The 68,881-nt window shown below is 54.3% G+C and overlaps 4 protein-coding genes across 12 annotated transcripts in view; 1 reads left to right on the top strand and 3 right to left on the bottom strand.

Moving 5' to 3' along the window:
* UNC13A (unc-13 homolog A) overlaps nucleotides 1–10,177 on the top strand; it is a 59,677-nt gene extending 49,500 nt beyond the window's left edge. For all 5 annotated transcript variants that reach the window (XM_034658040.1, XM_034658041.1, XM_034658039.1 and 2 more), the window contains 3 exons: nucleotides 2,881–2,973; nucleotides 3,674–3,833; nucleotides 5,330–10,177. In XM_034658040.1, the coding sequence (XP_034513931.1) occupies nucleotides 2,881–2,973; nucleotides 3,674–3,833; nucleotides 5,330–5,630 (554 nt within the window). In that variant the 3' untranslated portion in view covers nucleotides 5,631–10,177. The remainder of the gene's footprint in view (nucleotides 1–2,880; nucleotides 2,974–3,673; nucleotides 3,834–5,329) is intronic.
* Nucleotides 10,178–17,551: 7,374 nt separating this feature from the next.
* On the bottom strand, nucleotides 17,552–36,067 carry COLGALT1 (collagen beta(1-O)galactosyltransferase 1). The gene is made up of 12 exons (XM_034658037.1): nucleotides 35,774–36,067; nucleotides 34,374–34,484; nucleotides 33,261–33,378; nucleotides 28,729–28,863; nucleotides 27,423–27,627; nucleotides 25,366–25,485; nucleotides 22,500–22,576; nucleotides 22,315–22,421; nucleotides 22,086–22,218; nucleotides 20,805–20,932; nucleotides 19,502–19,708; nucleotides 17,552–19,303 (listed from the first exon to the last, which is right to left on the bottom strand). Exons 1-12 carry the CDS (start codon nucleotides 35,935–35,937, stop codon nucleotides 19,036–19,038), a joined length of 1,773 nt encoding a protein of 590 aa, XP_034513928.1. The 5' UTR covers nucleotides 35,938–36,067; the 3' UTR covers nucleotides 17,552–19,035.
* A 1,956-nt stretch (nucleotides 36,068–38,023) lies between these two features.
* On the bottom strand, nucleotides 38,024–53,338 carry NIBAN3 (niban apoptosis regulator 3). Of its 5 annotated transcripts, none has more exons than XM_034658033.1 (15): nucleotides 53,097–53,338; nucleotides 51,391–51,521; nucleotides 48,867–48,992; nucleotides 48,183–48,297; nucleotides 46,797–46,896; nucleotides 46,075–46,190; nucleotides 45,897–46,001; nucleotides 45,522–45,668; nucleotides 44,728–44,918; nucleotides 43,642–43,863; nucleotides 42,484–42,600; nucleotides 42,296–42,403; nucleotides 41,371–41,482; nucleotides 40,096–40,179; nucleotides 38,024–38,576 (listed from the first exon to the last, which is right to left on the bottom strand). In XM_034658033.1, the coding sequence occupies exons 1-15, from the start codon at nucleotides 53,149–53,151 to the stop codon at nucleotides 38,470–38,472; spliced, it is 1,836 nt and encodes a 611-aa protein (XP_034513924.1). In that variant the 5' UTR covers nucleotides 53,152–53,338; the 3' UTR covers nucleotides 38,024–38,469. The 5 variants fall into 5 exon arrangements, with proteins under 5 accessions (XP_034513924.1, XP_034513921.1, XP_034513922.1 ...); XM_034658030.1 differs by having other exon boundaries at nucleotides 45,506–45,668; nucleotides 46,797–46,964; nucleotides 53,097–53,336; XM_034658031.1 differs by having other exon boundaries at nucleotides 43,642–43,800; nucleotides 45,506–45,668; nucleotides 46,797–46,964; nucleotides 53,097–53,336.
* Nucleotides 53,339–56,371: 3,033 nt separating this feature from the next.
* PGLS (6-phosphogluconolactonase) lies at nucleotides 56,372–63,487 on the bottom strand. The gene is given in 6 exon segments (XM_019797187.2): nucleotides 56,372–56,737; nucleotides 58,573–58,713; nucleotides 59,000–59,101; nucleotides 59,556–59,663; nucleotides 63,153–63,289; nucleotides 63,292–63,487. Coding segments are annotated over 6 exon segments (774 nt in total). The 5' UTR covers nucleotides 63,440–63,487; the 3' UTR covers nucleotides 56,372–56,599.
* Between the last annotated feature and the right edge of the window lie 5,394 nt (nucleotides 63,488–68,881).

Below are 68,881 nucleotides of genomic sequence, written 5' to 3'. Positions count from 1 at the left end.
CCTTCTCCGCGCCTCCCCTGCTCCCCGCCACGCACACTCGCCCTCCATCCTCGCCTCTCGCTCGCTCGTCTCTCCCCCCACCCCTCCCTTCCCTCCTTTCTCCACCTTCCCCCGTGATTAGTCCATGGTGGAAAAGGGACTAGGTTTACCCTTAGTGAAGACATTTATCCTGAGAAGGGTACGTGCCTCCGCCGCCCGCCCGCCCGCGCCCGGTGCCCGGTGCCTGCGCCCCTCCCGGCCCCGGCTAGTAAAAGGCCCGTCCTTCCGCCTACCCGGCCTGCTGGGCCCGGCCCAGTCCGGACCGGCCGCGGGGGCCTAGGTGGACGAGGGGGAAGGACGACTTGCTGGTTCCACGTGGGGAAGGAGAAGCTATTTGAGTCAGAATCCGCTTCTTCCTAGGTGCAGTTCTTAAGCCAGATCCTGGGTCCCCCGGACAGCGCCTGCACGGTTAAGAGTGGGCTCAGATCCCAGTGGGCTCCTATGCCAGCTCCGCCACCCTGGCGGCTGGGCGTCTGCGGGAGATCTCCCTTCCCTCTCAGCTTTCCCATCTGTAAAATGGGAACAGTCAAAGGCCCTAATTCATAAGATTATTTTTAGGATTAGATGAATTAAATTTAGAGCAGTTCCTGACCTGTAATACATGTAGTAGCTCCCAGAAAGGTTATGGTTGTTGTTACTTTATTATTATTATTATTATTATTATTATTATTAATTATTATTACTAATGATGTCATTCTTCCAAGCATAGAAAACTGTTTTCAGGCTCTAACTCTGAGCCAGCACTTATGCCAAGAAGCATTTCTCAGGGATTCTTGAAAAGATTTCTCCCAATTGCCCCACAGTCCATCATTCCATAGATGAGGAAGCTGAGTCTCAAAGGAGATTGTCACTTGCCCAAGGAACCTTCCCCTACAGGGGGGCCAGCAACTTGGGGAGGGGTGGGATTGGGGTAAGCACAGAGAGGCCCGGGAAAGACCCTTCCCCTTGGAGCCAGCAAACCACGGGATGGGGGCGCCCAGCATTGCCCTCCTCCCCCTTCTTACTAGCTTTGGCCATGGTCTGAACCCTCACCCCACCCACCACTGTCCAACTCCCCCCCTGGCACCCTCAGTCTGGCCCGGATTGAGCTTGCTGTGAAGCATCAGCCTTGGGGTGGGGGGAGGTGAGGCTGAGCATGTGACTGGTTGGGGGGAGAGGGGAAGCCGGAGCCTGAGATGACAAGGAAGGAGGCCTGGGGTGGGCAGCGAGGATGGGGGGGTGCACGCCCCAGTAGTGGGGTGATAGGGGGTCTCCAGGCCTCTCTGTCCCCTGAGCCTCAGTCACTTCCCACCCAGTGCTAGGTAACCCGGATTAATCTTGGACACCCATCCCTGACTTCCCCCTTCCTCCCCCATGCATGGGGTGCTCAAGGTGTGGGAAGCTTCCTGAGGGGCAGGGAAGGAACCTAGTGGGGGTGCTGGCGGTCACAGGTCCCCAGGCCCCACAGGATGCCCTTTCCAGAGCCACAGAGAGAGGGACAGGGACAAAGCTTTTAAGCTGCCTGTTCAGTGACCCCCGCCAGAACCAATCAATCAAGGCATTGTGGTGGCCACAAACAGAGGCACACCTTACCCAGACTTAAGCAGACTAGGGAATTTGTGGGCCTGGAACTGAAAGATTAAGGGCTGTGTTGACATCAATAATAGCTGGATCCAGAGTCTCTGACAATGTCATTGGTCATTGGTCTCTGCTGAGACATCTGTGATGTAGGCTTTCCCCTCATTGGGCAGCAACAGCCTTGCCAGCTTAGCACCAGACTCTTTCCTCAGAGTTACAGCCAAAGTCCCAGGGCTAACTCTGATTGGCCCAGCATGGGTCACATGACCATTTCTGAGCCAATCACTGCCACTAGGGGCGGAGAATGCTCTGACTGGGCAGCCATGATTCATTTCGCCATACCTAAAGTACAAGATGGAGCCACAAGGTCTGAGGTGGGCTTGGGGGCCATTTCTCAATGGAAACTTGAGATTCTCTGTTGAAAGAGGAGTAGCATTGGGGCAGGAAAAATAAAGATATCCCTACAAGCTGTCATTTCAGAAGAAGTGAGGACTCTGGGTCAGGTTATCACAGTGTTTTGGGGAAACAGTGAGGAAGCCTGTGTGGCTGGAGCAGAGTGAGCGATGGTGAGAGTGGACAGAAGTGAGCAGGAACGATGATAGCGAAGACACATTGGGAGGGACATTGCAGGTCACAAAAAGGACTTTGGATTCTTTCAGAGGGAGATGGAAGCTGGAAGTGTTTTAAGCAAAGGAGGGAAGTGTGCTAACCTAATAGTATTTCTCTGGCTGGTGTATGGAGAGAAGCTGAGAGGAGGATTCGGGAGACAGGGTGGGGGCCACTGCATAGTCCATGCATGTGATCATGGGGGGTGCAACAGGATGGAGCCAAGGAGGTGGGTCAGATTCTGGATGTATTTTGAAGGTAGAGTCAGTAGGATTTTCTAGTGTGTGAGTAGGAGAATCTGAAGAGTGTGGCATTAGTGCAACCAAGAGGAGAAAACAAGACCCAAGAAGCCAGGCTGTGTACGATGGTGTGTAAGATGAAGACTGAGTTTGGACAACATGGCAATCAGTGGAATGAGAAAAATGGGGGGCAGATGCATTAAGCTCAGAGAAGTTAAAAGATCTACCTGAGATCACGCAGCAAGGTAGTGAAAGGCCCAGACCCAGCATTCTTGGCCACATAAAGTCACTTGCCATCACAGCCCCACCCTCAGTGCCACCCTGTCAGGGCTGATGACCTGGTGCCGCCAGCACAGGGTGGGTGGGAAGCGGTCCAGGTCCCTTAGAGTGAGTGGGAAGAATGGAGCTTATGCCAAGCATCCTCCCCTACCCCGCCCAGGCTCGGGTGTGGAAGACCCTGTGGGTGAAGTTTCAGTCCACGTGGAGCTCTTCACTCATCCAGGAACTGGGGAACACAAGGTCACTGTGAAAGGTGAGTAGTCTGAGTTGGGAGGGGGAGTGCCTTCACCAGGATTCACTAGGTCCTATGACAGACACCAAACCCAAACTAGCTTAAGCAAGAAAAACATTTTTCATTAAAAAAAAAAGTTTTCATAAAACTGAAAATTCCAGAAATAAATCAGCTTCAGGCATGGCTGGATCCAGGGGTGCCAACAGTATTATGGGACTTAATTCCACCTTCTCCATCTCTCAGCTCTACCTTCCTTTTGTTCGCTTTTTTTTTTTAATTTTATAATTAGAACACTGATTGAGCTGTTTTAACCATGGCCTAAAATAACAGTGGCTTAAAAAAGATAGAATGAAATTTTCTCTGAGGTAACCAAGGACAGTCAGCCCAGAGCTGACATCGGAGGCTTCACAGATTTGGGGACCCCTGCCACCTTTTGTTGCACTTTCATCCCTTATATGTTTTCCTCCTCTATCCACCAGCATCCCAGCCTGCAGCTAGGAGAAGGAGAAAGTTTAGAGCATTTCCCCTGCCTGTTAACCCGCAACCTGAAAGTTGTCCACATCACTTCCTTTCACTGAAATTTCACTGGCTAGAACTTAGTCATATAGCTACACTTAGCTATAGGAACATTCTGGGAGATGTATTCTTTCAGACAGGCTTTGAAAACCACAGCTGTGTAGTAGCGGACCCTGACAGTCTTACCCTCTACTTCCCCTAACAGTCGTGGCTGCCAATGACCTCAAGTGGCAGACTTCTGGCATTTTCCGGCCATTCATCGAAGTCAACATCATTGGGCCCCAGCTCAGCGACAAGAAACGCAAGTTTGCCACCAAATCCAAGAATAACAGCTGGGCCCCCAAGTACAACGAGAGCTTCCAGTTGTGAGTCTAAGGACAGTTTGAGGAGCATGGGGAGGGGACATCTGCTGGGTCAATCTCAGGGTTCACTAGAAGAGGGTTGTCTGGTGGGCCAGTGATTCCTGGGCACAAGAATGAGAGGGGTCACATCCTAGGTGAGAGCACTGGGAAGAAAGGCACCTTAGTGCAGGAGTGACATTGGTGAGGGGATGGGGTACCCACTTTGGGAGACAGGCAGTGCCCAGAGGAGGAAGTGAATGTAATATAACATGTTGATGGAGGCTTGTGAAGAGGAGAGGAAGTCTGGGCAGAGGGAATATGTTGGGCAGGGCCATTTCTGGGGCTGGAGACTCAGGTCTCGTTAAGGGCCATGAGTGGTCATGATGGGGCAAGGAATGTATGGGTCTCAGGGGCATGGGGGCAGGTCTCCTGGAATCAGCGGTGAGCCTTGTCAGGACTGGAGGAGTCACCAGTAGGGGACAGGAGTGGAGTGTGGTCCGGGGCATAGGGATGCCTGTCAAGTGGGTGAGGGTGGGGTCACATCCACATGGGGCTTCCTGGTGAGCACAGTCAGACGCATCGGGGGTCCAGAGGGGCAGATGACCTGGGGAGCACAAATAAGTCTGATCAGAGTATTACTTGGGATGGGCAGATATTTGGGTCAGGTGCAAACCTCACTGGGGCAGGATCATGTTGGGGGGTGTTCTTGGGGGACAGAAGTGCACAGGGGCAAGGGGGCATCAGAGCTGGGGAGAGGACAAGAAGAGGCCTCTTGGTCAGAGGATTTTGGGGTGGTAGGACATCTGATGCAATGCTTGGGAGCAGGGGCTGGTCTAGTTGCAGGGCAGATGTCTCCTGGGGTGGGCGGTAGTACTTGACAGCTTGGGAGTACGGTCAAGGAGGGTGTTTCTGGGGAGCGGTGTGGGCGTGGCCCATCAGGGCAGGTCCCCTGGGGGCAGAAGCCCAGCGTTGGGGACCTAGCTTGGGGGTAGGGGGAGGCATGCTGGAGTATGTTGGGGGGTCACTCATGGTGAGGCATGAGGGCAGGTCGTATGGAGAGAGCACCTTAGGGGTAAGAGGGGTGGGCTAGGGAGTATGGGGGCTAGGGAGTATGGGGGAGGGGCCACGTCAAGGAGAGAACTTGGATTCAGGTGGGAGCCCGGTAAAGGGGCTTCTGGGTGCGATATCTGGGACAGGTGGGTGGGAGCAGCTCTCACAGGGTGGAAGCATGGTCTAGCCATGGGGTCCTGGGGGAGTGTCACCTGGGGGGGATGTGGTTTGGCCCGGGCCTGGGAGTAGGATGGTGGGGGTGTTGTCGGTTAGAGGTGGGGTGGGGGAAGAAGGGAGGAAGGAGAGACAGGACAAAGATATTACTAGAGAACAAGGGTGTGTGTCAGGAAATGTGGGCGTGGCCCAGCGCTGGGCGTCTTGGGGGCGTGGCCCGGCGCGGAGACGGGGTCAGCGGTAGGGGCGTGGGAGCCCGGCAGGCGGGGCTGTCCTCACGCCCCGCCCCCCCGCAGCACGCTGAGCGCCGACGCGGGCCCGGAGTGCTACGAGCTGCAGGTGTGCGTCAAGGACTATTGCTTCGCGCGCGAGGACCGCACCGTGGGGCTGGCCGTGCTGCAGCTGCGGGAGCTGGCCCAGCGCGGGAGCGCCGCCTGCTGGCTACCACTGGGCCGCCGCATCCATATGGACGACACGGGCCTCACGGTGCTGCGCATCCTGTCACAGCGCAGCAACGACGAGGTGGCCAAGGAGTTCGTCAAGCTCAAGTCGGACACGCGCTCCGCCGAGGAGGGCGGTGCCGCGCCTGCGCCCTAGCGCGGGGCACGCGAGCGGGCAGCACTGCGCCTGCGCACGGGGCGGGGCGACGTCTGCGTGCTGGGACCTCCCAGAGGGCGAGTCTCGGGGCTCTGTGCAGAGGGCTGGCTGCGCCTGCGCCCTTGACTTAGCTCGCCCTTCTCGGGAACTGTGAACGGACGACGCCCCGCCCCCTCAAGAGGCCACGCCCGAGGGCGCGATGAGGGAAGAAGCCACATCCTCTACTGGAAGCCAAGACCCCAGCGCCTAGGGGACCTGTCGAGCTGGGATGGGAGGAAGTCCCGCGCCCTACGGAGGAGGCCAGATTCTGGGGCCCTGGTACGGGTAGGCCCTGTCTCCTGTCCCCTGGAAAAGCCATAAGATGGGTCCCCAACCCTTGGGGCCCAAGACCAATTGCCAAGTATGGAACTCTCAGCTCCCTCGAGGGGCGGGCCCTGGGCAAGGGGCAGGGCTTCCTGGAGCGCCCCCTGGGGTGGCCTAGGGGTTGGAGGCCCTAGGATGCTGGTTAGAGGGCCCAGGTTGGACCAGAGTGTCTTTTCGTGTTTGTGCAAAAAATAAATGGGGAGGGAGGGGAGGATGGGATTTCAAAAGCACATGCGCCCTCGGGCGCCCAAACCCTGGGGGCCAAGTGGATGGCTCTGAAGCACCTGCGCCGCCCCCACTTCCCTATGGGGGGTTGCCTCTCCTTTTCCCCCCACATACCCCATCCTCATATCATAAAGTTCAACTCACCCATTTAACAGATGGCAAAACTGAGGGCCAGAGAGCTGCTTGAGACTTTGCTGAAGGTCCCAGTGCCACACCTTCTCCCCACTCCCTTTGGCCTGTGTGCCCCATCTAAGGGTGGGCTGAGATCGGATGACCCGACACAGCTCCCCATTGCTGCTAACCCCTCCTCAGGGGACCTCCCTCAATCCTCACAAGGGATGGGGGTTCTGGGCCAAGGCCCCCACTGCCCCCCTCCCATGTCTGGCTGCCAAGCAAAACCCCTGCCCTCGGCCCTTTCCACTGGGACCCTATGGGGGAGATTCCCTGAGAACTCTGGTAGATCTCCCACCAAAAAAGAGAGTGAGGATTTGGGATTCCCTGGACCCAGGCACCCCCTGAACCCCTTCTTCCTCTCCCAGAATTCTCCAGGCAGGCAAGAAAGAGACCAGAAACTCTAGGTGTGTGTGTGTGTCTGTGTGTGTAAATATACAAACATGCTTGGAGCTTAGTCTCCAAAATCTCACTCATTCATTCAAACACCATGCCACAGGATACCCCCAGGTGGGGGGCCTCTACTGCCTGAAGCTCTTCCTCCAAGAGGCAATAGTGGGACAATCCGGCCAGAGTCAAGTTTCCGCATTGAGTTCATGCAGGCAGAAACTCTTGGGAAAGTTTGTCCTGGCTTGTCTTTGCCCAGAATCTGCTTTTCCATATTGGATGGGTGCTTGTGTGCCATTTTTCTTTTTCCTGCCGGACTGACAAGTACAGGATTCTCTTGTGCTAGGAGGAAATTAAAACAGGGTCGAGGTGAGGAGCAGCCGGGCTCCTGTAGTTGCAGGGACTGGATCAGACAGGAAAGTGAGGGAGGGCTTTCTGAATAGGTGAAAAAGGAGAAGGAACCACCTATTAGAGAGAAAAAGCTCCAGGCAGAGGGAACAGTAGGTGCAAAGGCTGAGGTGGGCAAGCTTGAAGCACAGCGAGGTCAATGTGGCTGACGAGGGGGATAACAGGGAGGAGGTGTTGATGTTGGGGAGACCTGCAGAGATGTCAGACCAGGCAGGGCCTTGTATGCTGCCCCAGGAAGTTTTTATTTTATGCTGAGAGACTTGGGGAGCCCCGGGAGATTTTAAAGCAGAGGAGAGTCTAGATGTCAGGTTTCAAAAGCTCCCTCTGTCCACCTCATGGAGAATGGACCAGTGGAGTTTGTTGGAGAGGCAAAGTGCTTTTGGGACACTGATATTAATTCCTGGAAAGATTTTGGAGGATAAATTAAAAAAAAAAACCCCACCCCTTAGATGAGCCCCGGTCCACTGGGTACAGTTGTCCACATTATGCACTGCCCAAGGGTTTGGCATTTCTAAGGAGGCCATGTGCAAATCCTAGGCATTGAGAGTTGTATGTTTATATTGATGGTTTCCTGGCACGTGAACAAGCCTGGAAGAAATGGCACTATTTTCTCAGTTACCTGGAGGTGCTGTATGTCCCCTGAATTTAGGCAGAATCAGGTGCCTGAAGGTTGTGAACCAGATATTAAGATGCAAGTTCTGCTACGGGGTGTAGGGGGAAGGGGCAGGCGCCAGGGGCAGGCTGGGAGGTGGCAAGAAGGGAGCTTAGAATCTCTCGCAGGGACTGAGAGGCAGATTTTAAATTCCGACCATCCAAGGGGTAGGTGGGAGTAAGGTGGATAGATGATTTGGGTTGAGAACACCAGCAACACCCAAAGGGGAGGTAACGTGACCTCCGGTGAGCCCTGAAAGATTTATGGATGACCAGCAGGAAAAGGAGGAGCTGAGCTTCTGCCTGAGAGAGCCAACTTGTTTCCCAAAAGAGGACTTGGGAGTCTCTGGTCAAGGCCTGCCATTGTGAGTGTGTGTGTGTGTGTGTAGAGTTCCCCAGCAGCAGCCCAGGCACACGGAGGGAGCTTCAGGGAGTATTTGTTGAATGACTTTTTCTGACTCCTAGGCTAGAACTGTTTTGGAAATTTACTCCCTCTTCTTTCCCCCAGAGAACTCCTATTTATCCCTCAAAACCCATCACAAATATCCTCTCCTGTAGAAAACTCTCCCCGCTCCTCCTCAGGACTTCCCAGCCTCTGTCCCTACCTTCTGTCCCTGATGCCAGGGGGCTGCAGGGTGTCTGTGACAGGCTCTGTTTCCCCCAGACTGGGGTCTGAGGCCTCTTGATAGCCCCAAGTTCACCGAGCACAGACAGGGCACAGGGGGATGACAGGGAGGGTATGCCTAGTAGAATTATGTCTTGAGGTAGGGGGTCCACATGCGTGTCTATCCGTGTCTGTCCATACCAACCTTCCCCTCCCACATAGACCTGGGCACACAAAAGGTGTTCCAGCCAGACTGTGGCCGAGTCACAGGACAGAGTGGAGAGAGGACGAGAGCAGACAAGGAGGAGACAGAAAAGGAGTCTCAGGGCCTGGAAGCCTTTGGAACTAGGAAGTTCCTGTATTGGAACAGGCTCAGAGAGGACCAGTGTTTCCCCCAAGGCCACTCACCACCTCATCTGGAGTGCCCAAAGTTCTGAGCCCTGGTGGGGCCTCAGGGTTGTATTTGGACCTCATTTCATGCCAGGAACTGGCCCTAGAGTTCCATGGGTCATAGAAAGGATAAAGTAGGCCCGTGGTGGGGGTGGGGGAGGGGGAGTGTGACATTGAGGGGCATCTTGGACAGAGCCGATCCCTTCTCCCTGCGCCCCCACCCCCCAAGAGGGACAGTGTCCCAGAGTAAGGACACAGAGAAGAAGAGGGAAGGTTGGAGAGAGAGAGAAGGGGAGAAATCGGGAGGGTGAGATCATGCCCAGAGAGACCTTGAGGGTCTCTGGGGGGACACAGAGCAACCCTGAGATGGAGAGAGACTCAGAGAGGGGAGAAAAGCTGGGGATCTAGAAGGAAGAGGAACCCGCTGTTCTCTCTGGCTCTCACCAGTCCATCCTGGAAGGATTTGTGTTAAACGAGCCAGTGCCTGGCCTTGACCCGCAATCCCTCTCGGGCTCCAGAGCCTGAAACCTCACCGTGCCCCCATCAGAGATGCAAAAAAACTTAACACCCAACTAGAAATCTTTGGGACCTCAGAGACCTTTCTGTCCCCCACACCCTGCGCTGTTCATTTTGCAGATGGGGACACTGAGGGGCGGGGCAGAGCAGGGACAGCCCGGAGTTGCCCTTCACTCTGCTGCCCCAGTGGAGCTGGAGGGGAGCTCGCTGGGGGGTTTGGTTCAGATCACGACACCGTCTGCCCCCTGAACATCCTTTCCTAAGAATTGTCAAGGACCAAAGTCGTCTTCGCTGACACGTGTTGCTTTTCTCTTTGCCTTTTATTTTTTTAAAGAGAGAAATCAAGTTGACGGTGTCAAGTAAGACCTCCCCCCTTCCTCGACCCCTGCCTAACCATAGTGGCTCTCTTGAGGCACAGGTCACAGGTGGAGGGTCCGCCCCCCCCCGTGCATCCCAGGCCATACAGCCAGAGGGATTCACATTTCACCCCTGACCCTGGCCCCCCCCCGAGACCCCCAAACCCGGCCACGCAGTCCAGGGAGGCTCTTCCTCCACACACCTTCTCTTAGCATGTGATTGCAAATGTGAACTCAAAATGCCGTTTGTTTGTCTGTTTGAATTCCATCCCGTTGGTCTGGCATCTGCACAGATGCCCCCATTTCTCTGTAAATACGTGACTTGGAACAAATGTTTAAAACCAACGAGAAGTGGTCATGAATGCATGGTGTTGAGATGTTTTGCACTATTCTGACTTTTTGGTCTCTGTAAAAATATTTTATTAACAGCAGACATTAAAAAAAGAAAAAGCACACAGCCTCAGACGCGCGCTGGCTTTCTTGCATTCCCCTATTGGCGAAAAACTCACATAGCCCTTCACACTCGCAGACGCTGTCGAACACACTTCCCACCCACGAGCGCAACCCATCCACAACTAGCTTTGTAGGAGGGAAAGGGAGGCCCGGCGAGGTGAGATACTGCAGCGGCGGGGAGAGCCGGGATCCGAACCTAAGACACTGGGCAGCTGTTGCTCTTGGCTCAAGCAAGTTGGGACACGCGCATCCTCGACCTACAGCCCCATGTGTCTGTTGTGTTTTGTTTTTCTCAGCTTAAGTGATAAAAATTTTTTTGAAAATTCCTCGGATGGCGGTTATCGCTTCCCAACCTGGAGGGAGGAACCAACACTGTAGAAAATCACTCAGAAATCACACTGCCCTGGGGCGCCTGGGTGGCTCAGTCAGTTCAGCGTCTGCCTTCCGCTCAGGTCATGATCCTGGAGTCCCGGGATCGAGTCCTGCATCAGGCTCCCTGCTCTGCGGGGAGCCTGCTTCTTCGTCTGCCTTCACCTCGCTCCTGCACTCTCTCTCTCTCTCAATAAATAAAATCTCTAAAAAATAAAAGAAATCACACTGTCCCAACACAGGAAGGTGCAAAATCGTTCTCCCCCAAAATTGGTCAGTCTTTGTTCATCCAAGAACTGTTGGGAGGACAGAGGCATAAGGGACCATCCCATGATCCTGGGGGTGGGAGGGGGATATGCTGGGACCCCAAGCCGGCTCTTCAAAACTCAGGGGAGAAACAAATCTGCTGCTTCTCTGGGGGTGGAGTTCCTGGTCACCCGGCTCATGTCCCACCCTTAACAAGGCTGTCACTGCCCCAGGGAACACTTGCATCCTACAGGTTCCGGACGACGTTGTCAGCAAGGTTGTCGGCAGTGAGGCAGATACAGTCCTGTGATGTGAATATCTCTCAGAGATGTTCTGGGCTGCTCGGATCTTGCGCAGTTTGAGACAGCCGGGGTTCCCACTCAGGGCTGCTCCCAGGTGAGCAGGGTGGGGTTAAGGGTCTCCCCCGGGGCCCCCTCCTTACCTCCAGCCCCTCTCTGGGCCGTCAGTCCAGGGTTGTGCTCAGATAGCTCCTGCCCAGTCCCACTTTGGTCCCTACCTGTTTTGATTTTTTAATGTAGCAGGTGAAAATCTCATTTCATAAATAAGCCAAGAACAAAACCTCATTTTTCTACAGCTGAATTTAATTTCTTTTTTAAAGATTTCTTTATTTGAGAGAGCGAGAGCATGGACGGGAGGGGCAGAGGGGGAAGAAAAGAGAGTCTCATGGGGCTCGATCCCTCGATCCTGAGATCACCACCCGAGCCGAAACCAAGAGTCAGATGCTTAACTGACTTAGTCACTCAGGCGCCCCTACAGCTGAATTTAATTTCTGTTTTGAGCCCCATCCCACCAGGGAGCAGAAATGGAATCTCACTCAGTTCAGGGTTTCCTCGGGGGAATTCAAGGACACACACACACACACACACACACACACACACACACACACACACACGCACACGCACACACACACGCACACACACACAGAGAGATCTGGGGTGGTTTCTACATTTGAGTGCAAGGGCAGAGGCCATGAGATCCACCACTGGGAGCCGCTTCGCTGAGTGCTCTTAGCTAAGCAGGACCCAAAGTGGTTAAACCACAGGAGAGACCTGTACCTAGACATTCTCCTCCGAATGTACCCGCAAGAGAGTCTTGCATGTGGGTAAGAAGGCTGGAAGCAGACTCGTGTCATGGGCTTTGCACACAGGGGAACCTTGTACGGCGGGGAGAGGGACGAGCAGGGCTGTGGACAAGGGGTCAGGGGACGCAGCCCAGCAGGGGCTCCGCTCGGCCTTGCTGTCGGTGCCGGGCCTGGCCTGCAGACTTGCTCTCTCCCCCGAGAGCCGGGGCCTCCCGGGCTACACAGTGTGACTTCTGCACAACTGCTCGCTCCCCAACCCAGGGGACTGGCTTGTTCACTGCTTGCTGCCTATGGTGCTCAGCCCTCAGCCCCATGTCCCTCAGCCTGTGGGCTCCATCGTGTCACCCACGAGGCTGGGGAACTGAGGCTCCCTCCAGCTGCTCGCTGTGCTTCCAGAACCAACTGGCCTGGCTCTGGATCCACGGAGTCTCATCGTCACCTCCAGCCCTGTGGGCGAGGGACAGGCTGCCTTGTGCCCTTCTCTCTGGGGTGAGGGAGGCTTTTCTCTGACAAAGCATGTGAATGAATGTTAGACGTGTGATGCTGACTGGGGAAAAAAGTAAGTCTCACATGTCTTCACAGGGCATGACCCACGTCGATCAAGCCCGAGAACTAGCCGCATAGATTTACACACACACACACACACAGCTTCAGGATACGTAAGTGTGATTAATAAAAAAAATAAGCCCAACATTAAGGATTAAAAATGCTATGACCGAAAAACCCAGAAGACAGCAAGTGTTGAGGATATGGGGCAATTGGAACCTCCGTGTCCCATCAGGGAGCACGGAAAACAGAGCAGCCTTGGTGGAAAACGGGAGAGAGAGTCCTAAAAAGATTAACAGTGGAATTACCGTGGGACCCAGCAATTCCACTTCTGGGAATATCCTCTGAAGAACTGAAAGCAGGCTCTGAAAGAGATGTTTGTACACCCGTGTTCAGAGCAGTGTGGTTCGCAGGAACTGAAACAGGGAAGCAGGCCAGGGTCCAACAACAGAGGAATGGGCCGGCACGAGGCGGTTTGTCCACACACTGGAAGATTCTTCAGCCTTAAACAGGAAGCAGATTCTGAGCCAGGCCACAGTGTGGGTGAATCTTGAGGACACAATGCTGAGCGAAAGGAGCCGGTCACCGAAGGACAAAGACTGTATGACCCCACTGGAGTATCAAGTCCCTAGAGACGGAAAGTAGGATGGTGGGTGGCAGGGGCTGGGGGAGGGGCAGTTTGTGTTTAATGGGGACCAAGTTGCAGTTTGGAAGGATGGAAATTTCTGGAGGTGGAGGGTGGTGACGGCTGCACAACCCTATGAGCGTACTAACTGCCATGGGATTGTCCACTTGCCTATGGCTAAGTTTATGTTATCTGCATTTCACCTCAATTTTAAAGATAAAAAGAGGGGCGCCTGGGTAGCACAGTCGTTAGGTGTCTGCCTTCGGCTCAGGGCGTGATCCCGGCGTTCCGGGATCAAGTCCCACATCGGGCTCCTTGCTGGGAGCCTGCTTCTTCCTCTCCCACTCCCCTGCTGTGTTCCCTCTTTCGCTGGCTGTCTCTCTGTCACATAAATTAAAAAAATATATTTTAAAAAAAGATAGGGGCGCCTGGGTAGCGCAGTCGTTAAGCGTCTGCCTTCGGCTCAGGGCGTGATCCCGGCGTTCCGGGATCGAGTCCCACATCAGGCTCTTCCGCTATGAGCCTGCTTCCTCCTCTCCCACTCCCCTGCTGTGTTCCCTCTCTCACTGGCTATCTCTCTGTCAAATAAATAAATAAAATCTTTAAAAAAATAATAAAATAAAATAAAATAAAAATAAAAAAAGATAAAAAGAAAAACGGGATGCCTGGGTGGCTCAGTCAGTGAAGCGTCTACCTTCGGCTCACATCATGATCCCAGGGGTCTCGGATTGAGTCCTGCATCAGGCTCCTTGCTCAGTAGGGAGCCTGCTTCTCGCTCTGCCTGCCCCTCCCCCTGCTTGTGCTCTCTCTCTGACAAATAAATAAATAAAATCTTCAAAAAAGGAAAGAAAAGAAAAACAGGTGGCTGGATGGCCTCAGGCCCCTGGGCCAGAGTTTACCCACCTCTGACCTAATCCATTATTCAGCTCCCCCTCCTGCTTCCTTCTCCCCACCTCTCCTAACCTGTGGCTAAACTCCAGCCACGTCCTCAAGCTCACTGCACCCTCCACTGTCCCTGAACCCCCACCTCAACCTCACCCTGTCCTCTTGCTTTCGCCCCCACCCCTTAATGTACCCTAATCCCACTCCCATTTACCTACACTTCCTCATCGGGCCACCTGCCAGCATGACACCATCACCCGGGAACGTAAACAAGATAAGGTTTCCTGGCAGGTGTAACACGATTCTGTGATTCATGATCTATGTGAGATTACATTTCATTACCTAATTTATTATATCGCATGGTAATTACTGTGTTCCTGATGCCGCAATTACATATAGTAGCTTCCATGATTATGCACCCTCCAATTACACCATCATTCTTCCCATCACCATGAAGTGCAGTAATAAATGAGCAGGAAGTGGTGGGTTGACATCAGAACCCGCCCCGATCAACCCCTTTCCAGGCAGAGGCTGCAAAGCTGCAGCCAGGCTAGCAGAGTTTCCCTGCAGCTGGGCACATGCTCAGGTCCACCCATGGAGACGCCTTCCAGACGCGTCTGGAAGGCAGAGGAGACCAGAGCTGTCTTGGTTTTTGCTTCGCCTTCCCTCTGTGAGCAGCCAGGCAGGGAAACAACTGTTGTTCTGGAATCTGCATTCCTTGTCCAGTGACAAGCTTGGTGGGGGTTGAAAAGCAGTTGCGGTGGACACAGAGGTGGCATTCTATTTCTGGATCGCAGACACAGAGCATTTGCCCCAAGTCAGAGGTTTCAAGGACCTCCTGCCTCCCTGCCTTAATTGCGGGGAGCTTCGGTTCCCCCTGTGAGCAGGTCCCTGTACGACCAGTCCCGGACCTGCTCCTCTGCACCAGGAGTGGCAAACTCTGCTCCCTGGCCCTCATCCAGCCCACTGCCTGTTTTTGTAAATAAAGTTTTATTGGCACAAGGCCATGCTCCTTCGTTCATTCATTCAGCTCAATCTGCGGCTCCTTTCCTGCTACAACAGCAGAGTTCAGTCGTTGTGAATTACCTTCGTGTTAAAAGTCCTCCAGTGGTTTTTCGGGGTGCCTGGCTGGCTCAGTCAGTAGAGCATGGGACTCTTGATCTCAGGGTCATGGGTCCAAGTCCTGCATAGGACATACAGGTCACTTAAAAAAAAAAGACCACGGGGCACCTGGGTGGCACAGCGGTTAAGCGTCTGCCTTTGGCTCAGGGCGTGATCCTGGCGTTATGGGATCGAGCCCCACATCAGGCTCCTCTGCTATGAGCCTGCTTCTTCCTCTCTCACTCCCCCTGCTTGTGTTCCCTCTCTCCCTGGCTGTCTCTATCTCTGTCGAATAAATAGATAAAACCTTTGAAGAAAAAAAAAAAAAGACCTCAAGTGGTTTCTGTTTCCCACCCTTCATCCTGATTGCTGTGCTGCATTATGATACATAAGAAATTATGATACATCCATAGACCCAGCCACAATTACAGCCTGCTAAAAGGATGAATACAGTAGACTGAATAAAAGCCTCCATCAAAGATACCCACATCCCGTTGCCCAGAATCTGTGAACGTTACTTTTCTTTTTTTTTAAGTAGGCTCCATGCTGGGCGTGGAGCCCAACATGGGGCTTGAACTCACAACCCTGAGATCAAGACCTGAGCTGGGATCAAGAGTCCGACGCTTAACTGACTGAGCCACCAGGTGCCCTGTGAATGTTACTCTAAATGGCAGAAGGAGAGCTGGCTTTGGCAACACATATACTAAAACTGGAGCGACCAGGAGAAGCTAAGCACGGCCCCTGCGCAAGGATCCACGGAAATGACCAAAGGAACATTGTAGATGTAATTAAGGATCTTGAGATGATGGGAGCATTATTCTGGATTATCCAAGTGCGCCCAAAGCATAATCACAAGGGTCTTTGTAAGAAGGATGGAAGAAGGTCAGATGAAGACGTAGGAGATGTGATGACAGAAGCAAGAGATTGGGGAGATACAGGAAGTGGCTGTGAGTGAAGGACATGGAATCTCCCCTAGAGCCTCCAGAAGGAATATATATATATATATATATATATATATCAGGGGAAACATAGATGATAGATAGATAGATATAGATAGAGATATATATTCCAGAAGGAAGGATATGACTCTTTTGGAGATTTTATTCAGAATAAAATTGGGATTCCCAGTCACCACCTCTAAGCTTCTAACCCCTTCAGTCTGGGGGCAGAGCCTAAGAATCTGTTTTACTCAGAATTTATAGCAAAATTCACGCCACAAAGAAGACCCTTCTAGAGACTCATGTCCCCAAGAGGCTGAATGGGATTGGTGCAGGATTCTCATCCAGAGCCCCGTGGACTTTTAGGGCCACATCGGTCTTTGTCATGGGGCTGCTCTGTGCCCTAGAGGACAAGCAGCGGCATCCCTGCTGCCCCTACCCCCCCACCGCCCCAAGTTTACACCAGCCCTGGTCACCACAACCCAGAAATGTCTCCAGACGTCACTCAATGTTCCGGAGGAACAAAAACACCCCAGCGGAGATCCACTGGGTTAAAATAAGATTTAGAAACATCCCACGTAACTGGAACACATAAGAAATGACTCCGATGTTCTCTGAGAGGTTAGGAAACTTTTATCATCCACCTCCATAAACACGATGAATGGTCAGGATTGAGCAAGAAGAGTAAATAGCACAGCTGCATGAAATGAGCCATGCACACACGTGATCCAGCCATTTCACCTGCACCGACTCACCCAACTGAAATAAGAACTCCAGGGGCGCCTGGGTGGCACAGCGGTTGGGCGTCTGCCTTCGGCTCAGGGCGTGATCCCGGCGTTATGGGATCGAGCCCCACATCAGGCTCCTCCGCTGTGAGCCTGCTTCTTCCTCTCCCACTCCCCCTGCTTGTGTTCCCTCTCTCGCTGGCTCTCTATCAAATAAATAAAATCTTTAAAAAAAAAAAATTCCTCCACAAGGATCACACACCATCTGTGTTATTTGGTAAAAGGCTTGGGTATGTACCTACGCACTCCAAAGGCTTAAGAATCTTGAGAACCTTCCAGTATTTGACGAAGAGCTGGGTGCGGCTAAATGCCCCGCCTCCATCGCCGCCAGGGTGGGACCACTCTGAGGCACAGGCTCTCTGCCATCTCCTGAGGTTCCCCAGAGGCCCATCTCAAGTGCTCGCTGGCGCCTTCTGCAGGGCTCCTTCTCTCCTCGGCTCATGTCCCCACCCCCATCGGGGCTTCCTGGGGTCACCTCTGGGACAACTCAAATCCTCATCTTGGAGTCTGTTTTCTGGAGACCCCAAAACCTGACAGCGTCTCTCCTCATTCTGTCGTCAGAGAGAATCCTGCAGTTGACCCCACGGGATACACTGTGGTCGGCCAGCTGTAAGTTCTTTGGGGCAGGCCAGGAAACGGGCTCTCACTACACCCTCCCCCCACACTCCCCCCACCAGTGGGCTTCCCTCCAGCGCGCCTGGCCTGCGCTCACCCTCTCCCACATCTTGGCCAGCAGCAGGGGGCGGGAAGTGTGAGTGTGTGTTGGTGGTGAGCAGAGCAGTGGACCAAGAAAAGAACACAGATTGATGTGAAAACCAACCAGGAACGTTTAATAAAAAAATAAGCAAGTTATCCAGGACCCGACCCAGTGAGCAGGTAACCCTAAGACAGCAACCACCGCCGGCTGGCGTTGACATTCATTCCAGGCTGAAGGTACAGCAAGCCCTCCAGGCCATGCCAGGGAGCCCGCCCAGGCTACGGGCAGTATCCCGGTGCAGCCAAGCCCACACGGGGCCCCAAACACACAGGCCCACCAAAGGCTGGAACTTTGGAGCCCCACGGAGTAGGCAGAGGCCATGCCAGAGATGCAGGCCAGAGGGGGTCAAGCAAAGAGGGTGACAGGTCAACAGGGAGCAGGGGTGAGCACAGGAGACCCAGCCCCTGTCTTTATCCCTTGCCCCCGCCAGGGGGGCTGGGTCCAGGGGAGCCTGCATGTGGCCGTGTGGTTGCTGGGACCTACAGCTGCCCCTGGTGAGAGGAGAGCCACCCTCCCTCCTGGGTGGTGGGGGGATTTTGTCTGCACACAGCTCGGGTGACGGGGGGGGAGGGGGCAGGCAGGGATCAAACTCTCAGCCAACCATTCTCCAGTGCCACTGGGAGTCCACGAGGTCTGGTATGCAGCAGGCGCTCAGTGAACGCCGCATGGAGAAATCAAGACTCATCTTGTTCATCTGGGTGGCCCAACCCTTGGCACGTGGCCCCGCACACGGTGGGTGAGCCGCTGCTGACCCAGCACCGGCCACACTGTTCGGTATCACCGCTGCCTGGCCCGCAGCACGCGCTCTCTAGGCGTGTGGGGAAGAAGCCAATTGAAGAGTGAAAAGCACCTTGTTTATCTTCACCCCCAGCACCAAGCTCAGCTCCCAGCACACAGCAGGCACTCAGTAAATGCTCTGAGTTAACAAGGACTTGTCTCTGGGTCACAAGTACCAGGCACACGGTGGGGGGGGGGTGCTTGACAGCTGTTCGGGGAAACGAACCCAAGTGTCTCGTTTATCCCCATATTCCCAGAGCCCAGAATGGTTGGTGCCCAACATACAGTAGGCATTCAATAAATACTTCGATGAGTTAAAACCATGACTGTGTATCACTAGTGCTGATTCTTTGGGCGGGGGCGTGGGGAGGGGGTCAACACAAGCTCGCCGGCCCCATCAGTCACGGGCTGAGGGAATAATTATGCCTTGCCCGCTGCCACACACGGGAGCCTGGTGCCCGGTGAGGGCTTCGAGTGTTCGGCACCTGAAGACATGAACGAGGTCTGGCTCCCACCGGCTCCCCTGGCGCCAGGCCCCGTTCCCGGCATACAGTAGGCACTCCATGAAAGCTGCCTGCGTGCACGTGATTGCTGAGCCAGAGGCGGCTGCACACCGCCTTGCAGGGAGAGCCCTCCGCCGTGGGCTGGCCTGCCGGGGGTCCGCTGGGGGGCGCTTCGTGGGGGGCCCCCAGCCAGCGCGGGAGGGGGGAGGCTGGCCGGCGAGGCTGCCTCCAGGGCGTCGGCTGCTGGCGCTCAGAGCTCGTCGCGGGCCGCGCTGTCCAACGGGGACTGCAGCACGTCTGAGTTCTTGGCCTCGCGGCTCAGCGCCTGCTGCTCCCGCATCTTCTGGGACTTGGCGCGGTCCCAGTCGGTCTTCACGTGCTCGTTGTTCCACACAACGGAGGTCTCCGTGTCGCTCACGTACCCGTCGTCCCCCGTGTAGTGCGTGGGGTACACGAGCAGCGGCTCCACCGAGAAGGCACGCAGGTTGCGGGGCGAGAAGTGGGCCTTGTACTCGGACCTGAGGGGGGAGGGGGGGCTGCTGGATTTGGGAGTAAGGGACAGATGGGGGGGAGGGGAGGGGACAGACCGACACAGAAGTGGGCAGGGCGGGGGGCGTGCGTGGAGGAAGGAGCAGGCAGAGGAAAGACCCGTCCCCGGGGGTCCGCCGGACCCACGCCCACCGACCCTGGACAGACCCACGGCAAGCCCCCCTCACACTGGGTGCTTGTCGAACATGACGGGCAGGAACTCGTCGACAGGCAGCATCTTGGAGAGCGGCTGGGCGGCCAGCAGCTTGCGCGCGCCCTGCAGCGAGATCACGTAGGCCAGCGTCCAGTAGGAGTAATCGGCCTCCACCAGGTTCCTCACGCGCGGCACGGCCTTCTCCGGGTGCTCCACCTGCATCCGCTTGCGGCCCACGTAGCTGCGGGTACATAGTCACGGTCCTGTCACCCTCCTCCCACCCACCGGAGAATGCTAACTGAGCCAGTCTGAGACCCAGCGAGCCTCTGTCAGGCCCTGGGGTGGGAGCGGGCTGGGCAGGTTTGGGGGAGCAACCAGGCGCCTGGTGTGGCTGCCGGACCAGGGAGGACCACAGGGGTCTGGGACGTGCAAGGAGGAGACGGAGTTTTTTCCAAGGGTACTAGGGAGCCATGGGAGGATCTGGAGCTGGGAAGGGCAGGACATCTTGGACACCCTCTGAGGCTGAAGCACAGGAAGGAGTGGGGCTAGGAGGGAGGCTGCTCTGAGTTCAGAAGGCTGTGCAGCAGCTGGGTAAAGTGCAGGAATGTGGTGAGTGGCTGGGGATGAAGGGGGTACAGCTCCTGTTTCTGTTCCTAGCACGGTCCAGAGTCTAGGGTCTAGCACCTGCATCAGGGCCCGGCATGGAGGAGGAGCGGGAGGAGGATGAACCAACTCACCTAGAGGAGATTCCAAAGGACTGTTCCAGAAATATGCCAGCCACATCCTACCTAGTGCTGGTCTAAGACTCAGGCTCCCTGACTCCCCACGATCAGCCATGCCCCCAGCTTCTGGGCACACCCCCAAGCCCTGACCACGCCTACCCCAGGCCACACCCCAAGATCCTCAGCCAAGAGAGCACAGGCTTCCACGTGGAATCTTAGGCACACCCCATCTCCTATAGGACTCATCCAGTCTCCAAGCCCTGACAAAGCCCCCTCCCCACAGGCCAGGTCCCTAGATTTCCAGGTCATCCTCACAGGCCTTAGGCCACAGGTCCTACCCCTCCAGGCCTTAGGCCAAGCCCTGACTGCTCTCAGATCCAGGGACCACGGGCCCCTCACACAGGCTATAGCCGAGTCCCCTTCTGCCACACCCCCAAGAGTTGGCCCAGCCTATGACCCTGCAAGGGCCCTCAGACCTCCAGGCTCTAGGCCACACTTCTGAGCTCCAGACCGCAGCTCCAGCCCACTCCACACTGAGCCCCCCAAGCCCAGGCCCCACCCCAGCGCCTCCCACCCAGGGACCCAGACCACACAGCCAGCCCTGCCCCCACTCACATGAGGTCCCAGTCCAGACCCTCCCGCTCCACGTCCCGCATGAGGTTCAGCAGGCGTCTCTTGAAGAAGATCTCAAAGCGCAGGTCGTCCTCGAAGACGAGCGACTTCTGCAGGCCACGGTCCACAACCTGAGGGAGGATGCCCTGCCCACGTCAGACAGAGACCAAGGCCAGCCCTGACCCTGCAGTCAGCTCTGCTTCAAGGCCCTTGGGCAGCAGGAGAGAACCAAACACAAGCCTTCCTCACCATCGGCTGACTGACCTGTGACCATCGGCTCCTCGCACATTTGGCAACAGGTGCCCTGGCCTTGGCCTTGGCCTGGCTGCTCCTTCCCACCCCCGGGCCCGTGCCTGGGCTGGCGCAGAGCACCCCTTGGTGTAGCGGCAGCAGGCCCCCAGCCTCAGGCCTCGGCTCCAATGTCACCTAGGAGGCCCTCCCTGACCCTTGGCCAAAGCTGTCAGCTGAGGACAATTCATGGCCTTCCTGTGGTTGCATCGCACTTAGTTCACGTGGTTTGCCGTCAGTCTCCCCCTGCCCTGGGCTGTGAGCCCCCTGCAGGGCCCGCATCTGTCTCAGCGGCTGTCACATTCCCAGCACCGGCATCAGGACAGGTGCACAGAGGGTGCACGGGTGCTCGCTGAACACGTTGGAGAGCCCTCAAGACTGAGGACAGTGACTGTCACCTGCAAGAACAGGGCGCCCCCCTTGCTCAGAGAGCTCACCCCTCTCAGAGGCAGGGCTGGGCTTGAACCCAGGTCCGGGCTGCCTGCATACGGCAGCCTCCGCCCCATGCCCTCCGTGACGAATTTCACCCAGGGAAAGAGCGCCCGTCACCTCAAACACCTGGACGCACCCCCTGGCCCCATGCCCCGGGGCTCCGGGTTTGAATCCCGGCTTCTGGGGGAGACTGAGGAGCCCCTGGGATGGGGTTAGTGCTGCTTACTGTCCCTGTGGCCGTCACTTCTCCTTGTAAATGTCGAGCACAGAGTCCAGGCTCCAAAGACACGTGGCAGCAGTGGGGTGGGAAGATGCCTCACTTGGGGGGCCTGGGCCCCCACCTTCTATGGGAGCCGGGCTCATCCCTCCCTCCCTAGTCGGCTTCCCCATCCGCACAACGGAAGGACATCCACGGTGCAGGTGCAGGGGACGTCCAGGTGAAGCGCTCTCTGAACAGCCCCTGTGTCCTCCTGAAGTTTCAGAAGCCTGCAGGGGGCGCCAGCGAGTCCCTCCCTGAGCGGCCAGAAGCCTGAGCGCGGACCTGCCCTCCCCCGCCAGACCCACCTCCTTCCAGATGTTATAGTGGCTGAGGAAGCAGCCCAGCTCGCCCTTGGTAAGCGGCCGCCCGTGGTAGGGGTCCCGGTAGCCGGGCAGCATCTGGATGCCCAGTGCCTCCACCTGGCTGGTGTTCATGGCTCTGGAGGGGGGGAAAGGGGGTCAGAGGCCTGCCAGGGAGTGGTCTACACCCTGGTGCGAGCCGCTCCCCCCACCCAGGGCGGGACTCCGGACGCACTTGCCGTCCACGGCCTCCACCAGCCGGCAGGCGATCTCCTGCGCCTGCAGGGCCCGCAGCATGCGCTCGCGCCGGTCTTGCCGCCGCTTCAGGTTGATCATGAAGACCTGCGGCCCAGAGCTCCGGTCGGACCCTCCAGGCGGCCCCCGCCCCCGCCCCCACCCGCCAGGGGAGGCCTGGCTCACCTCATCGAAGCCCATCTTGTCAGGCGTCTTGGGGGGCCCCGAGATGAACCTGGAGGGCTCCGCCGGTGGGTGCTTCACTGTGCGGCAGACAGAAGCGGGTGGTCATGGGGGGAGGGGGTCTAGCCACCTCCCTGGCTTTCTGTCACAAGCCCCGCAGGACAGACACCAGGTCTGTCCACTCACACTGAGTCCCCAACACGCAACGCTTGGTACACAGCAGGCACTCAGTAAGGACTCACAGAAGGAACAAAGAAATGAGGGCAAGCTGTGTGACCTTGACCTATCAGGGCCTTGGTTTTCCTCATCTATAAAATGGGGCTCCAATTTTATTTCATTTTATTTTTTTAAAGATTTATTTATTTTCGAGAGAGAGAGAGAGAACGCGTGCATGGGGTGGGGGGAGGCACCGAGGGAGAGAGAGAATCTCAAGCTGACTCCCTGCTGAGCACGGACCCTGACACGGGGCTCAGTCTCAGGACGCGGAGATCATGACCTGAACCCAAGCCAAGAGTCAGATGCTCAACTGACTGACCGAGCCACCCAGGTCCCCGGGGACTCCAATTTTAAGAACCTCTTCCTCCCAGAGGTTTCAGGAAAAGATGCCACGAATGACACACATTATGGGTTGAATTGTGTCCTCCCCAGTATGTTGGCATCTTAACCCCCAGTACCTCAGAAAGTGACCTTATTGGAAAATAAGGTCTTTACAGAGAAAACCAAGTTAAAATAGTGACTGGGGTCCTTATTAAATGGGCTATTTGGATCCAGCCGCATACACCGTGGTGAGACCGCAGAGACACACTGGGGGAAGGTGACCGTGTGACTACAGCGGCCTGTCTGCCAGCCAAGGCAGGGCGAGAATTTCAGAGTGGCCATGATCAACCCCCTTCCCGCTGCCACAAACAGTGCTCAGACCATGTCCCGGGCCTGTCCCGGGCCTGTCCCGGGCCTGTCTCGGCACAACCCTGGCAGTTTCCTTCAGAAGGATCAGATCCACGGCTGGATCGGAGGCGGGGGAGGCAGGGGAGGCAGGCCCAGGGGAGCCCAGCCTGCCAGTGAGGGCACCGTCTGCCCCGTTACAAATAAAGGGCCTGTGTGAGCCAGACCCGGGCCCCCTGTCTGGGACAGGCCTGGGCGCAGCCCAAAGCCAACCCGGGTCCCCCTAAGGTTTCCTCCCACCCAGAGCTCTTCACAGCTCTGGCCTCCCCCGCAGGTCCAGGTTCCCACATGTGGACGGAGAGAATGCAGTCTTCACTCAGCTCAGAAGGAAGGATGTACACATGTATCTGAAACCTCCAGACCCTCCTTCCCTTTGTTCTGTATGCTTTACTCCGGCCCTCAAGACACGGGAAAATATTCACCCCTCTGGTGACTTCAGGTTCTAAAAGTTTCTAACTGAGCCTAGGTGGCTCAGTCGGCTGCGCGTCTGACTCTAGATTTCGGCTCAGGTCATGTTCTCAGGAGAGCCCCCACGCCGGGCTCCGCTGGGTGTGGAGCCTGCCTAAGATTCTCTCCCGCCCTCGGCCTCTGCACCGCCCCTGCCCTCGGGCGCGCTTTCTCTCTCTCAAAAAATAAAAAATTATAAATATAAAACTTAAAAAATAATAAAATCAAGTAGGAAAACTAAGGCAGTCTCGGAGGCATTTCTCAGGGGCCAGTCACCCGTTGGAGCTGGTGACAAGCCGAGACCCACTTGTGTGACTGCGGCCTGATGGGGCTGCCGGACCAGGCCTGGGCATCCATGAGTGACAACTGCTCAGACACCGCGGGGTCTTCCCCTGGCGACCGTGCAGCTTCCAGGTATCGCCTGAAAATACCAAAGTCCCCCAAACCAGAGAGGGCAGGGTGCCGTTCCATCTTCAGCCACCAGGGGGTGCCATAGAACTTTCTGGAGAGAGGTTTAAGAGCGGGAAAGGAGCCCCAGAGCAGGGCTCCTCCCTGTCTGTGCAGCGGGAAGACAGGCCATGCTGCCTCAGAGGCCCTCTGGGGGATGTGTGTGGCCAGTACAGGCGAGGCCCTCATGAAGGCAGACACTGTGTCACCGTGTGCTGGCTCTGGAGCTCCCCAGCGGGGGCAGGAGCTCCCTCCTCAAACCACCTTGATGGCAGCTCAGCCCCGGGTGCTTGTCCCATCTCAGGGACCCATTACAGGGATGGCCAGCTTAACAGTTTATGGATTTATTTGTATATATATTAGAAAGACATGAGCTTGCAATGGTGGTAAAAATACCTAGTTTCCTTTTTTAAATAAATGTATTCGAGATAAATGTATGAAGATAGATATTAAATAATGGCAGGTCTGGGGTTTGGCAGGGGCACGGGATGAGGACACAGCCCGAGATGGCGTTGTCCTAGGCACCGCCATGCATGTAAAGCTCCGTCAGCAAAAACCCACTGCCCCTCTGTTCCCACACCCTTTATGGCTCCCAAAAGCCCTTGGGGGGAAAGACCTGTTCCTCCGCTTGGTGTCCAAGGCCCCTCGCACCGGCCCTGCCTGTCAGCTCTGCCCAGCTCGCCACCTTTATTTCCGCCCCGTCAACTTGGCTGTTCTCTGAGCCCACCTTCCCTCCAGCCTCCTGGCCTCTGCACATGCTGCTCCCTCCAGCTGTTATCCTCTTCCTGCAATTCCTACCCGCCCGGCATCTTCATGCCACCTCCTCCCAGAAGCCCATCCCAACTGCTCTCAGGATGCCGTGCATGGCTGCTCTCAAGAGCGGGGACAACCAACCACCTTGCTCATGCTGGGTCTCCCGCTCCCAGCAAAGGGACCGGCACGCAGCAGACGCTCCATCGATGTTCAGGGGATGGATGCAAGCTGGGAGAGAAAGGGAGGTGACTCGGCCCTCCCCAGGAGTCTGGGGACTCACCCATGACCTCCAGCTGCACGTGCATGAAGCTCTCGGCCTCATCCTGGAGGGTGCTGTGTGCCCGCAGCGGCACAGGCAGAAAGCCGTACATCTCCTTGTTGCAGACATACATCTGGACCTCTGCGGCCGAGGAGACGAGAACCCAAAGTGAAAACGGTACGAGGCAGCAGCGCCCTCCCCCCCAAAACGGGCTGCACCACCCACAGCGAGGTTGGAAGCCCCGGTTCCGGCAGAGACTCCTCAGCTCTCCAGCTGGGACCGGGAGCTAGAATAGGGGTTCGCGCTGCCAGACAAGCCCGGGGAAGACTCCAGAGCTGTTAATGAGCGCCTCGCACAACCACTGCCTCCATCCCCTGCAGAGTTCTGTGCCCCAGCCAACCGCAAAACAGCGGGAGGGCAGCACAGAGGCCCAGGGAGGCAGGAACAGGAGATGCGGCTGAACCAGAAAGGAGTACCAGCCCCTCCATCTGCCCTTTTCGGGGTGGTTTAAAGTTTTGTGCACATCTTTTTTTTTTTAAGTAAAAATCCCAGTGAAAAACGATTTTCACTTGAACTGGTTAACTTGTTCTGTAAAGGGCCAGACAGCTCTGTCTCAACGACTCCGTTGCAGCTGGAACACACAAGCAGCCAGAAAGGAGACTTAAAGGAATGGGTGTGGCTGCGCGCCGATGAAACTTTATTTAGAGGCACTGAGATTCGAATTTTAGACAATCTTCAGATGTCACAAAATATGATTCTTCATTTTTTTGTTCCATTCAGATGCCCAAATATAGACTTCTCGTATATATTTGGTCTTTGTCCCCAGTTCCAGGCTCAGTTCCCAAAACCCTTGGAATTTCCTAGATGTTGAGAGCTTAAAGGTGTCTCTTATGTTAAGAAGTGACTTTTGGAAAGCACCTGAAGGGGAGCCTCACTCCCTCAACACACACACTGCTTGCCAGGGGCATCAACCATGAAGAGAGGGTTGGAACTTTCCTTTACCCCTCCGACCTCCGACCTCCAGGGAGGGGACAGGAGCCAGATGTTGGATCGCCAAGAGCCAATGATTCTATCAATCGTGTCTATGTAACGAAGCCTCCATAAAAACCCGACAGGATGGAGGTCGGAGCACTTCCGGGTTGGCGACCCCGTGGAGGGGTGGGGAGAGTAACGTCCCTGGAGCTTGGAGGGGACAAGGAAGCTCTGTGCCCCTTCCCACATACCTTGCCCTGGGCATCTCTTCAACGGGCTGCTCCTGAGTTATAATCCTTCTACACTAAGCCGAGGCATCTGGTGAGTAAATGGCTGTTCTAGCAAATCAATGGAACCCAAGGAGAGCATCCTGGGAGCCAAATTTATAGCCAGTTGGTCAGAAGCACAGTGAGACATGGGTTTGTGGTCTGCATCTGAAGCTGGGGTCGGGGGCAATCTTGTCAGACTGCGCCCTCCTCAACCTGCGGGATCTGATACTATCTCTGGAAAGACAGCGTCAGAACTGAGTTGAATTGGAGGACACCCTGCCCGTCCTACAGAGACAACTGTGTGTTGGTGGGGGGAAGCCCCTCCCCCCACCGTTACACACACACACACACACACACACACACACACACAATAGAATTAGGTCCAGGAACCCAAAAGACTTACTTGGCTTGTGACTACAGGAAAACAGATGGTGGGCCAGATTTGGCCCATGGGCCATCGTTTACTGAACCATGGTTTAAAAAAAAATGACAGGTCGGCTATGGCTGGCTGTGTTCTCTTTCTCTTTAAAATGTTTTTTCTCTAACTGTACAATAATTATGCTCAACTACAGAAAACTGGGAGAACACAGGAGAATATCAAGATGAAAATAACTTCCATTAAGAGGTCTTAAAGATAATGCAGAGTGAAGTGACCCAGTGAGCCCGGGGCTGGAGAGAAAGGGAGTCCTGGGGACATCACCTGAACACCTGGATACAGCCACACCTAAAGCCATCCCTGCACCCTGAGTTCTGGTTCTGTGGGCTTCTGTGGGCTCGACACCGGTCCCAGAGAACCACACAGATCCCCCCGTGCTGGCAAACTCCCTGTGGGCTCACCTGCTTGCTTGCAGGAGAAGGCAAAAACGATGATATCATCAAAGGACCAGGTGTAGTCAGGGTGAGGAGGGTAGAATGCCAAGTTCCTGGATGCCGACTTCCGCAGGTCGATCAGGAAGGTTGAGTGCACCATGGGAACGGCAAAGCAGCCCCGGCGGTCCCGCTTGCGAATGGGGATGTAGGCGGGAGTGCGCTTGTAGTAGCCCTGGGGGGAGGGGGCAGAGCTCTCTATGGCGGACCCTATGGCGGACCCTAGAGGTAAGGCTGGAGGCCTGGGACAAGGGGAGGCATGGAACACTTGGAGAGCAGGACCCAGATGCCAGCCTCTGGCTGGGGTGGGCTCTCCCTGAGTGCAGAGCTCTGGGCATGGTCAGATGAGGGAAGGGAAGCAGCTGTGCGCCTGCAGACCGAGTTCAACACTTCAGATCAGAAAGGCAGAACTTGAAGGGGGAAATGAGAAAGCAGAGAAAGGGACCCGGTATTTGTGACTCCTTGACTTACACAGGACTGAACATCAGAAGTAGGACTTCAAGGAATGTGGGGGGAAATCTTTTAAAAAAGAAGTTTTAACAATCTGAAGTTGGTCTCTCTTCGTCATACCTTCACAAACTGGAATTGTTAGTGTAACATTTAGATTTCTATGACATATTTTTAAAAATAAACTACGGAACTGTTCACTTTAAGATGGTGAGTTTCATGTTACGCGAATCGCACATCAATTAAAAAGACAGGAGGGAGTCCTGGCTCTGGCATGGCCCCTACTCCAGCACCTACCCTGTCACCCCTCCTGGTGTTGCCCACAATCCCAGCCTCAATCCTGCGGTAGGACTTGTGGCCCAGGCTGGCCAATCAGAACCTGGCATTTTCCTGGCTGGAGAGGAGGAGGAGACTGGACAAGGCCCAAAGTGGACTTTGGCCAGATGGTGCTGGGATCATGCCCCAGGAGTCTGAAAATGAAGCCACCCAAAGGATGGAGGAAGAGAGGAATGTTGTTTGAACATTCAAACAACAAGCTGGATCAAGCTGTGCCTGAAGTCCTACCTGGCATCACAGCTTCCTAGCTGTGTGCAGGGAGGCTAGTCAAGCCCTCTCTCGCAGTGTTTCTGTTTCTGCCTCAGTGACTGGGAAGGGGTGGGGAGGAGAGGGCACAACCACAGACCCTCCGTCAAGGAGCTACTTAAGGATTATCACGACGGTGTTGTAAAGTGCTCACCATGAGGTGGTAGGATAAGTTAGACTCCAGCCACAGTCCCCACTCACTTGCCCCACCATCTGGGCCCCCGCCCTACCCCAGTAGCCCCCTGACCTGGGAAGTCATCCCGCACCAGAAGTTGGAGTACGCAGCCCTCGAATCCAGCATGGGAGCCACCACTGTCTTATTCTCAGCGATGAGGAGGCTTAGCGTGTTCGGGTTGAGGATCAGGTTGTCTGCATCCACAAACTGCAAAACACCCAGCACAGCATCAGCAGGGGCCACAGGCCCGACCTGGGCGGGGCCACAGCTCTGAACAGAGGGGCGGAGGCCAGAGTTCTGCAGGGGGGTGGGGGCGGGCGTCTGGGGATCCTGGAGTAGCAGATGTGGCCCTGGAAGCCAGCCGGTTCTTCCACCACCCGCCAGCTCTGCCCCTAGTGACAAGCCAAGTAACGCTCATACAATGAGATACACCACAGCAAGAAAAAGGACAGACCACACAGCAGAAAGCAACACAAATGGGGCCCAAACGCGGCACTGCGGAGGGGGGCGGACAGGGAACACGACAGCGAGTGCACCACATGGCACCATTTACAGGAACTTTTCAAACAGGCAGCCCCTGTCCCGGAGTAGGACGCTGGGAGCAGAGGCCAACTCCGCTGGGAGCAGCTGGGAGGAGCACACTTTGGTCTCATGTGAGTTATGTGCTGATAAAGAGTGTGTACAAATCAGATCTTCGCATCAGCCCTTTGTCTCCTTTAATGCCTTACATGTTGGGGTAAAAAGATGGTAGCGTGCTTGTGCAGCACGGAATGAAATCCACCAACCCAGGAATAGGGTCACCACGGGGGGAGGGGGGGCGGGGTGCCTGCTGGTCCCCCGCCAAAACCATGAGTCACCAACACTCCAGAGAGGCCTCACCAGGAGGCTTACCGCAGCGCACTGTTTATCACACAAACCGGGGAGCCATCCAGGAGTCTAGAGTCTAGCAGCGGCGAACCAGCGAGAGACATGCCGAACCAGCGAGAGACATGCCGGCCCCATGCCACCGCAGAGGGCGCCGAGACAGCTCGGAATCGCGCCACGGAAAAGGATCAGGTGAGCGTGTCCCTGTCCCCTGGGATGTGAAGAGGAACTCTTAGGATTTACTTATTTATTTTTATTTTTTATTTTATTTTATTTTTTAAAGATTTTATTTATTTGACAGAGATAGAGACAGCCAGCGAGAGAGGGAACACAAGCAGGGGGAGTGGGAGAGGAAGAAGCAGGCTCATAGCAGAGGAGCCTGATGTGGGGCTCGATCCCATAACGCCGGGATCACGCCCTGAGCCGAAGGCAGACGCTTAACCGCTGTGCCACCCAGGCGCCCCTTACTTATTTATTTTTAAATGCATTTGATCAATCCACAGATACACTTTCTGTCCCCCGTGCAGGATTTTAAAAACCTTTAAATCACTTGCCACACACAACAGCAAGAACTGGAATCCCAGCCTTCTCTGGCAACTCCAAATGACACTCCCCCAGGGCAAGCCCCAGCTGGAGACCGACGGTGGCTGCCCCTTGGGACAAGCTGCGGGGTTGTTCCCTGCCCGGCCCCTGCGAACATTTATATGGGTGACCTTTGAATATATACACAATAAAAACAGCCAGAACGGTCTGGCAGTGCCTCGAGGTGTTACACACAGAGCTACGTATGACTCAGCGATTCCACTCCTAGGTACGCGTCGCAGACAACTGGAAACAGATATCTGCACACCCACGTTCACAGCGGCATCGGCCACGAGAGCCAAACGGTGGCAATGACCCTCGTGTCCATCAGTGGAAGAACAGATGAACAAAATGTGGACCATCCACAGAATAGAACGTCATGCAGCCATGAAAAGGAACGAAGCCCTGCCGCCCACTATGACACGGATGAACCCTGAGAACACTGTGCTGAGTGACAGAAGCCAGACACAAAAGGCCACATAGCGTAGGACTCCTTTGTATGAAATGTCCAGAACGGGCACATCTATCGACACAGAAAGCAGACTGGTGGCTGCCAGGGCTTGGGGTGAGGGGGACAGGGACAGGGGGTGACTGTTTGTGGAGGCAGGGTATCCTTTTGGGGTGATGGAAACGTTCTGGAATGAGACAGAGGTTGTGGTTGCACAACATAATGAATGTACTAAATGCCACTGAGTTGTTCCCTTTGAAACAGTTAATTTTATGTTATGTGAATTGCACCTCAATTAGAAAACACGGAAACCAGCCAGAAAGTGAGTCTCTCTGGGAGGTAAGATTACAAGGTTTGCTTGTTTTTTCTTCCCTAAGTTTCTTATGTTTTCTTGTGTATTTTCTTACAAGTAACACCCGGAGCGTTTGCAAAAAGAGAAAAAAAAGTGGTCCTTTTTTTTTCTTCCTTTTAAAAAGAGGTCTTTAAAGAAAAAAAAAAAAAGAGGTCCTTTTCATAACAATTTTAAAACACCAGACAAATGATTTCACATCCCAATATGGATTTCCAAAGTCCCCAGTTACGAAAAGATATGGTATGTCAAAAGCTGCTTTGAGTTTTGAACCAACATGTAGAATTCCACACAAGTTTGCAGAGGAGAAAAAAATGAAAACAAGCCAGCCTCAAACCATGAAAGCAAAACCCGGGGAAGCAGACAAGGTGGCCCTGTGCTAGATGGTTCCAGGAGGTTCCTGTCCCACCTCTCTGCCTCATTGGTACCGAGACTCCACCCACAAGCATGTTAGTCGAGGTCCCCTCTCTCTCTAAGCCTCCACTTTCCCATCTGTAAAAGTGTCCGATAACCATGAAGATCAACCTACAGGGCCCCCAGGAAGAGCCTGTTCCATTCTTTCTCCTCTCTGCAGACTCAGGCCAAGGATATGGGTCCTCCTGGCATCCTCGCGTCCGGTCCCTGAGCAGGGCCTGTCGCCTCAATCTACTTGCCTTTCTCCACAGCCCTGCTCCATACTGGCCTCCTGCCGTCCCCCCCGCCCTGCCCCAACAGGGCCTGCTCCCGATGGCAGCCATGGGGCTTCCGAAAATAATAAATTAGAACACAGTTTTCCCCCGCTCATATACCCTCCGTGGCTCCCCATTACCCTCAAAGTAAAAAACAAATCTCTGCCTTAGTCTATGTAGTCTGGCCCCCACCCACCACTTCAGGACCACCTCCATCACCCCCACACTGGCCTCCTTGCCAGTCCCTGAAGGCCCCAAGCTTGCACCCTACTCTGTTCCCTCTGCCTCAGACACTGTCCCCCAGCTTCCCCCAAACCTGGCTTCCTTGTTCCCTCAGGTCATGGCTAGGGTCCCCTCCTCAGAGAGGCCCCCAACCCTGTTCGCTTGTCACTACACCCTATGTCCTCTGCTGTGGACTGAATGGTGGCCCTCAAAAAGACAGGTTGACATCCTGACCCCTGGTACCCTGTGACTGTGATCTTATTTGGGAACAGGGTCTTTGCAGATGTAATTAGGATGTAGGTTAAGATGGGGTCGGACAGGGCCGACCTGAAAGTCAATGACTGATGACGACCTGATAAGAGAAGGAGAGACAGAGAGACAAGCCCATGTGATCCCAGCGGCAGTCAACGGAGGGACACGGCCAAAGGCCACAAGCCACAGGCCCAGGAGCACGTGGAGCCCCAGGAGCTGGAAGAAGCGAGGAAGCCTGCGGAGGGGGCAGGGCCCCACTGACACCTAGACTGCAGACTTCTGGCCTCCAGAGCTGGAAGACAATAAACCTCCACTGTTTGCAGCACCCCCCCCCCCCCNTTGGTCCTTTGTCACAGCAGCCCCAGGACACCGATCCACCAGCAGCTGCCTTTCTACAAGCACAGCATTGGCTGCCTCTCGTACTTCCTCCCTCAGTTCTGGTTTCTGGTCACAGTCCCCTCCCTGGGACACTAGGAAGGCAGGGCTCAGCCCGCGCTTGTCCTCACTGCGTCCTGGGCTCTGGCAGGCAGTGCGCAGGGGCAGGGCTCGTGGAGGTGTGTTGACTGAATAAATAAAGAAGGTAGAGACCACAGCTCGGGGCCTGGGGCCTAGATGGAAACTGACCACAGGCTCTGTCAGACTGGCATCACCGCATTCAGCCTCCAAGGACAGTCAGGCCCAGCGGCCAGTGCCATCCAGCCCCACCGGCACCCGGGGAGGGGATCACGCCCAGCTCAAGGGGATGATGGGCCGAAGTAGCTCACTCAGGCCTGCTGGCAGGTACCTCCCCAGGACGGCGTTCCAGCCTGAACCATCCCTTCCTCCAGAGGCAAGGGCCGGCCCAGAAGAAGGAAGTGAAAGTCAGGCCTCAGCACCCCGCATCTCCAGCCCCCCAGCCCATCCTCCGGCTTCTCGGCAATCACCCAGAGGATGTCACCGTGGGGTGTGTAGAGGGGGTAATAAAGTGCAGACAACCCAAGGGTCCAACAACGGGATAGTTGGGGACACCACCTGATGAGTAAGAACCCCGGCGGCCCTGGACTGAACCCCAGCTCCTCCGCTAACCGGCTGCATCACCTCTGACAACTCATTCCCTCTCTCAGAGCCTGTTTCCCTCTGTAAACGGGCTTAAGGATGGTCTCCACATCGCACCGATCCCCCTTCCCTTGGAGGCCACCCGGATTCCCCAATGATCTCGGAGTAGCTGGCTGAGACTCACCAGGATGTAATCAGCCCACATGTCCCGGGCAGATTTCAAGGCTGCCTGGCGCAACTTCATGACGTGCTCATAGCGCGAGTCAGACCAGTGTTTGGGGCCCTCCTCATCCGGGTAGGACCTGCGGACAGATAGCTGTGATGTGAGAAGGATGGGGCACGATGGCAACCCAGAGGGCAGTGGTCAGAGAGGACTTCCTGGAGGAGGGGATGTGTAGGCTGGATCTGAAGGTGGGGAAGAAGCAAGAGGAGAAAACTGGAGGAGGGAGCTGTGTCCCCACTACAGGGCACAGCATGTACAAAGGTCCAGAAAAGAGAAAGCCCACGGCAAGCTGCAGATTAGGAAGAAAGCTCTGGAGATGGGGCTAGGGGCCTCTATGCCCTGCACGATCATTCCTGAAGGTAAGGGGAGCCGCTGGGATGGAACACACGGCAGACAAAAATTTGGAGCCTGTCCTCCCAGACTCAGAATTTGGTCTGGACAGCAGGTAGGTAAAGAAATAAACCCTGGGGGCGCCTGGGTGGCTCAGTCGTTAAGCGTCTGCCTTTGGCTCAGGGCGTGATCCCAGCATTCTGGAATCAAGCCCTGCATCGGGCTCCTCCGCTGGGAGCCTGCTTCTCCCTCTCCCACTCCCCCTGCTTGTGTTCCCTCTCTCACTGGTTGTCTCTCTCTCTCTGTCAAATAAATAAATAAAATCTTAAAAAAAAAAAAGAAAAAAGAAAAAACGAAAGAAAGAAAGAAACCCTGAAAGGCTGAAAGAAACCAGCGGTCTGCACTGTCCGGGGACTCATGGGGAAGCTAAGCAGCAAGGCTGGCACTGGGGCACACAGTGAGACGGAGCGAAACAGTAGGCATCCACCAGGAGGACAAGGGACTGAGGGAACTCTAGGTGGAGGGAACTGCAGGGGCAAAGGTCCAGCTAGAGGATTATGGCCCACTGAAGCTGAGGGCTGGTCAGAGTAGCCAAAGCCAGACCATAAGGCTGGAACTCGAGTCAGGGACTGAGGGGCTGGGGTTCTGTCACAGGACAACGGGGAGTCACGCAAGGTGCGTTAATAGGGGCACAGCGCAGTTGACTCAGGGAGGGGGGGTATCAGGGCAGAACCTGGAGCTCACCTGGGCTCCTCCGCCGGCCGCCACTCCACGTAGTGGTACAAACTCTTTACAGCCACCAGCCATTCCCGCAGCACAGCCGACGTATTGTCTGAGTTGTGGTCTGTGGCCACCCTGCAAACAGAGGGCAGTCAGCGTGAGGTTGGGGAGACTGAGGCAGCACCTGGCAGCAGTGAAGCAACATGGGCTCCACACCCCCAAGTGGCCTTCCAGCAGCTCATAGCCCTGGTGAGATGCTTCCCCCCTCCATGCCTGCTTCCTCATCTGAAACAGAGATGAGGGTGGGACCTGCCTCACCAGGCTGCAGAGGGGATCAATGAAGCTAATTTGGGGAACAACACACTCAACTCTGTTAGTACCACTGAGCGCCTAGGATCTTATAACCACATTAAGTACTAAACATTGCGATTTAATTTAAAAATGTATATATCATCTACCCCCACCCCACCTTCACTCAATTCTCTCTTACGAACAACACCAACTTATAGTGGCCTGTGCTTACTCATCAATTCAACAAACATTGCTTAAGCACCAGCTGTGTGCTTGCATTATCCAGGCTGGGGAATCTGGGATGGAGAGGCGAGGAACAATTAGGAGTCCACATGAAGAGGAGAGCTATCCCCTCAAATAAGTTGTTATCAAGTCGCCAACAACAAAAGCAGTGATGACTAGTAACAACAACATAATAATTACCACAGTTCTGGCCACCCAGCACCAAGCCAGAGATGCCAGGCACAGGGCTTCACGTGTATTAACTGGTTAATTTTCAGAGACAAATACAACCAGAGTTATGTTAATGCCCCCATTTTCCAGATGAGGAAACCGAGGCAGGAGGCTGGAAGTCACCAGTCAGGCAACATGGCTCTGCCCCATTCCCCTAATGGGAAGGATCCACTCCACCACCCTTGGCCACCTGGTCCTGTAACCCACCCACCACCCATGCCGGTTAGAGGGCAGGGGATCTGACTCAGGCTGGGGTCAGGATCCAACGCAACAGAAGCTGAAGACTTCCTGTTAGTGGAAGTGCAGTGTGGGCTGTGGGGGCTCCAGGCTGCCCCCTTTCTTTGGAGCTGTGAGTGCTCCGAAGGCGGTTTGAGGGTTAGTCCCAGGCAGAGCGGCCCTGCCCTGCACTGGGCAGGAGTGCTCCCGGATCTGCCCCAACCGCGGGGCCAGAAGGCAGAGTGCGGTCGGTCAGTCCCCCAGCGGGGGGGCAGAGACGGGGAGGGAGGGACAGCAAGCAGAGGGCCCGCGCGTCTGGCCCTCCCCAGAGAGCGAAGCAAGCAGGGGACACGCGTGGGTCCGGCCCGCCGCGCCCCGTGCCAGGGCAGCAGGCTGCGCCCGGGGTGGAGCCACCCGGATGCGGGCGGCAGGGCGGGCGCGGGGAAGGCGGGCGCCTCGCTCACCACAGCGCCGTGCGCTCCCGCGGGTGCCGCAAACGCTCGAGCGCGCCCAGCGTGGCGCAGCGCGTGGNNNCCCCGGGGGCGGCAGCGGCCAGCAGCAGCAGCAGCAGCAGCAGCACCGGGCGCGGCCGCCAGCGCCGCCCGCACGCGCGTGGGGCCGCCGCCATCGCGCCACGCGTCGCCTTTAAGCCGCTTTTCTGCCGGCGGATGCCGACCGCGCCTTGAGCGAGCCACCGGGCCCCGCCCTGCCGCGCGCCTTAAAGGGGAGGAGAGTGCCTGGAGTGAATCAGAGGTCTGAGCCCGCTTTCCGGACCCCTCCTCCCGAGGGCCTTAAAGGCACGAAGTGCAGCTTACGCGACTCCCGCCAGGAGTTACGTCAGTCTGCTAGCCCGCCCCCACGCTCCGCCCCCGGCTCCCGCCTTAAAGGCACAGAGCGCTCCTAGCGTTCCCATTTCACGTGACTCAGTGCCAGAAAGGTGTTGGAGCTCAGAACACCCCCGCCTCCCGACACCTGCCCCCGCCCGGACTTTCGCGTGACACGCCATACCACTTCCATTCGTATAAGACCCAGTCTGTGCCACCAGGCGGACCTGGCTAGTTAGGACCTGGTTTCACAGGGATGTCCTCAAGGGCTGTTGGGTATTAAGCGCGCGGTCCCTGGCGTCCCCAGACCTGGCTTCAAATTCAGCCCCCACCGTGGGCTCGCAGTGTGAGTCTGTTTGTCCATCTGTAAAACAGGGTCTTACCGACCCCTCAGGGTTGGTGTCAGGTGGAGCCAGATGATACTTCCAAGTGCTGAGCACGCGCCCCGGAGGCAGGGTAGGAGTTTCCATAGAAATGCTACCAGGGAATTGTTTCCCAACGCGCTAATGTACTTTCTAATCGATTGGTTTTGTGTCATTCTTAAAAATTAAGTTTTAGGGGCGCCTGGGTGGCGCAGTCGTTAAGCGTCTGCCTTGGGCTCTGGGTGTGATCCTAGCATTACAGGATTGAGCCCCGCATGAGGCTCCTCGGCTGGGAGCCTGCTTCTTCCTCTCCCACTCCCCCTGCTGTGTTCCCTCTCTCTCTGGCTCTGTCAAATAAATAAAATCTTTAAAAAAAAAAATCAAGTTTTAAGAAGGGCTCTCAGGTATACATTTGCTAATACGGCGGCGGTCGGGAGGAGAAGATTCAATACTGTTAAGTAAAATTCAGGGCGCAGGTAGTGCGTCCTTGTGCTCAAGGGACTGTAGGGCCTGAACTTAAGGAAGTAAGACAGGGTGGTGGGCCTGACCCAAAAGCCCCAAATCTCCCAGCCCCGCTAGGGGAGTCACGTGATACTTGCCCTTCCTCCTCCCCAGGTCCTTCTCCTTGTCTGTCCCCTTCTTCCAATTTCATTTCTCTCTTTTGCTTCTGTTCTCCAATTTTTTCTACAACAATCATTTCCTCAAGTTCAGTTTTTAGCTGAATACTTTGGAAACGCAGCCTAAAACGTACTGGTTACATGATTGACTAAGGAGGGGGTGAGGGAAGGGAGTGGAGGAAAGGAATCTGGCCACACTTGGTCACTGCTGAATCCCAGTGGAAGCGTGCTTTTGGGCTATGTTTTAAACTTTCTGTAACAAAATGGCAAAAACCATTTTACACTCTATGGGCCTGACAAGGACAGATCATTAATATTAAGTTAGGAAAACAGAGTGACAAGACATGTCCCATACCGTGATAAACTGAGAACAGACTGGAAGGTTTTAAGAACCAAACGCAAATAGTGATTTTCTGAAAGATGACAGGATGACAAGTTCTCGTTCCAATTTTGCAGAATTAACATCACATTCTGGGTTAAAAATTTAAAAATAAAAAAAAAAATCCCAGCTGTACAAGGGTTGTGAAGCACAAATGTATCTCAGAAGTCTGAGTTGGAAGGTAAAGTCAGGAAAAGTGAAGAATATCTTTCTCCTTGGGGAGGCTGAAAACTCCAGGGCAGAATGGGAGGAAACCATCTCCCATGGAGCGTGCATATCCCCCTCCTAAAGCTGAACACAGAAGGACCCTGGGGAAATCCCTCCGGAATCTACTCCGGAAGCAGCTGGAAGGCTTGTGATAGGGAGAAGCTGGCAACCCCCAGTAGACAGATGACTTTTCTGGCAAGCACAGGGAAGTCAGCAAATGCTTCACTCTCAGCTGGGAAACTTGATACCAAGTTAAGATTTGGAGCAAATAAACAAACCCCAAAGGTCCACAGCAGGCTGAGAATAAAAGTACCTGTAACCTGTATAACAAAGCATTACTATCTTTAATATACAAAGAGTTTTTAGAGATCAATAAGAAAAAGATAAAATCTCCTGAAGAGAAAGGTAGGTAAAAGCCATGAACATGCAATTCACTTAAAAAAAACAAAAACAAAAAAAGTACAAACATAAAAATGGCCAATAAACATATTTTTAGGTTCAGTATAATCATTAATGAAATTCAAACTAAACAATGAAATGTGACTTTTTTTCTTTTATGAAAATTTCTAGTGTTTGGAAAGGATATGGAGAATATGCACAAATGCTGCTGATGGGAATGTTAAAAATAAAAAAGAAGCCCAGCTTTTCCGGAGAGGAATGAGGTGGAAGTATGAGGGTTATAAAAGCCTTGAAATGGTGCATATGCTTTGACTCCGAAATTCCGCTAGTAGACATTTAACCAATGGGAATGAGGACAAGGTGGCCAAAGACTCAACGGCAGAATGTTCCAGGAGGAGGCAGTGGGCAGAGTCGCTGGACCTCGGCACTGGAGCCTGGCTGCCCAGGGCAAGTTCTTCTCTGAGCCTCAGCTTCCTCATCTGTAAAATAGAAAGTGTCATCAGGATGTCAAAAGACATCAAATGCCTGGCACATAATAAATGCTCAGTAAATGGAAGCCTAGCAAAAGAAACTGAGCAGAAAATTACAAGCACCCAGAAGATACAGGAGCCAAGGAGAGGAATAAAGTTTCACAGAAAAGAAGCAAAAAGCAACTCTTAAACACACAAAACGGTGCTTAATCTCATCTCCAACAAGACATGCTCATAAAAATGATGACAAGATGCCATGATTCACTCAGAAGATCTGAGAAATCCTGAGTCAGCTGGTAGCTTTTGCTGGTGGGGAAATGGGCCACTTGCACCCAGGTGAGGGGCACCAGGTGGCACCAGCCTAGTGGAGAGTGTTCTGGAGACTGCTGCTGAAAAGCCAAACACGAGTGCTCGAAACCCTGAGATTTCGGAGTGGGGGATGTGCCCACAGAGACCTGCACTTGCCTGGAAAGTATGTACAAGGTCATTCCCTGTAGCACTGACAGTTAGTTCGAAAGACTTGAAGCAAAGTGGCCGTCACTGGTTAGACTCTGGTCAAATAGAATAAGGGGCCCATTTGCAATCCCTCATCCTCACTTGTGAATCCCCAAATATTCTGACACCCAGAAGTCTTTCTAAGACAGTTTAATCTCCATTTATCCCAGCACGTGTCTATATTCATCAGTTTATATACAGCGATGGACTACGACGGGAGGCTACCCCAGATCAGCAATGTATTTGCATGTTAGTTAGCTGTTGCTGTGTAACAAAGGACCCCAAAAGTTAGCAGCTAAAAACAACACACATTATCTTAGAGTTTCTGTGGCTGAAAAATGTGGGAGCTGCTTAGTTGGGTGAGTTCATAAGGCTCTCACAACAGCAGTACACAAAGGGATTGAGCTGTGAGCTGTTCCAGAATCCTTGCACCTGCCCCAGGTTCTGAACATTCAGATTATAGCCGTGCTGCCCACCGGTCTGCTTCTAGTTGGCCCAGTTGTTTTCTGCCCCATTTCAGGGAAGTCCCCATGACACATTTCCATCTCACGGCTGGAGCTGAGGATCCCTGACCCACCAGCGGTGTCAGCCTCAGCCCTACATCCATCTAGTGCTCCAACAGAGAGCTCGCTTCAGGAGGAGGCCAGGTTGCCCTGGCCCTGAGCCTAGCTCCCTATACCCATCTCCCGGAGCAGCCCTTGCTTGCAGGTGGACCCAACGCTCCCATCACCACAATCTCCCCTCTCAGTGTTGGGAAATGGGAGCTGCTGGGAGAGACTCCATGGAGTCCTGGCAAGAAGAAATGGGACACGAATTCCTATGCATGTCAGAGAGTACCTCTGTGGCCCAGACAAACACTGGCTTCTCATTGCCCTTTTACCAGGAGCTTGGCCAACCTGGCTGGGTCAGGAGAGAAGGTATATGCTGTTCCATCCAGGAATCCATACTTATAACCATCCGTTACACCCCATGCCAGGCCCTCCTACCCCCCAACAATTCACTGGCATGTCCCAAGGGCTTGTGAGGTCCTCACCAACTCCTGTCTGGTCCCATGGGGCCTCTGAGCAGCCGTCCAGTGTGCAGGACACGTCACTGGCACCGAGGGTCTTTTTCAATTCTAAAGTGAGAGATAAACCCTTGGACCCACCTGGAGATTCCATGCATTCTCTCAGAGAAGCCACAAGAAGGCAAAGTTTGGGAGGAAATGTCTCAACCAGGAACCCAAAACAAGTGGTTCAAATGAGCCTCTCCCCATGCCTGTACCCATGGCAGACATTGCTAGCCGATCCCCACACCTTCACTGACCCCCCTGCCAGCCGCACCTGCCAACACAGCACTCCAACCAGACATTGCAAGTCAATTAAGGATGGAACACCACCAAGGACATGTAAACCTCTAGGAACAGAAACTCTCTGAACTTACTGTTTCTGGATTTTCTTTTTTTCCCCGAGTAAAGAATAGCTTTTTCTCCGTTTAAAATGCCCCTTCTCTAAGGGAACTTAGTTCTTATTGTTTGGATACCCAAAGACCAAGGAAATCCTACACTTACTTCCTGGCTCCCAGAACCCTACTGTCTTTGGCCTTCTCCCAAGGAAGGGGAGAGCTGCCTGAGTCCACTCTTTGCCTCCAGGACCGTGCCCTCAGTCTCCTCCTTGGCTTCCAGTCTGGTCACTGTTGCCATCTGCTCACACACCCTCCATGGCTCCCCGAGTCCTGCTCAGTACAGCCTAACCTCCTCTGCCTGTTATCTCAGGCCCTGCACACGTTCCCCAGCAGCCTCCAGCCTCCTCTCCTTCCATTCTCCTTCATGTCCTCTGCATCAGCCACGTGGATGCCACGACATTCCCTCAATCTCACACAGCTCATCCCAGCACACATCTCTGCGGTCTCAGGCATTGGGTCATGAGCAAACTGATGAAGCAAGAAGGAGAAGACATGGTCCTGGAGCCACTCCCCAGCCCAGAAGATCCAAGAACCCTGGGGGCTTCAATGGCAGCCCAGAAAAACAGGGAGTGGTTGCTGAATGAATAAATATAAATGTCTTCCCCAGTTTCTGAATTTTGCCTCCTTCCCCTCATCCTGAGAACTCCTACACACCCCTCACAGCCTTGCTCCAATGCCCCCTCCTTTAGGGAACTGCCATCACTGCCCCTCGAAGACTCGCTCAGTCCCCATCTGTCCCAGTCCTACCCTCTGTCAAAGGGCTAGTGTTGGCAGGAAGTAAGAGGTGATGGGGAAGCTGGTAGAGCATGGTATACACAGCCAGGGGTCACCAGGCTTCCTTGAGCCATAGGGGAATGGGGCTCACCTCCATCGATCTTCTGCAGCAGGACCCCCTGGACAATGTCTTTATAGATGCCCTCGATGGTCAGGGCTGGACTACCCACGGCAAGGACATCTCCTTCGAACTCAAGCAGCTCCTGGAACAGAGGTGGCTGAGGGGCTGCGCTGGCGGGGAGGGCTGCAACTTTGATCCTGATTAGCTGGGGGTCCTTGGGACTCAATTTCCTCATTTCTAAAATGGACTCCTTGATGCATATTCCCTCAGGTTGTTGTGGGGATCGATGAGACAGGGCACATCACATCTCAATGGCAATAGGGCAGGTGTCTCTGCTAGCCCTCCCACCCACCTTCCTCGGTGAGAGGATCTTGTCAGCAACTGAGGCAGACCCCCCCCTCGATGCCCCTGTGTGACCAGGCCCCTGGGACCTTCTCTCTCACCTCCTTCCCATGCCCTCACTCACCGAGTTCCAGCCATACGCGCCTCCTCACTATTCCTCCCACACACCAGACACCATCTGACCTTAGGGTCTTTGCACATGCTGTGCCTTCTGCCAGAACCACGCTCCCCCAGGACATGGCTCATGCCCTCAGTTCACTCCTCCTCAAGTGTCATTCTCAGCAAGAGCCTCCCTGACCACCCAGCAAATCCCCCAACACCCACACATTCCCTCTTTGCCTCCTCCCTTCCCTGAAGCCCATGCCACCCCCTGATATACGACACCTGGGCCCCCACCCCAGCTCTCCAATGACAGACAGTGAGCATTCTTGTGGGAGAAGCAGAGGGCATTGCGGGAGCCCAGAAGAGCCATCCACCCCAACCACAGGGCTGAGGGAACAAGAGTCTCTCATCATCACAGTGACTCCGAGGGACAGAGCACTCTGCCCACTTTATAGAAAGACAGACACTCCGCTGTCCTCTAGGATGTGCACGCACGTGCCCCATCGCTCACCACCTTGCAGCCCTCCTCCAGCTGGCGCAGCACGAAGGGTAAGAATATGCAGAGCAGCCACCCGCGGACGAACTTCCTCTGCGCCGAGCTGCTGTCCGACTGGAATTTCTGCCAGAGGCACACAGCGGCCGGTCCAGTGGCCACCGGAACACCCAGGCCCACTGCCATGCCCTCCCGGTGGACCTCACCTTCAGCACACGCCCCCGGACTTTCTCCAGCCGCTGGGCAGCCTGGGTGCAGTCGAGGGCTGTGGTCAGACACTGGTCCGCCAGCTGTAGGAAGGTGGCCACGGCGTTGGCCATGAGCTGCAGGAAGAACATCTGATAAACCCCCTGGGAATCCACTCTCTGGCCTTCTAGACCCCGCGCCTACCTGGCTGACCCTTCTCAGCATCCAGACTGACCTGACCAGCCACTTTTCCCCAAGCTCCTTTTTGTCTCAAGAAACAGCATCCCCCTCCACTCAGGACCTGGGAGTCATGCAATCAGTGGGAACCTATGTGCAATCTAGCAGAAAATGCCCTCCCCTCTGGAGGGTGGGGCCAGGGTGCTCAGTCTGGGGAGCAGAGAGCTGGTTGGAGTTCAGCTTCCTTGGCTGAGGGCTCTTGTGCAGTGTACAAATTGAACAACTGTACCAGGCAGCGCTTGGTTTTCTCAATCCCTGTCTCCTTTACTCACCATACCAATTAGCAGGTCCCGTTCCCTTGGCCTTCAGAAACACCCCACTTCTCTCTATTAACATCACCATTCTGGTTCAGGCCTCCTTCTTGCCTCCTCTACTCCTGCCCCCAACAGCCCTTCTTCCCCACAGCAGGTAGGGCATCCTAAACCTTGAATCTGGTCACGCCCCTCCCCTGATCACACAACTGCTGGGGCTCCCCATTGCCCTCAGGACAGATCCTGGCCCCTTAGCCCCATATTCAAGTCCCCGACCCATCTGCCCATCCACCTTGCTGGCACATCGCCCACCTTTCTGCCCTCGCTTGAAACCTACAACCCAATGTCTCTAAATGGCTTCATTTCCCCATATGCAGACTCCCTCACCTCCCAGTGCTGATCCACACTGTTCCCTCTACCCAGGACATACCCCACCACCATCTTCCCCCTGCTACCTCAGTTCAGAAGTCCTCTCCTCCTGGAGGTCCTCCTTACACTGGAGATGAATCGAGCACCTCCTCAGGGCTCCCATAGCAGCCCGTGTGTTCCCACCACAGCCCTGTCCTCCACATGTGCACCCAGGGAGGGAGGCCAGGTCTGTCGCTCATCACAGCCTCCCCAGCACATACTTGGCACCTGTTCAATAGACACTGCTGCCCTTGCCTCCATCAATCTCTCACTCCCCCTCACCTGCTGTGCGAGATCCTGAGCCCCAAACACCAGGCTTTGCGTCCCAAAGAAGCCGACTGGCACCACCAGCTGCCCCAGGTGCCCCCGGCTTCGCTCAGCCTCACGGTAGCAGGTCTGCATCAGCTCTGGGTCCCACGGCATCTCCCCAAATGAGTAAACCTGGGCTCCAATGGCAGGCAGGTGAGAACAACTTTTTTTCGATGGAAAAGCAGGGCCAAGGATCTTACAGCCAATTCATAGTATGAGAAATGCAAATGGAAACACATTGCATTCAGTCATTACCCCAAAAATTCATAATAAAAGTAACAGGTATGGTGTGATGGACGTAAAATGGTAGAACCTGAAAAAATGGATAACATGCAGCGCTGGCATGACTGAGAGGAAATAGGCACACTCAGCCCTTGTCACACCTACACCCACCACCTGATGCCCTGTCTGTGCTGGGGAGCTCTGTGGCTGCAGAAACGGAGTAATCCAATATGGTCTTTGCCCTCAAGGAGCTCACAGAGAAGTTGAAGGGGATAAACTATAGACAAACAACTCCGGGGGGGTGTAAACCCGTCGGTGAGGAAGGAAGCACAAGTAGCTGTGGATGCAGAGAGGGAGCAGGGAAATTTCCTGGAGGATGACTATGAAATGGAAGCTTAATGAGTTGAAGTTTTCCTGGCACTTAGTAGCCCTTCATTTAATATCAGAAGAACTGCATGGAGCAGAATACACTGGCTTAGGGGTTGGGGTGGCTCTGCATGGAGCAGAATTCACTGGCTTAGGGGATGGGGTGGGCTCTGACAACAAAGGAATGGGAAGAGGAGGAATTTGAGGGTAGGTGACTCCAGACTCATGTTGCTAAAATGCTACTCTTGTCATTTTACTCCTCCCCCCAGCCGTGTTTTAAACTGTGCCCCCAACGACCATAGCACGGTGGTCTACAATAAGTAAAAAGCAGCCTAGAACAAGGTTCAGAAAAGGTTTTCAAAAGAGGTTTTCAAACAAAGACGAAAGAGTTCGCGCAAGTCTTCTGTAAAGTTAACACACTGCCCGTCCATCGGATGAACACCCCCCCCACCCCCCGCTACTGGAGCTCACCTCCTTGCGCAGCTGCGTGCCAGAGGAGCTCCCACGCAGATGGCGGGACAGGCGGTCCATGCCCTGAGCTAGGAGGCTCTGCACTGCCAAGAGCACGGCTTCCGTGGTGCTCAGCAGCTTTTGCGTGACCAGGGACAGCTGTGCGTCCACCTTCCCGCGCAGGCACGACTCCAGAGGGCGCTGGACCTCGACTGGGAGTGGAAGGGGGTAGCCTGGGTCTCCTCCACGAGGTGCTCCGCAAAGCAGGTGGAGGCGGCCCTGGGCTCAGCGTGAGGAGGAGCACCCTCCTCTGTCCTTTTACACCGGAGAAAACTGAGGCTTTGAGTATGGCAGCAAACAGCTCCAAGTCGCACGCCCCAGAGGCAGCGTCCGGATTCCAACTCGGTTCCCTTGGCTACTGAGCGGAGTGGGAGCCTCCGCCATCAGACCGGGATATCCCGGGTTAGGTCTGCCCCAGCCCGTGCCTCCACCAGTCTCCCGACTGGGTGTCCCTCGCTCTATCCCTAACCCAACGCCTTTCCACGCCCCGACCCCCCTCTTAACCCCGCCTTTGTCTCGCAACTTGGAGCCTCGGCCACGCCCAGACTCCCACTGATACCCTCCCCTGTGCCCGCCCTTTCTTCCCCCCTTCCCCCACCCCCGCCCTGCTGCTGGGTCTAGGGTCCGGATTCTTGGCCCCACCCCTTACACCCACCCTTTACAACCACCAGTTTCCCCTTCCACCCCTCAGGCTCTTGGCCCCGCCCCTGCCTGCCCAGGCCCCGCCCCCAGGCCTCACCCCGCAGCCTCCCCACCAAGCGCTCTCTCTGCAGCAGTATCTGGTCCACGTCGGGCCGGATGGTTTTCTCCAGAACCGCGAGCAGCTCGTCCTTTTCCGGCTGGAAGGCGCGGAGGCCGGCGGAGGCCCCGGCCAGGACGGCGGCGTGCACTGCGTCTAGGAGCTGCCCGGCCCGGCCGAGGGGACCCCACACGGGCCAGAGGAGCGAGAGGGAGCCGTGATGGGGCGGGGGTGCGAGAACAGAGAGACGGAGACGGAGACGCAGAGAGACGCGGAAAGAGTTTAGGGGACAGTCGCGAGGAGGGGAAAGGTGGGCCCCCGGGTCCGGCCCCCATTCTCCTCTGCGACCCCCCCGCGTGTCCCGGCCCCACCTCCGCAATCCCGCGCCTACCTCGGTCCAGGCCCAGGCACGGTTGCGGCTGGCCCCCCGCAGGCCGGGCAGGGTCTGGGCTCGCAGCGCCGGCAGCAGCTCCCGCATCAGCACCCCGGTCAGCACCTGCGGGAGAGGGGACCTTGGGCGCCGCGGCGGGTCTAGAGGGGTCCCGGGGACGGCCTGGGTCGGCACTGACCTCGGCGTCCGAGCCCAGGGTCACGTCGTCGTCGCCAAAGTGGCCTTGGTGCTGCCGATAGAGTCTTACGGCGTCCAGGAAGGCACGGGCGGCGGGGGCCTGACTTCGCTGCAGGACTGAGGGGGCGGCTCCTCAGTGCCAGCCCACTCTTCCCCGCTCTCACCTCCGCCTGGCTCCCCAGCGCCCGGGGAGGAAGCCCTCCACCTCCTCACCAGGTCCCAGGAGGCCCAAGGCTCACCCATCTCCGGACCCTTGCACAAGCAGTGCCCTCTACAGGGAACACGGTGCCCCAGGACCATCACCCGCCCATAAGGCACTTACATAATACGGTTTAGGAAAAAGCATCCGCTGTGGACAGTCACAGCCCAGGCTGCACTGCAGTCCCCTGTTCCCCCGTACTTTGGTACAACCGGCTCAACATATGTGTCGGTCCTGTTCCCCTGCTTCACCTGGTTGGCCTCTTATCCTTGTCAGACCCCAGCCTCGACATCCCCCCTCCGAGGAGACCTCCCTGATCTCCCCGGCTAAGCTCCCACAGTCCTGTGTCCCCATCGCAGCCCTGGTCACTTGTAAATGTCTGTTGTCACTTCTGTCTCCCCCCACAATCCATTTCATAAATAAAGAAATGAGAAACTTGGAGACAACCCCTTAGCCAGCAGGGGCCGAGCTACCTTACCTCAGACTCCAAGACCCACCGCTGCCTGGCCTTTCCCAGGACCCACCTGTGCCACGAAGCCGGATGCCACCTTGTAGGGCTAGCCTCCAGGCACGCTGCACTTCTCCCGTGGCCGCAGAGAAACAGAGGTGCCGGCGGAAGGGGTGCTGCAGGAACAGGGGGAAGTGCACCGGCATTTCCAGGAGGGGGTCAGACTCTCCCTGGGTACGCTCTCCTGCAAGCAGGCAGAGGGGACTGTGTCTTCATTCATTCACTCACTCCAGTCATTCACTAGAAGAAAACACCCATTAAATGCTCGGAGGGGCCCCCCCGGCGTGGGCCAGTGGCTCAATAAGGATGAGCCGTGTTATCATAATTGTGCTCTCCTTATTCTAGATCAGTCCCAGGGGAAGGTGGGCCCAAGGCAGACAGACAGCAGCAATCCATCCCAGCATTGTTCCCCAGCCTCAGCATCCTCCTTAACCCAGAGGCCTGGGCAGCCACCATGAATGGAGCTGAGTTGTCATGTCTTTTGAGCCCTGCTTGCCCCCAGGGGCTCAGCCAGGTCCAGATTCAAACCCCGCCAAATCATTTGCTAGCTCTGTGTGTAGGGTGCAGTTTTTCTATGTATACCTGGGGTTTCCTGCCTATAAAATGGGCTTAAAAGTGATACCAATGACCTGTTGGGAGGACTGTGGGGGGGGTGGAATGAGTGAATTTCTTTTTGGTTGATTTTTTGGGGGGTGTCGTAAATCATCAGGGTTTGGTTCTGATTTCCAGAGTGATACAAGAGACCACAGTAAGATGCAGTAATCTGGGGGTGCCTGGGTGGCTCACTCATTAAGTGTCTGCCTTCGGCTCAGGGTGTGATCCTGGTGTTCTGGGATCAAGCCCCACATCAGGCTCCTCCACTGGGGGCCTGCTTCTTCCTCTCCCACTCCCCCTGCTGTGTTCCCTCTCTCGCTGCCTGTCTCTTTGTCAAATAAATAAATAAATAATCTTAAAAAAAAAAAAAAGATGCAGTAATCTGGAAGGTAGAAATCCCTGGTCACCCCAGGCCTTCAACAGCAGCCCACCCTCCAGTGCCCATTTCCCCACATGTTCGCTGACACCAGGTTTTATTGTTTTGCCCTTGTTACTTTGATTCTCGTCCAATGTTCGAAGTCTTCTCTCTCTGATGAGAGTGGATATTTCTCTTACTAGAGCTGGGGTGCTCACCCACCGGCAATACTGCTCCCATGGGATACCTGACAATGTCTGGAGATATTTTTGATGGTCACACCTTGCCTGTGGGGGGGTGGTACTGACATCAAGTATGTGGAAGCCAGGGATGCTGTTCAACAGCCTGCAATGCACAGGGTGCAACCCCCCCCCCCAGCAAAGAATGATTTGGCTCCGACTGTCAACAATTCTAAGGTAAAGAAACCTGCTCTTGAGGTCCCAGGAAACTTACCTGAGGAAACTGGGCAGAGAGTGTCCAATAGGTGGAGATATTCACGCTGGGATGTCAGGACAGTATACCCTGTCAAGGCCATGGAACCCAGGGGATGGCCCCCATTTTCATATTCCTACAAAAGGCATCCAGAGAACCAGCTTGGGACAGGTCTAAACTGTGCTTTTCACATCCCAACTGTGGGACTGGGGGAAGGTTTAGGGTTAGCGAGGGAAGTCCTCCACCCCCTCTCCCTTCCTCCCTGTAGTCAAGCACCCAGCACCCACTGTGTGCTAGGCTAGTCCTAAATATTATATGAGGATTATCTCATTGAATCTTCACAGTTCCATGTGGCCTGGACCACTATCATGCCATTTCACAGAGGTGGAAACTGAGTCCCAGGGGCACAAATGACCCGCCCAAATTCCCCAGCCAGATGTGATGCACAAAAACCTCTCATAGTTTCGACCTCAGCTCTGCTGATGACCATGAGTAAATCCGTACTCCTGGCCTGGACCTCAGTTTACCTACCCAGCCCAGCAAGAGATGGTCACCCATTCCAGGTCACTCTCATAAAGACCCTCAATTCATACTAGGTAACTGAAGAAAGGAAAGAGGACCACTTTGGGAGCTGGACCCGAAACCCATGCTGAGGGGAGTGGGATGGTGAGGCCAGAACAGAAGGGACAAGAGCCACTTGCTTACCTCCCTGTGGCTGAACCACTCTAGGCGGCCATCCCCACGAAGGACACAGAAGATCGGCTGCCACCGAGGCGGGTGACCCCCAAGCTGAGTCAGAGGCCCTCGGTGCTCACGGACTCGGGGAAGCTTCTACAGAAGGAGGGACCAGTGGGTGTCAGGGGCACAGGTCGGTGTCCCCATGTCCAGACCACCTAGAAAGCACCCTCCCCATCCCAGGCCCCACCACATACAGGGAGCTCAGGTGCTGCCACTACGGCACTGTTACCCTTTCTCACATGGTAACAGCCCTTGCGTGGGACACTTCCAAATACAGACTGACTTCATCTCCCCACAGCCCTGGGAGGCAGACACTTGGCCATCCCATGTCACTTGGAAGCAGGCCGTTTGCCACTTGAGCCTCAGAGGAGACCCCAGCCCTGGCCAACATCTTGATTGCAGCCTGTGAGAGACCCCGAAAGAAAGAACTCAGAAGGCTGTGTCTAGCTCCCTGACCCACAGCAACTGTAAGATAATGCACGTGTGTTGTTTCCGGCCACTGACGGTGGGACGTGTCGTTTCGCCACAGTAGCTAGCTAATACAAGAGGGATTGCTGGGTCACGGAGCCAGTGTCATTTGCCTTCAAGCAAAACAGCCAGTCCTCCGTCCACAGACCCCTGCCTTGGGCGGGGTGGGACATCATTTTGTTTTATTATCTTTATTGCTCTTCTCACTACCTGGCCACCTGAATTGTGCACATGTGTTTCATCACTGGGTCCCAGAGCAAAGCCCAGTGCACAGATGGTGCTAGATAAATATTCGATGAATAAATTAACTGTATTTGTGATGTTTTCTTTCTTTCCTGGGGCGGTAGAAACTCAGGTGTTTGTTGAATGATTCTCCAAACTTTCTCTGAGGTCTGAGATTTTTCATAATAAAATTGTTAAAACATTGTTATAGAGGTGAGGCGCCTGGGTGGCTCAGTCGGTTAAGTGTCTGTCTTCAGCTCGGGTCATGATCCCAGGGTCCTGGGATCAAGCCCCGCATCTGGCTCCCTGCTCAATGGGGAGTCTGCTTCTTTCTGCTTGTTCTCTCTCTCCCTCTCTCTCACTACCTCTGTCTCTCTCTCTCTCAAATAAACAAATAAAAAATTAAAAAATAATAAAATCCTTAAAAACACTGTTATAGAAATGACAATAAGTATATTATAAAATGTGCAAACTGAAGCAAGGGGAAATCCCCCTCCTCGAACCCCAATGTCAACTGTGCTCGGGCCCAGGTGGCCAGAACCTACAGGTGGCAAATGGTGCAGGTGGGGATGACACCTGGGGTCCCGTGGTGCCCCTAGCAGGACAGGGAGAGCCCCAGGTGAGAGAAAGCTCTGTGTTCACGTGGCTGGGGAGCCTCCGGCCCAGGGCAGGCACAGCTGGGAAAAGAGGTATCTGAGAAAGGCGGGAAAATCCAGAGCCCTGATTGGGGCAGGCGACCCAGTGTCCGTAACCAGCATGGACTCCAGGTTCAAATCATGCCTTGCCTCTTCCTGGCAGGGTGACCTCAGGCAGGTCACCTCACCTTTCTGTGCCTCAGTTTCCTCACTGGTTGAAGACTTGTTTCCCAGGCTGGCGAGGACTGGGGAAGTGGTACAGGGCATGTGGAGCCATTTGTTGGCTCAGGAGACAATCTGGAGCTGGGCCAGGCAGCTCCACGCTCTTAAGTTCCATCGACAAACCCTTCTTGAGGTCCTACTATGTGCAGGCACCATGTGGGCACAAGGGATATTGGGGGAGGTGGACAAGGCCTGGCCCCCACCCTCACAGGGCAGACAAGTGAGGGAGGCAGATGTGTGACCCAAGGCTTCCCTGGAAAAGCAGCGGGATGGGGATCCCAGAGGAAGCACCCAAACCAGGAAGGGGCTATGGTAATCAAGGAAGGCTTCTTGCAGGAAGCGTGGCCGGAGCATGAGGAACCACAGGAAGAGAGCACCAGGCAGAGGGCACCACATGTGCAAAGGTTTGAGGGTCCAACGGGCATGCTTTGTGCCCAATAGACAAGGCAAGCTTTTTCCACCTTCAGACTTTTGCATGGGCTGTGCCCTCTGCCTAGAATTCCTTTCCCATTCTGGCTTCCAGATCTGGTTCCTTCCCATCCTTTACATCTCAGCTCAGAGGGTTCCTCCCTGCACCCCAACCCTTCACCCCCAACACTGCCTTTCATCTTGTCTTCATAGCACCTATCAGAAGTCATCCTGCATCATGACCTGTTATGTTTGCTCATATGAGCTCATTGTTTGCTCATTTCTCCCCCCATCAGACTGTGAGCCTGGGGGGGTACAGAGCCGGATCTACCCCCACCACTGCTGTGCCCCCCCATATCTAGCCTAGGCCATGGTCTGCCGTAGGTGCCCAGTGAATGTCTGTTTAAAGAATGAATTTTTAAGTCTCCCAGATCTTGGCGCCCCCTAGGGTAAAGACGGAAGAAGGGCCCCAACTGAACCAAAGCCGCCCCCCCCAGCCTCCCTCACTCAGCACCCCCTCCCTTTGTGGCACCCACTTTACTGCGCATCAGCTGGCATCCGGCTGGCTCCTGGGGCCCCAGCTCCTGGGAGATCTGTTGCAGGACAGAGGCGGCCAGCTGCCCGCGGTAGCAGGGCAGGAAGTTCCTCAGCAGGGTGTCCACCTGGCCTGCAGGGGCAAGGAGACAGTCAGGTGGTGGAATCAGGGCCCGCAGACCTGCCTGGGGGAAGGCAGGACAGGCAGAGAGGCCGCTTGTGAGCTCCCGCCATCACCCCAAAGCCGCCCAACAAGACGTGCTCCAAATTCCACTCACTGTCCAGATTGTTTCTATCCACGCGGGGGCAGGGGGTGGGGGAATTAAGGAACTCAGGCTTAATTTATAGCTGATGCACAATAAACTTTCATTGCACAAAGCATACAATCTGATGAAATCTGACACCTTTACACACCCGAGAAACCATCACCCCGATCAAGATAATGAACAGATCTATCCTACCCAAGTTTCCTCTGGTCCCTTCCCTGGGGAGAGTTTCAGAATCTTCTAAAAGCCTCACCCTAGCACCAGAGAACTTTCTGCATCCTGATAGGAAGTGATCACACAAATGTTAAAGTTCTTCATGCTGTTCCCCTGTGTGCACTTGGCTGTATGTAAGACATAAATCCATCCTGCTGCCTGGAATGTGGACCCAATGGCCGGAGCTTCAGCAGTTATTATGTGCCATGAGATGGTCTTAGGCACAGAAGCCACACATGGTAGAACCATGATGTGGAAGGAGTTCAGGTGTCTTTTACCAGGCTGCCTGCCACTGTACCTCTCTATAGGCGTGAGAGATGAATCTTTATCTTGTTTAAGTCACTACAGGACAAAAAAAACCAACTTGGCATAGAGTAATTTACTGAATCCTTACAATGGTTCCATGAAGTAGACATTTTTGCTATCCCTGTTTTACAGATAAGAGAATGAGACCTAGAGAGACGAAGCCATTCACCCAAGGTCACACAGTGAGTGAGGGCAGGGCTATGGTGTAAACTTGGATGGTCTGAGTGTTTGCAAGACACGCCAAGGCCTGTGTAGGTGTTTCCCCTACCTGGGAGACTCTTCCCACATCTCCTACCCGCTAACTTCATCACAATCCTCCAATCCTTGGTGGGCAGTTACCCACCCCTTCTTCTTCACCCAACTTGAGGAACCTATGGGCTTTCCACTGTGCTTATCAGTCAACTGCCATTCGTGTAATGATAACTTGATCTTCTTTCCTGGTCTAGATCATGAACCCAGGAGGGTGGAACCATTCTTAACCCCACTGTGTCCTCAGTAATCAGCACCCAGTAGGTCCTCAACCATGTGAGGGCACCAGCCCCTCCTAGTCTCGAATCAGAAACTGAGCCTGTTTCCCCCTGCTGGTCCCCGCCCACCTAGGAAAATCATCCCAGGAGATCTGGCTGGGCCACGTCTCACCTAGTCCCTAGCCCTCACTCTGAACCCATGCCCCAAATGGGGTTACCAGATTTACCAAATAAAAACACAGGACACCAATTAAATTTGAATTCCAGATAAATCAGTTATCATTTTTCAGCATAAGTATACTCCCATGCAAAATTTGGAACATACTTATACAAAACAAGAATATTCATCGCTTATCTGAAATTCACATCAGTAGGGCACCCTACTACTGTCATGTGTTTGACACCCTTAGCCCTGAATCCCACCTCCCCCTCCCACCCTGCCCCATGCCGGCTCACCCTTCAGGTGCTGCTGCTGCTGCTTGTCCAGGGGGCTGGAGGGCCGCCCACCCATCCTGCTGCCGTCTCTAGGGGCTCCCTCGAGAGCAAAGCAGACACTCCCTCCCCTCCCACAGCCCCCAGGTTTCTGGGATCAGGGACACCCCAGGAGCAGGGCCGCCGGTGAGGAGCTTGGATGCTGCTGAGACCAAAGCCTGGGAAGCCAGAGCGTGGCCTCTGTGTGAATGTGTGTGTCGGGGGTGGGAGGGTGGGAGGGAATGCCCGCCCCACCCCTGCCCTGTCCTGCCCCGCCCTGCACCTGCGTCCTCCTGGTTCCCCTGGGGCCAAGGCCTTCAGAACTGCTGGTTTCTGCCGGGGCAGCCCCAGGGGTAGGTTGGGGGTATGGAAGCCTAGAATCCTAGCTCTGGAGGAGGGATGCAGGGCTGACACCAGGCAGGACTGGCAGCAGTTGGTGTGTGGGCCAGGGAAGGCGGATGGACAGGGACGGGGCATCTAAATCCTGGTATCCACTTCCACTGTGCCTACCCCCTGATGGGTGACACTGGGTTCTGAGAGGATCCAGCACTGACCCAGCAGCCCCCAGCAACCCCAGACCGGGAGGCAGAGCTGGACAGACACCCCCAGTTCCCGGGGTCAGTGCTGGAGCGGGGGGGGGGGGCTGTTGGTGTGCCATAGACTGATGCGATGCATCCCTTGTGTTCCTGTTTTGTCAGCCTGTCCTCCATCAACGCACACATCACTGGACTGGGTCAGGTTAGTTGGACCTCCCTACCCCTTCACCTGTTTTTCCAGTGCCTGGCAGAGAGCAGCCATTTGGCAAAGGAAGGGAGAGGGAAGGAGCAGGATCTGTGCTCCAGGCTGAAAATACAATCAAATGGGAGTCTCACAGGCTTTCAGATGAGGGGAGTGTTGAGTTCCAGTGGCCAGAATGTGGATGTGATGGCTGGAGCATGTGCAGTCCACCTTGGACCATGAGGTGAAACCCACATAATGACAATGGCACAACTATGATGTAGGACCCGGGGGGGGGGGTCCCCGAAGAGTTGGTGACATTGGTCCATTAACCCTGGGTGGCCTCCAGAAAAAGAGTTAACCCTTTATTTTGTTTAAGCCACCAGGAACATCTGACTAATCCCCTCTCAACAAACATCACTCCTTGCCAGCCTGAGTGTCATCCTTGAACTATGTGCCAGGGATGCAGAAGGGGGCAAAATAGACCAGGGTCCAGCCCCCATGGGCCATCAGTTGGCACACCAACAAGTGTCAGATAATGAAAAAGGTAAGGAAGAAAACTAGAACAGGAAGAGGTAGAAAGTACCAGGAGTGGAGCGGGATCAGGGAGGTGATGTTGCACCAAGACCTAAAGCAAGTGAGGGCCCACACCATGCAAAAACCTGGAGAAAAAATAATACTGGGTCATGGGCACAGCACACACAAAGGCCCTGAGGTGGGAATGTGTTTGACAGGCTCCAGTAGAGCACGAGGTGGGAAGGTGAATGAGGGGCAGACACAAGTAGGTCTGGAGCAGGGAGAGCTGCAGCTACAGGGAGAGGGGTGGAGAGGTGACACACCCGAGGCACCCCACATGGGGTCCCCAAGCCTGTTTCATCATGTCCCTCTGCTTCTTGGCACCCCCATTCTGGCTTCTGCCTGAAACACTGGGGTCACAGCCACCTGCTGTTGCCCAAGCTGGGCTGCTTTCTCCACTTTTCTTCATGTTTCCGCCCTGGCCCTGTCCCACTTCCTCACTCGCACATCTGAGTGACCGACCCAGACAAGATGTTGAAGGAAACTTCACTTTCTGTGGTTTTGGCTTTGGGGTTTCAACCCCCACGGCCTGATCAGGTGCCTCTGCGGGATGTCCCCAGCCCAATGCTCAAGCTCGGCTGCGGGCCCCCATGAAGCTCGCAGGTGGGCCATGTGCAGTCACGCTCTGGGAAAATGCTACAGCCCCGGCCCATCACAGACCGAGGCATCTCGCCACATTCAAGGCTCTGAGAAGGCCCGCAGCAGAGCAGGACACAGAGGCTGCCACTGGCCTTATGTGTGCAGGGAGAGCTCAGCCAAGTGTGTAGTGGGGCTGAATAGTGTGCCCCTAAAGATATGTCCCCAGGCTACTATCAAAAAAAACCCAAAACACATGTTGGTAAGGATGTGAAGAAATTGGAACCCTTGTGCGCTGTTGGCAGGGATATAAAATGGTGCGGCCGCTGTGGAAAACAGTATGGAGTTCCTCAAAATTTAAACATAGAATCACCACATGAATCAGCCATTCCGTTTCTAGAAATATCCCCGAAAGAACTGAAAGCAGGGTCCTTAGGTACCTGTAGCAGCTCTATCACAACAAGCAAAGTGTGGGAGCCCCCGCGTGCCTGCTGACAGATGAATGGGAAAGTATGCGGCATTTGCACACACTGGAATATTCTTCAGCCATAAAGGGGAAGGAGGTTCTGACCCAGGTTCCAACATGGAGGAACCTCGAGGACATGATGCTGAGTGAAAGCCACCAGCCACAAAAGGACAATTACTGTGTCATTCCACATATGGGAGGTGCCCCGAGTGGTCAGATTCATAGAGACAGAAAGTTGAATTGTGGGTGCCGGGGGCTGGGGGAGGGGAGAATGGGGAACTGTTTGGTGGGTGCAGAGTTTCAGATTTCCAAGAGTCCTGGGGATGGACGGTGGTGACGGCTGCCCAACAGAGGGAACGTACTTAATGCCACTAAACTGGACACTTGAAAATGGTTAAGATGGTAAATTTTGTTACGTTTTTTTAACACACACACACACACACAGAGGATATGTCCCCTGGAACTCTGATTGTGACCTTATTTGCAGCTGTAATTCTTAAGGATTGAGAAGAGTTCACCCCGGATTTAGGGTTGTCCGATGTCCACTGGTAGGTGTCCTTACTAGAACAGGAGCAGACACAGAGGGACACAAGGGAGAAGGACACATGACAAGAGCAGCAGAGATTGGAGTGATATGTCTACAAGCCAAGGACAGCCGAGCCACCAAAAACCAGAAGAAAGCATGGGACAGATTCTCCCTCAGAACCTCCAAAAGGATCCAACCCTGTGGACACCTTGATTTCAGACTTCTGAGCTCCCGAACTGGGCGACCATAAATTTTGTGGTCCTTTGCTCTGGCAGCCCCGGGAAGCTCATCCAGGGCACCCCATCCCTGCCCTCCCCCCGCTGGGCCAAGGGCTTCGGGCCACATGCTCAGCCTGGGGATCCCTGCTCCCGCTGCCCACCAAGGACCAGGAGACAGTGGAGACTTCAAACAAATGTTCCCTTTAATATCTGGGCTCCCAGACCATGGCCGGTGGGCTGAGCACCCCCCCGGGCAGGGCTGGCGGCCGGACCCTGGGGCCTTCCCGCCGCACCACGCAGCTTTTTGAAAATGAAGCCTGGAGTGGTGGCGGCAATGGGCCCCAGCCCAGGAAGGTCCCGGCCCACGAGGGCCGTTTGTGGTCCCCGCCGTGGTGTCCCTCGGGGCCAGTTACAATGTGGAATGCTTCTCAAAGGGCACAGTCAGGAGTCCGGCTGCTGCCTCGTCCAGGAACCAGCAAAGTTTCCCGGTGTGGGGCTGGACCAGGGCGGCGGGAAGGGGGTTCTCCTCCTTGTCCTCCAAAATGCGCTGCATAGAAAAGGCAGGAGCGTGAGGCCCCCCCGCACCCCCAGCACCCCTCAGAGCTCCCGAGTCCCCCTCCATGGACAAGACTCTCCTACTTTCGAGATGGGATGTCGCCCTTCCAGCTGTCTTAGCTGCAAACAATCGGCAGGCCCCTTCCTTTTCTATCACACGTGACTGCCGAATGCGGGGGTCAGCACGCCTGCCCTGCTCAGACCGGCGTCGCTCTGGCGCTCTGCGGATCACACCCCGTCTCTGTCACGACTGCTCAGCTTTGTTGTTACACAGCAACAAATGGGCACAGCCTAGTCCCGTGAAGCTTTATTTACGGACGCTGCAATCCAAATTTCGTTGAATTTTCACATGTCAGAGAATATTCTGCTTTTGCTTTTCTTCCCATCCCCTGTAAAATCCTTCTTGGCTGGTGGGATTTGTTCCCGTGAGCTGTGGTGTGCTGATCCCCGGATGTGACCTCGCGATTAGTGGGAATCCTAAATACTGCTTTCAGATAGCTGGGCTGGCCCCATGCACTCTGGGAGGTCACCTCTATTCCCACCCCCATTGTACAGTTGGGGAAGCTGAGGCTTGGGTGGCCTCATGTGAGTGTACTCTGAGCTAAAACGGCCTAGACTGACTCTCAGGAGGTCTGTAGGGAGGGGCCCTCCCAACCCACCTTGCAGATGGGAAAGTTGAGGCTTGGGGGCATGTGAAGTGGCTGCCCAAGGCCATGCTGGGCATCGCTGGCAGGGACGCTGGTCTACTGGATTCTTTACGGTCTGCACCCTTAACCCCAACACCAAGCCACCCCGTGAGGCTCAACGGTTTGGGAGGACAAATTATTAATTGTTCATTTTTTTAAAATATTGCCAGTTTCTTCCATAGTTGGTCTTTTCAAAGATGGAAATTAAAATGTATTTTTTATTATTTAGTTTACTTTTAATATCTTATTCTATATTTTCCTAAAATATTATGTATAACTGTCTCTTTTTTTTCTTATTCCTCCGTTTATATTTACTCCTACTATATAATTTTCCTCCCTGATTAGTTTTGCCAGGGGTCTATCTTTGGGATCTATTACCAATAAGCTTTTAAGAAAATTAACCAATTCATTAATTTCTTTTTCAAGACTTTTTTTTTTTTAATTTGAGAGAGAGAGAGAGCACGTATGACCAGGGGGTTGGGGGGGAAGCAGAGGGAGAGGGAGACAGAATCCAAAGCAGACTCCTCACTGAGCGCAGAGCCAGATGTGGGGCTTAATCTCACAACCGCGAGATCACTACCCCAGCCTAAACCAAGAGTCAGACGCTTAACACAGAATCACTCAGGTGCCCCTTAATCAATTCGTTAATTTCTGATTTTAATGTCATGTATTCCTTCCATTGACTTTTTCTAGATTTATGTTATCGTTCTTTTTCTTAAGTCTAAAGTGCTCAGTTTGCTTATTTTAACAATTTTTTTATTTAATAATTTTTTTAAAGATTTTATTTTTATGTAACCTCTATATCTCATGTGGGGCTTTGAACTTACATCTCCAAGATCAAGAGTTACATGCTGTACTAATTAAGCCAGCCAAGCACTCCTACTTAATAATTTTTAAAACTGCCTTTTCAAAGCTATAAATTTACCCCTGAGTGCAGCTTTGGCCTCATCTCATCAATTTGATTTCATAATTGTTTATTTCTAGCTAGCCTGTAATTATAGCTCCCATCTCCCCTTCAACCCAAGAATTACTCAAATACCTTGGGACCCAGTGCTTCCAGAACAATAATGTCTGGGGCCATATTCCATCCCTGGGCCCACATGCCTTTGACCTACTTGGGAATGGGGCCCTCAGCCATTACCTTCAGGACAGCTGCCTTGCCTTCTCCAGTTGCCACGAAGATGACAGTTCGGGCTGCGTTCAGCACAGGAAGTGTGAGGGTCACGCGCTGTGGTGGTGGCTTTGGGGAGTCGCTGATGGGGGCTACAATCTTCTCCCGCTCCTGGGGGAGGGAGGCCCGGGATGGAGACAGGACAAGGTCACTTCAACTTCTCGAGCTCTCACACACATCTGGTGCGGTCCATCCATCATTCCATCCCCTCCTACTGATCCTGTGGTACTTGATCTAAACCCTTGTTTTAAGACAGGTGAACTGAGGCTCAAAAGGGTTAAGCCCAGCCAACTGGCAGAGGCTGACTCAAACCCCACTGTGGGTGCCTCCTGGACCCCCAAAAGTGGCCCTCCCTCTGGAAGCCCCACGCAACAGAGGCCCGTGGGTGTGCACTCACCTGCAGGAGGGGGTGGTCTGGGAAGAGTGAGCAGGTGTGGCCATCAGGACCCACCCCGAGAATTAACAGGTCAAAAACTGGAACGGAGTCCCCTTGGAAGGCCTGGGTGGGGGAAAAGACAGTCCTGCGAGGTTGTGGGGGGTACTCGAAGGGCACAAAGAGACAGTGGTCAGAAAAAGAATCCCAAGTGGTTGTAACACAGGGAGCCATGGTCAGCCTCACCTGCATGAAAGGGACTCTATGAGGTTCCACGTTTCACCCATCTGACCGGCCAAGAGTCTGGGGACACAACTGTCCCCAAGATGTGAGAACCCAGGCCCGCTCCCAGAGGGTCAGAAGCCGGGCCACCCTAAGGGACCCAAAGGTGGGGCTGTGGCCTCTCAGAAGGGTGATCCTCAATGGCATCTGTCCAGGGTGGGCCCGCATTTGCCAACCACCCCCTGGGGGGGACCCGCCACCCCTGGCGGGAGTTTTTGCTGGTGACAATCACCAGCAGGGCTGCTCCCTCACCGCAGTGTGGATGAGGACTCCCTGGGGCCACACCGGGAGGACTCACCTGTCTCAGCTTCTTGGCATAGTCCTCGGCCGCCTCCTCCACGGGCAGCTGGGGGTTAATGGTGATCACCTGGCTGTCAGGAATGGGCAGCCTGGACAGCAAGTGGGTCTGCAGCAGACGGAGGGACAAAGTCACCCAACAGCAACACATGGCTCCCAGAGTGATGAGGTCTGCACGGGTGACCATCTGGATTCTCCGGGTGAGGATGCCTCCAGGACAGGACCATCATTACCCCCATCTCCTGTGTGAGTTGGATTCCCAGTGGCATTCCGCCAGGAGTCTTTCAAGTCCAGCCTGATTGGGGGCCTCCTGGCCCCAGCCTGCACCTGTGTGGCCATACCACAGCCCTGTTTCAAAGCCCCCAGGGTCCCCTGCACCTCAGGATAAAACCCAGCCCCTCTCTGCCCTCCATGAGGCCCTGTGGACCTCGCCACCCCAACCCACACATAAGCCACTGCCCTTGCCTGGGAAGCTCCTATGCGTCCTTCAGAGCACCTCCTCCGAGCAGCCACCCCTGCCTGCACCTCCCCAACACTGCTGCTTGGAGGCACCATGTGATGGTGGTGAGCGCTGACTTCTCTTCCGGCTGCCACTACAGGGTGTCCCTGCCCAGCATATAGCACATATCCCGGCCTCTGAAAGGTGGATTTAATTTCTGTGGAAACACCTGGAGTCAGGCCTCCTGCAAGGTGGAGGCCTCTAGCCCTCTCCCTCATCTCCCCAGATGAGCCTTTCATCTGCTCGGGGGGGGGGGGGACACTGGTGACCCCCATCGTGGTGCCTCCCTTCACACAGGATCTTGGCATCCTGTGCCATGGAGACAATGCCAAGCTGAGCCACAGAGGGAAAGCAGGAAGCTGCAAAAAATATTGTATTAGAAGGGGCACGGGACAGGGACATGGAGTAAACACGCGAGACCACATAGGGCTCCCTGCCCTGAACACTGGCCCGAGGAGTAAGAGCTCTGTACTGAGGGTAATGGGAAGCCAAGGAGGGTCTGTGAGCCAAGGAGGCAGGGTCAGATCTGTTGTTGGAAAGACCTCTCCGCTTTGTCCAAGGTCCCCGTCGAAACACACCCTCAGGGATTACACTGAGCAAAGCCAGTGGGGAGTCTCGGTGCCCTATTTCTGTCAGGTGATCTTCTCCTTAGCTTCCCTTCCCCTTCAGGCTCAGAGTCATTCCCTCATCTTCCTCCTCCTCCTCTGGCTGGGCTCCTGCCAGGGAGCCACGGGCTGGAGTGTCAGTCAGACAGGTTCCTGGAAGTAGAATGGCTGGTTGATCGGACAGTTTCTCTCTTAACATTCTGCAGGCACTGAGGAACCATCTCCAGGAAGAAGGCAGCCCCGGCGAATCCTCCGCCCAGACGAAGCCCCGGCCTCAGCGGCAGAAGACCCATACAGCACACAGGGCAGCTGGAGAACATTCCCACTGAGAGAGCCCCCAGGTACACCGGATCCATTCTTGAGGACAGAAGCAATCCTGTGTGCCTGTACTGGGTGGACTCGTGGCCCCCAAGATTCATGGCCACCCAGAACCTCCAAATGAGACCCTATTTGGAAGAGGGTCTTTGCAGATGCCATTAAGATGACTTCACAGTAGGCTAGTGTGGGCCCTCAATCCAATGACTGGTGTCCTTATAAGGAGAGGACACAGAGAGACTCAGAGAAGGCCATGAGGAGACAGACGCAAAGACTGGAGGCCAAGGAACACCAGGAGCCCCCAGAGGCTGGAAGAGGCCAAGGATCCCCGCCTTGAGCCTCCAGAGGGAGTGTGGCCTTGCCAACACCTGGATTTCAGGCTCTGGCCTCCAGAACTAAGAAAATAAATTCATGCTGTTTTAAGCCACCCGATCTGTGGTCCTTTGTTAGGGCGGAGGGGAGGGGGGGAGACTCACGTGACTCCCCTCCCAGGGGAACTGGCAGGAGCAGCAATATTTGCCCCACATTTGTTCCCATGGCATCACGTTTGCCTCTGCCATACCCTCTGCCTCAGCCTGCCCCAGGCCAGGTCCTCACTCCTCCAGGCCACAGTGCAAACATCCCGGCCACTTTCTATCTCACACTGTTATCTTTTGTCCACACTGCATTATGTGAAAGCTCTGAGTGGATTTCCCTTATTTATTGCCCTGTGTGCTGGTGCCCGATGCTCCACTATGAGCCCCATGAGGAACTGCCCAGCACCCCACTGTCCCCAGCGCTGGATACAGGGGTACACAACGAACATCCCTGCAACATTTTTTTTTTTTTACTGTTTTGTTAGAATTTTGTTACTTGAGCAAGTACAGTTTGCCTAATTAAAAAAAGTAAAAGTTCTGGGGCACCTGGGTGGCACAGCGGTTAAGCATCTGCCTTTGGCTCAGGGCGTGATCCCGGTGTTATGGGATCGAGCCCCACATCAGGCTCCTCCGCTATGAGCCTGCTTCTTCCTCTCCCACTCCCCCTGCTTGTGTTCCCTCTCTCGCTGGCTGTCTCTCTCTCTTCAAAAAAGTAAAAATAAAAAAATCTTTAAAAAAAAAAGTAAAAGTTCTTCAAATTCATGCAAAGTTAAAAGAAAGAAACGTGAGCCCATTTTTTAATGAAGCTCTTGAGAAAGACACACAGGGAGGCCCCTGCCCCTGAGATGTATCCCGGGTGCTGTCTGCCCCCCCCTCCAAATCCCGGCTCCGCTGCTGGTCATCAGAAGACCCCGGCACACAAGCTCTCCTCTTCTGGCCCCAGTTTCTCCATCTGTGAACTGGAGGAACTAACAGCCCTGATCTCATAGGTTATTATGAAATTTCATGAGATGATGTGGATAAAATGCCTGGTAATCAGTAGACCTTCCTTCTTACGACAAAACAAACCAACAACAAAAAACGCCAGGAAATCATCAGCTCAAGCTTCTACGCAAAGAGAAGGCAACACACCCATGACCTGAATAACCTGAAGCTTCTGGCCAAGCCCGCCCCTTCCATACCTCCCTGGGCGTGTTCCCCACCCCCACCCCGCCCCGGTCTAGGGCAGGAGGAGTTGGCTCAGATGCAGCCTGGAGGACCCCAGGGTAGACCACGCCTCCTCCAAGCCTCAGTTTCCCTGATTCTATAGGACCTGAGGCCACAGCAAGATAACCAGCCTGGAGGTGATCAGCGCAAAAAGCTGCGTGTAGATCATCCCGAAGGCGTCCAGGTTGGAGATGAGAAAACTATAAGACCCAGGCTCCACACCAGATACCTCCCGCCTGGCCCTTCCCTCACTCTGTCCTTGCAAGCTACCAGGCTGGGACGCCTGAACTTCTCTAGGTCCCTGGAATGGACCACTCCGTTTTCACCTCCACGCCCTCGCCCAGGCCGTTCCCTCTATCTGGCCACCGGAGAAAGCATAACGAGACTTCAAGGTCCCTACCGGCCCACTCGGGTGGCAGTGGAGGTGGGGGTTCATGGCACCCGGCACACCAGTCCCAGATAGTGGCAGAGGGCAGAGTGTGACCCTATACAACCCCCGTGGCGGGGTGTGGGGAGGTGGGCGCGGCCTTCATGACCCCCGGCGGCCCCCGTAGTCGGGTGCGGGCGGTGGGCGCGGCCCTTTCGGCGTGACCCCCGGCGGCCCCCGTAGCTCTCACCCGGTAGAGACCGTACGTGCTCTCGGCGTGCTCGAAGGGCACGAGGCGCTCGTCGCAGAAGCCCACGGTCCAGCGCGCGAGGCTGGCGGGGCCGGCGGGGGCGGCGGCGGCGGGCAGCTCACGGGCGCATGGAGACGAAGGCTGCCGCCCGACAGGCCGAGCGCGAAGCGGGCGCGAGCCCCCGCCAGGCAGCACGCCGCCCGCTGCGCCACCAATTGCGCTAGCGACGCGCCCAGTTCCTGCGGGCTCGAGAAGACGGAGATGAGGTCCGAGGCCGGCGCGGCCATGGCGACGGCGGCGGCGGGGAGGCGGAAGCACTCCGGGCAGCCACCAGTGCGCCTGCGCGAAGGCAGGCCCTGCCACCCGGCTGTCAGTACCTTCGGGCGGCCGACTGCGGCACATGCGCAGTCCCACGAGTGAAGTCGCGGCAGGTCGATCCGGCGGTGGATCCGAAGAGGTCCGTTGATTATTTGCATGATGTCCCTGAGCTCTTCCCTGGGCTGGAGCAGGCGAAACCGGTGCGGTTGCTGTCAGCCTTGTGGTGTCAGGGCGGGGCCGAAGAGAGGACCCTAGAGCTGGGGTCCCCAAGAGGAGATTGAGGGGTGGGATGGAGGGAGAAGGTGGGAGATGTCCTGGAGGAAGGCACATTTTGGTGGACTTTTAAGTTGCTGAACCTTATAACATTTATCTTGTTGCCCTTTGTTGTCTCCCTCTTTAATTAAAAATAGGCTACCAGAGGACAGCGTTTGTTTTGTTCCCTGATGCCTCAAAAGCCCCCTTAACCATGCCTGGAGCAGAATTGGGCCTGAAAACATACCTGTTGAATTGCTTCTGCAAATGCTCCCTGAGGATCTCTGTGTTTCTCTCAGGATCCAGCGAGACCTCCACCCTGGCTCTTGCCTGGAGAAACTCCTAGAATGGGGCAAATGGGTCTTGGCTGATGAGAAAGGGTATTCCAGGAAATAGCATGGACAGAGAAATCTGGAAAGGAGAGATGCCCTGGTGGGCCTGGGGACCTGGGCCACTTATGGGGGTGGGGAGGATAATTCAGTAGCCTATAGGGGGAGGATAATTCAGTAGCCTATAGTAAGTGCAAGGAGACATGCATAGGTAGGACATCTTTAAAATCAGTAGCAAATTAAGGAAACAGTCCCTTTACGATAGCATCAAAAAGGATAAGATAGTAATGAATTTAGTAAAAGAATTGCAAAACTCACACTGAAAACTACAAAACGTTGCTGAAAAAAATTAAAGATGATCTGAATAAATGGGAAGACATCCTATGTTTTCGGATTGGAAGATTTACTATTGTTAAGATGGCAGTACTCCCCAAATTGGTCTACAGATTCAACGCAATTGCTATCAAAATTCAGACTTCCTTTTTTGTAGATATTGGCAAGCTGATCCTAAAATTCAATATGGAATTGCAGGAGGCCCCAAGTAGCCAAAATAATTTTGAAAAAGAACGAAGTTGGAAGACTCACGTGTCCTGATTTCAAACTAATCATAAAGCTGCAGCAGTCCAGTGTGGTATTGGCATGAGGAGAGCCGTAGCAATGGATTAGAACAGACTGCAGATATAAACCTGTACATCTGTGGTCAATGAATCTTTTTTTTTTTAAAGATTTATTTATTTATTAGAGAGAGTGCTGCATACAAGCAGAGGGAGGGGGAGAAGGGGAGGAAGAATCTCAAATGGACGCCACTCTGAGCGCAGAGCCCAATGTGGGGCTCAATTTCACAACCCCAGTATCATGACCTGAGCACCCAAGTGCCCCAGTGTGGTCAATGAATCTTTAACAAGAGTGCCAGGATCATTGAATGGAAAGAGAATGGTCTTTTCAACAAATGGAACAAGAGAGTCACATGCAAAAGAATGAAGTTAGACCCTGTAGTGGTAGAATAGTAGATTCCCCCCCCCCCCACCGCCCATCACCAAACATGTCTACACCGTAATCCCCAGAGCCTGTGAATATGTTGGGGGTTACTTGGCAAGAGGAAGTAAAAGTTGCAGATGGAATTAGGTTGCTAATCAGTTGTCCTTAAAATAGATGACCTGGATGGGCCCCATGTAATCACCAGGGTCCTTATAAATGGAAAAAGGAAGCAGAGGAGGGAGAACCAGAGGAATTACAGCTTGAGAAAGTCTCACTCACTCACTGTTGTTGGCTTCGAAAATGGAAGGAGGGGCAATGAACCAAAGAATGTGGGTGGCATCTAAAAGCTGAAAAAGGCAAAGGAAATGGGTTCTCTCAACCTCTAAAAGGAATGCAGCTGTGCCAATGGTTTGATTATAGTCAAGTGAGATCCATTTCTGACTTGTGACCTTCAGAAATGTAAGATGATAAATTGCTGTTATTTTAAGCGAGCAAGTCTGTGGTAATTTGTTACATCAGCACTAGAAAACTAATACAGATCCCCAACTCACACCATATACAAAAATTAAAATGGACTGGGGTGCCTGATTGGCTCAGAGCATGTGACTCTTGATCTCAGGGTTGTGAGTTCAAGCCCTGTGTTGGATGTGGGGATTACTTAAAAGCTTAAAACAAAAATTAAAATGGATCAAAGACCTCAATGGAAGAGTTGAAACTAAAAACTCTTAGAAGAAGAAAAAGGCATAAATCTTCCTAACCTTGCCTTAGACAATGACACCAAAGCACAAGCAACAAAACCAAATAGATGAACTGGACCTCATCAAAATGAAAAACTGTTCCAAATGACACTGGCAAGAAAGTGAAAAAACCCACAGAATGGGAGAAATTTGCAAATCATATATCTGAGAAGGGTCTAGTGTACTGAATATATTAAGAACACTCGCAACTCTTTTTTTAAAAAGTTCAATTTAAAAACGGGCAAAGGTTCCAAATAGACATTTCCCCAAAGAAGATACAAAATGGCCAATGACCACATGCAAAGATGTCCTGTCCATTAGCCATCAGGGAAATGCAAAGCAAACTGTGAGATACCACTTCACAGACCCACTAGGTGACTATGACACAAAAGAACAGAGAGGGGTGCCTGGGTGGCTCGGTCAGTTAAGCATTTGACTCTTGGTTTTGGCTCAGGTCATGACCTCATGGGTCATGAGATTGAGCCCCAAGTGGGCTCCACGCTCAGCAGGGAGTCTGCTTGAGATTCTCTCCCCCTGGCCTGCCCGCCCCCGTTCGCCCTCTCTCTCTAAAAATAAATAATCTTTTTAAAAAAAAGACAAATAAGCGCGTGCACACACGTGCACACCCTCTCCTATTTCGAAGTGATCTAATTGCTTCTGTAATATGGCCCCACCCCTTTAATCCTGAAAAATTACAAAAAGAAACTCAGGGTCAAGGCAAACTTGGAGGAAAGAACTGCTTAGAGACCTAAGTAATACAGAGCATAGGCCAAATGTCAGTACTACTCATTGGATTGGCGGCTATGACTCCATTTGCTGGAGATAATCTTGGCCGCCCACATTCAGTAGCTGCAGAGTAAAAAGGTGGGGCTCAATCCAGCCTGGGGAGGGAGAAATAGCTGCATTCATTCATTTCCAAGATGTTGAACATATTTTGTCTTTCAAGCTTCTTGGCGATTTTGGTCCTCCGTGACTAAGGGGTAGTCTTAGAGCGGAGGGCAGAAGGTTGGGATATCAGATTGGAAAAGGAAGCCGCCATCACAAGCAGGCATACCTGTTGCAGAAGGTATGGTCATGCGGACGCTGTGTCGGTAAGAACCTGGTGGGGAGCATGGGGTCCCCGAAACACCACAGCGGGGGGAAGTGAAAGAAGGTGCTGTAGACAAAGGTGTGGTCAGGTTAAACGACGGTGAACAGCCCGGAGCGAGAGCGTCAGCCGGAGGAATGTTTCCACCACTCAGTACATGGGACAGGAAGAGGGAGAAGTGACGGGGACCTCGGGAAGGGTGGTTGCCGGAGGAGAGGGTGGCAGACAAGAGCCATGGCCTTCCGTAGAAGACATGACCACAATCAGACCAAGGTCTACCGGGGAATAAATACCGTGACGTCTTTCCTCCTCTGATCTGTTGGTGTCATCCAAGGGTTGAATCCATTGTACCCAGAGGACAAGGGAGCCAACTGAGGCAGCCCACAGTGACAGCTTCCGAGGAAGCAGAGCTGGGTGAGAAGGGTGGAGGGTGGTTCTGGAGGGACAAATGGGACAGGATCCAGCACAGATATGGAGGGAGAAAAGCATTATTATACAGGCTGACCCACAAAGTGCTGTTCAGGCGAGTTTTATCATTTGGCACGCTTTGGCGACGTCTGCTGGGTGATCAGAGGCTTTTGCTCTGATGTCCTGGTTCCCACAATGCTGATACTTTACACCTATAAGGAGCTGTCCTGCTCACATGTCCTCGCTCACCATCACAACACCTGAGCCTTCACTCAGATGCTCCCATTTCACACCTGGAGAAACCGAGGCTCGGGTCGCATAATGGTTTCTTCATTCACTCATTCAGAGAACCATTTCCCAAGCTCCTCCTGTGCCCAATGCTGTCCTTCATCTGAATGAACCCCTGAGTGCACTCCCTGCCCTCTCCTAGCTCACACCCTGCTGGAGAAGTCAGACAATTAACAGGTAAGCCACCTAAACACAAGAAAAAACAGCACGATAATGGAGATACTATAGGGTGATAGGAGAGAAGGTGGCTGGGGCCTCTAGAGATTGGGAGGCAAACGAGACATTTACATGGAAGCGTGAATGGCAGGAAAAGACTCGCTTGTGTATTTGCATTTGTATTTGTATTTGTAGGAAGAGCGTCTCCAGCAGAGGCACAATGAGGCTAAAGCCCCAGGGTGGGAACTAGAGGAAGGCAGGCACGTGTGCCTGGAGGCTGACCACCAAGGCCAGACTGGAAAGTTGAGACCAGAAAGACTGGTCTTAGGGGACCCTCTGGTGGGCTTTGAGTAGGGGAGAGACCTGGGGCATGTTTTTAAAACTCGCTTGGGCTACTAGGTGAAGGGATTGTGATTGACGGGATGGAAGCAGGGAGGGCGACTAGGAGCCATGTTTAGTGGGTTAGAGAAATCTGCTGCTGGCTGGGTTCAGTGGGTTCAGGGTCTGTTTGGAGGCAGGAGTCCTGGTCCTTTCAAATGGATGGGCTGTGGAGTATGAGAGAAAGAGGAGGGAGAAGGTGTGCCGGAGAGGCCATGAGAAAGAGTTTCTAGCTTACTTAATTGGATGCATGTGGAGCCTAAACTGAGACAGAGAAGCCAGTGGGGGAGAAAACCCAGGTCCATGTGTTGGCCATGTCCTGTCTGAAATAGATCTATTTCCCCAAAAAGAGTGCTGGCAAGGATGTGGGAAATTTAAACTCTGATACACTGTTGCTAGTGGGACCATAAAATGGTGCGGTCGCTTTGAACAACAGTCTGGCAGTTCCTCAAAATATTAAACAGTTACCATATGACCTGATATTTCCATGCGTTGGTTTATAACTGAAAGAATTAAAAACATACGTTTACACTAGACTTGTATATGAATGTTCACAGCAGCATTACTCCCAATAGCCAAATGGTATAAATAACTTAATGTCCATCAATGGATGTATGGTCAATGAAACGTGGTCCATCCACACGGTGGAGTATTATTTGGCCATAAAAAGGAACGAACCCAGACAAATCTTAAAAATACAATGTTGACTCAAAGAAGCCAGACACCAAAGACCACATGTATGATTTCATTGACATGAAATGTCTGGAACAGACAAATCCAAAGAAACAGAAAGCCAGT

This window comes from Ailuropoda melanoleuca, chromosome 4 (genome assembly GCF_002007445.2).
Source record: "Ailuropoda melanoleuca isolate Jingjing chromosome 4, ASM200744v2, whole genome shotgun sequence".
Taxonomy (NCBI): Eukaryota; Metazoa; Chordata; class Mammalia; order Carnivora; family Ursidae; genus Ailuropoda; species Ailuropoda melanoleuca.
This window is presented reverse-complemented; position numbering and strand designations above follow the sequence as displayed.

Excerpts from the sequence above, each read along its gene's own strand:
- NIBAN3 (XM_034658030.1), bottom strand. The coding sequence starts at position 53,151 with ATGGGTGGGCGGCCCTCCAGCCCCCTGGACAAGCAGCAGCAGCAGCAC. Across the intron at positions 46,002-46,074 it reads CCCTGGGCTCGGACGCCGAG|GTGCTGACCGGGGTGCTGAT; the intron begins GTCAGTGCCGAC and ends CCTCTCCCGCAG. Across the intron at positions 40,180-41,370 it reads GCTGCAGAAGATCGATGGAG|AATTGAAAAAGACCCTCGGT; the intron begins GTGAGCCCCATT and ends CTCTCACTTTAG.